At 36.3% G+C, this 51,770-nt stretch overlaps 1 protein-coding gene across 1 annotated transcript; it reads right to left on the reverse strand.

Annotated features, from left to right (window-relative positions):
- Positions 1-3,356: 3,356 nt before the first annotated feature.
- Positions 3,357-49,624, reverse strand: GMCL1 (germ cell-less 1, spermatogenesis associated). The gene is made up of 14 exons (XM_014836706.3): positions 49,067-49,624; positions 42,933-43,056; positions 39,542-39,638; positions 38,335-38,432; positions 36,008-36,120; positions 35,331-35,396; positions 32,755-32,839; positions 30,836-30,926; positions 26,883-27,020; positions 19,930-19,999; positions 17,036-17,111; positions 12,958-13,103; positions 10,996-11,083; positions 3,357-4,532 (listed from the first exon to the last, which is right to left on the reverse strand). The coding sequence occupies exons 1-14, from the start codon at positions 49,324-49,326 to the stop codon at positions 4,404-4,406; spliced, it is 1,581 nt and encodes a 526-aa protein (XP_014692192.1). The 5' UTR covers positions 49,327-49,624; the 3' UTR covers positions 3,357-4,403.
- Between the last annotated feature and the right edge of the window lie 2,146 nt (positions 49,625-51,770).

Here is a 51,770-nt window from a genome sequence, read left to right on the forward strand (position 1 = left end):
GAGTCAATACAGAGAAAAAAAAGTAAAGATACAGAAGAGAAAGGAAGACACAAAGGAGTAAGTTCCCTAAATGGACAGCCCTGAGATTAATCTTAGCTGGGAAAAAAATGATGTGTCTCCCAATGTCCCCTGTCCCTTTAAGATGTGGGATAGACATGGGATTCTGCTGGGCTTCCTTATTATACTGATCAAGTTGCTCTCTCTCAGGATGTAGATTATCCAGCACTGTGTATCTTCAGCACTGTATCTGGAAGAAAGTCTTCTATGCTTCTGATACATGGTTTGAGTTCCCTCATTCTAAACGCCATTTTAATGGGATTTGAGTGGGATACAGTGGGGTAAGGGCAACACTTGCGATCACACTTGCTTATAAGTTTCCTCCCCAACCAGGCAGTAATTTTTCAATAAAGGCAAACCATATTTAAAATATATGTACCCTATATAAGAACCAACATTAACCATCTGTGATTCTCTGCACGTCTTCTATCTCTAGCCTCGGTTAAATTTTGTTTTACCTTTGCTAGTCCTATTTCACAAAAAATCATTATCCTACTTTATCCTACTTTATCATTACATGTGGATGCATGCTGTTTCCCCCCATTAATGTAGTCTGACCACTAGTTAACAGTGATTGATGATGTTTGAGGCTTTTTGCTTTTATACCCCTGTACCTTGGACCCTGGGAAGAATTTCAAACTCTCTGGTTGGGGAGGAACTGTACTATGCCTTTTGTTTCTCGTTTGTTTGCTTTTTTAACTTTTTATTAAGATTATGATAGTTTACAACCTTGTAAAATTTCAGTTGTACATTATTGTTAGTCATGTTGTAGGTACACCACTTCACCCTTTGTGCCCTCCCACCACCCCCCTTTCCCCTGGTAATCACCAATCAATTCTCTTTGTCTCTATGTTTAACTTCCACCTATGAGTGGAGTGAGTCATACAGAGTTCGTCTTTCTCTGTCTGGCTTATTTCACTTAACATAATACCTTCAAGGTCCATCTATGTTGTTGTGAATGGGATGATTTTGTCTTTTTTTATGGCTGAGTAGTATTCCATTGTATATATATATACACCATATCTTCTTTATCCAATCATCAGTTGCTGGGCACTTAGGTTGCTTCCACGTCTTGGCTATTGTAAATAATGCTGCGATGAACATAGGGGTGCATGGGACTTTTGGAATTGCTGATTTCCAGTTCTTAGGATAGATACCCAGTGGTGGGAGGGCTGGGTCATATGGTATTTCTATTTTTAACTTTTTGAGAAATCTCCATACTGTTTTCCGTAGTGGCTGTACCAGTTTGCATTCCCACCAACAGTGTATGAGGGTTCCTTTTTCTCCACCACCTCTCCAACATTTGTCACTTTTTGTTTTGGTTATTTTTGCCATTCTAACAGGTGTAAGGTGATATCTTAGTGTAGTTTTGATTTGCATTTCCCTGATGATTAGTGATGGTGAGCATCTTTTCATGTGTCTAATGGCCATCCGTATATCTTCTTTGGAGAAATGTCTGTTCATGTCCCCTGCCCATTTTTTGATCGGGTTGTTTGATTTTTTTGTTGTTGCCTTTTGTTTTTTTAAGTCCACATTGCTTGAAATTATGACTCATCATTTCAGGTGATTGACAAGTTATCTGTTATTTGCACCCCTGGCTCTATTATCTCTTCTATTCTTTACATGGGTTCTTCTTTAAGTAAATACCACTTCTGACATAGTTTCAATGTTACAGTCCAATATTCTAGACCAACTTTGTTCAACAGAACTTTCTGCAGTGATAGAAGTATTCTATATCTGCACTGTCCAATACTGTAGCCATTAGTTACATGTGGTCACAATGTACTTATGATGTGCCTAATGTGACTGAGGAAGTAAATTTTAAATTTTAATTAATTTTAATTAACTTAAATTCAAATAACCACAATGGCTCTTGGTAACCCAGCTTTTGCATATGATGTTGGAAGTTGTTCATATTTGATGGTAATCCCATTGAAGGACTTGAGATGTGATAAAACATTAGCTACTAAACACTCGGTAAAAAAGCTAGCGACCCCCACTGTTCATTTAATTTTGCCTACCTTGCTGAGTTTCAAGCTAAATCCACTTTTTTAAAAAAAGAAAAGGTATATTCATTAAAAAAATTTTTTTAATTTAAATAATTTTTAATTTATTATATTTTTAAGAATCCTTTTTTTTAAAAAAAGGAAAGGTATATTCATATCCCTCTTTAATAACTTAACATGAGACTCTAGAACATTTTTTCTTAAGGACCTCTTCTTTACTGATAGCCAAGCAAAATAATTATTAATGGATAAATATTGTTTTCTAGCTCCAGCCACTTAAAAAAAAGACTTGGCAAAGGCTATAAGTCAAAAGCTGACAAACACAAAAGCTTTCATATGTAACAGTTTGTATGATATTTCAGCTGATACTATTAATACTTTATTGAAAATCTTCCTATTGAAAAGAATGAAAAGGACACAAACACAAAGTATTTGGTAAGAAAACAAAAGCAGATCTTTACTATCAATGTGAAGTACTGCTGATAATTACCAGTTTCTCAAATGAGAACACAACCTACTTGTGACTGAAGAAATAGTTACTCTGTTTGTGGATGACAGAAGCAATTTGGCCAGGAAAGAACCAATGGATGGGAACCACATATAATTCCAATTTGGTTAATTTATATAAGTGAAGTGAAATAGTTAATTTTGCTCACTAATATACTCAAATTTTAATTATTTTTACTCTCAAGATTTGTAAAAATTTGATTATTCACATCAATTTAAGATTATTTATATTTTAAATATATAAAGAATAAGGAATTTCTGAGGCTATAATAAGAAAACAAAAGCATCTCTTGAAAGAGATATAATTATAGGCAAATATAAAAATAAGAAACGTAGCCTACTGAAAGAGCCAAATTATTGTATTGGAAACATTTAAACTATAGTTGTGGGGACGGAGGAGGGGGGAGACATTTAAAAGGTTCCTTTAAGTTCAAAGAGGATGAATTTTGAAAGGACAAAAGCAATTTATGAACCTATGGACATATTACTGGGGAAGAAAAACTATCAATACACTCCAAAAGTTAACCTAATTGGAAGAAATCCAACTAGAAAGAAAAAAATTCTATTTTTAACGACGTTGTTTCTTTGTTCATTTTATATAAGAGCTTATTTATTCCTTTTCCAAATGGGTATTTATTATTTGTACAGATACATAAAAATGATTCCCATTTTAAAAAAATACTAAAAATATGCATTAACCACAAAAAGTACTTACTCTGACTGGAAAGATGAGCATCGCTATTTTCAAAATAGCAGTAAACACAAGAAGCCAACATATATAAATCATGACAAGTGTACATCTCATTTTTGACAAAAATAAGTTCTATTTTTACATTAATGCTTTATTATCAGCTTCTATATGAGATCCTCCAACCTTATTTACATTTACTATGAAATTTCTATTAGCATGTGTAACTCAAAGGCACTCAATTCAGAGGTTATAAAGTCCTGAGCTTAAGTAGGAAATAGGATTCCCAACTAAATTTGAACGTAAATAATTCTAAAGATCAAAGAATATGAAAATGTTTAAAGTATAATATTTGGTACAGAAATAATCCATGACCTAATAATAGAGTTGTACAGAATGTCAAAGAAAAGACCATGTAAGGCAAAGGATTATCCTCAGAATCAAACTGATTTTCTCCCCTAATAAGTTCATTTGAGAGTCTACGCTGAGTTTTTTGTTGTTAAAATCCTACAAAAGCTAAATTAAGAGCAAAATAAAATAGCCTGAAAATGCTTAAGTCAAATAAAAAGTTCCCCAGCTTAAGTCTCCAAAACCATGGAAAAAGTATTTAACAATTAAAAACAAGTATAGATTGGAAGGATATTAGAATAGGAGGAGGAATCATAAAGAGCAGTTGAAAAAATTAAAGGACGGCTTTAAATGCACCAATTGAAAGAGCATTTGTAATTGGCCATTCAGCTGATTCCTTTAGCATTCTTTTAGCCAAATAAAAGTAAATTCACAGATGGATAACTGAGGTTCACTAACATTAGGCAGGATCAGAGTTTAAGCTGAAAGCTAAATCTATATTTGGCTGCAGAGAAATGTGAAATGTACCTACAGTGATTTTCTACTGGTGCTAAATTAAAAGCATGAGTCGACATCCTTCTAACAGAAATAGTTTCACAGATATTTTCTTGGCTTTAAAATGTTTTTTCATATATGCATAGAAATGTAATGAGGGTAAGAACAGTCTTCTGTATTATCTGTACAGTTCATAAGGCCTTTGTCATTGTTAGTCACCTTGGATGTGAATATCAGTAGGGCCATTAAATTAAAGCTGGCCAAAGTTTTCAAAGTGCTACTATTTCCAACTGATGAGATCCTCAGTTTTCTGGATTTTCTGGATGACGATTATTTTCAGTTCTTTTTTCCGGTGATATATATAGGAAATTGCAGCAGATATATAAAGGGAAGATCAGAAGCCTGCTGTCCAAGTTCATCACTACTTGTTCCTATAAAACAAATTTATAGCTTTAATGACAAGACAAGTAGATAGTAATATTAAAAAAATAAAACAGAAAACCAAACTGTTGAATTGAGTGAAGTGAAGCAGATCGTATGGTGGTTAAGAGCTTGTTTCTAGAGTCTGAGAATCACAGCTCAAATCTCAAAACTCACATCCACTAGCTGTGTGACCTTGGGCAAGTCACTTACCTTGTCAACTGCAGCTTCCTCACTGTAAACTGGAGACAATAAGAGTACCCACCTCATAGGATTACACTGAGGATTAAATCAGACAATGCACATGGAAGGCTCAGCAAAGTCAGCCATATACGAAGTATTCGATAACGGTAGTTATTTTCATTACTGAAAAATTTCTATCAAGTACCTACATAGTTTGTGAGCAGATATAGTCCAGAAATATATAGACTTCTCATTTGGCTTTGTTTTCTGATGGCCCTTAGGTACAGCAAATAATTATAGGGGGGGGTCACCAACAAGCATGATTCTCATTCTTGTCTAAGATTTCCTCCCGTCTCTAATGCAAAATGTTATTTGTCTCTTGGAACATAAAATACATTATCATGTAAAATCAATTTCAGTTTCAGTTACATCAATACAAATGAGAATGCCTTGAAATCCCACAGAGACAGGAATTGATACTGCACCTGAGAGACACAAATGTAACCATCTCTCATGCTACAGATCTCCATTTGGAACCATTTACCATAGCATTTGGTGTGAACAGAATAAATCCTCAGAGTTAACAGCAGCAGCACTAAAATGAGAACTATTTTTTTAATACTTGGATACATTCTCTGCAGTAATATGTATTAATTTCACTTTATTTTATACATTTTGGAGAATATACTATTAAACACTGTTTAAATTTAGAGGTTTTAATTTTTTACTGAGGTACACATTCCTGCAATGAAGACGGACTAAAACTGGAATATTTGAGTGACTGACGCAAGCTCAACTGGGCACAGCTTCTGTGTTGGGGGAGTAGCAGATAAACTGGATAAAGAAGGTAAGGAATACAAATGTGACCCAAACACACACACACACATATACGCGTGTGCATGATATCTGTATATACCCCAAAACAGGGAAAGTGGTGTTTTTAAAAAAAAATGTTAGGGAACCAGATGGAAAAGACAATGGGGTCAGGTGCTAACTGGGTTAGAAGAGAAGAATGAGGTCAAAGCATAGCTCATCTTTAGATGCTTGAGTCACCCTGACCTAGGCAGTTGGTAGCAACAACCCAGGTGAAGGCATATTTACTGAATCTGTTGAGGACATATGCTTTGATGATATGTATATTGATGATAAAAACCAAGATTCAGCACCACGACAAAACAAAGACTCTGAGGAGGATTAGTATTCTGGTATTTGAACATAGTTAAGGTTGGGGTGGGGGGTCAAAAGGCCAACTCCAGGAAAACAAGGGAACCATGTAGACATCTCTTGGGAGCTGAAAGGATACACCAATTTCTGAATATTAAATTGTATTAATCCCCATTCCCCATCCTGAAACTAGACATATCTGACACTAGCTTCAGCAAACCTCTAACTCCATCTGAGGGCTCAGTTTACATCTACATTTGCATTGAAGCACCATAAAGTTTCCACTTTCTGCTATGGAGTGGAAGCTGAGATGCCCACACATCACAGCATCAGACAGAGTGGCAGTATCTTCCCAAGTTTCCATTTCTACTTCCAGACCATTATTTCTCCATCTTCATTTATAAATCCCTGCTTCTCTGAGGCTCATGCCACTTATTCTGTACTACACCCCTATTACTTCCCCATATTCTACTGTATAGGTCTAAATTCCAGGATCCATAAATCCAATTCCCTACTGGAAATCTTCCCTTAGATATAAAGCAACTCAAATTCAAACCATCAGCTACTGGCTACTACCTATTCTTTCCTTTCTTTCTTGGCCTTCTATACTTTCACTCTTGAAATTTGGCTTTGACTCCCCATCCCAGCTCCTGAATGTCTCACCAGGTTACTTTTTTTGCCCACTCCTTAAATACCAGTGTTCCCTAGGTTTCCATCCTGTCATACTCTCCAGGCATTTCCTGTAGGTTATCTCATCCAATCATTTTTTCTAGCCCAGGCATTGCTTATAAACTTCAGATCCTTTTACCCACTGGCCTGTCAAATTTATACTTCAATGCCCTCAAATTAAATATGCCTTAAACTGAATTCAACATCTCTTCACCCTCACTTTAAGTCATGTTCGTTTTTCTTCCTCTAATTCAAATCTGAGGAAAAATTACTACTATATATATATTTTTTCTTTTTTTGTGAGGAAGATCAGCCCTGAGCTAACATCCACTGCCAATCCTCCTCTTTTTGCTGAGGAAGACTGGCCCTGAGCTAACATCTGTGCCCATCTTCCTCTATTTTATATGTGGGATGCCTGCCACAGCATGGCTTGATGAGCAGTGTGTAGGTCTGTGCCCAGGATCTAAACTGACAAACCCTGGGCCACTGAAGCAGAGTGCACAAACTTAACAGCCACACCATGGGCCAGCCCTGAAAGATTACTACTATAAATCAAGTTGCCCAAGTCAGAAAACCAGGAACTATCTTTGACTACTTACTTTCTCACCTTCGCACACAATTAGGTGCCAAATTCTATCACTTGCACTGCTTTATTTCTAGAACCCAAAGACATTTCTTTATCTCCATTGCTACCTTCCTTAAACTGAGGTTCTCATTATTTCTTATCTTTATTATAGCAGTAGCTTCTAAATCGTCTTCCTGCCATTATGATGTCTCTAATCCTTCTTACGTATTGCTGAGAGAGCTTTCTGTAAAGCAAATTTAGTTAACATAGTCCTATAAGATGGATAGTTGTAAAATAAATATACAAAAATCAGTAGCTGGGGCCGGCCCCACGGCTGAGTGGCTAAGTTTTCGCGTTCTGCTTCGGTGGCCCAGGGTTTTGCCAGTTCGAATCCTGGGTGCAGACATGGCACCGCTCATCAGACCATGCTGAGGTGGCATTCCACATGCCACAACTGGGACCCACAACTAAAAATACACAACTATGTACCAGGGAGCTTTGGGGAGAAAAAGGGAAAATTAAAATCTTAAAAAAAAAAAATCACTAGCTTTCCTATATGTCATCAAAAACTACAGAAAAAAAGATTCAATTCATATTAGCAATTAAAATATAAAATATTTAGCATTATACTTCTAGGAAATACATAGAATTAATATGGGGGAAAACTAAACTTTAGAGAGAGACCTAAATAAATGTAGAAAATACCATATTCCAGAAGGGAAAAATGTCAATTTTCCACAAATTACTCTATATATTTAACAAATATAAATAAAAATTCTCACAGGAATTTTTGAGAGGAGGCTTGACAAAATGATTCTATACCTCATACAGAAGAATAATCATACACAAAGAACCCAGAGATTTTTGAAAAGAGAAGAATGAAGGTGGGTTTGCATTACTAGGTATTAAAAATTCATTTTAAAGTTAGTCTAGTTAAAACAATGTATTGTCTCTACAACAAAGAAATCAATAAAACATAACAAAGTTCAGAAATGAAATCAAGTATATAAGGACTTAGCATAGGATAAAAATGGCCTTTCAAATACATTAATACATCTAATACACTTCAGATGTATCATCAAAATACCCCAATGTGAAAAATTAAATGAAAAGATAGAAAAAAATATGGATATAATCCTAGTTAGAAGGCCTGATCATCACACCAAAAGAAGAAATCATTAAAGGGATAGACTGATAGAGCATTTCATGAAGGTTGAGAGACAAATGACGAAATGGTAAAACTATAGCATATCACAAATGTTATTATTCTTAACATATAAAAGTTGTTAAACATTAACAAAACATAAATACCTTAATAAAAATTTAAACAAAATAAAGTGTCAATTTACACAAGATAATATGTCCAAGAAACATACAAAAAACCAAAGAGATGAAAATTAAAACAAATACAATTTGTTTCCACTTTTTACATTGGAGGAAAGATTGGAAAGAATGATAATATAGTATGTTGGGTATACTCTCTTATACTGCTGGAGGGAATGTAAATTGGACAGTATTTTTAGAGGGCAATTTGGCCATTAGAAAATGTATACACCATTTGACAGGAATTCCATTTCTTGGAATTGATCTTTTTAAAAATCAGAAAAATGTACAGACATATGTACATTTTTTTACAATAATAAAAAAACAACAAAAAAGGGGAAGAATTATTTAAATTACAGTATATCCAAAATAACTAATATTATGCAGTAATAAAAATGATGTTGTGGATATATATTTATTGACAACAAAAGCTATGTACAAGTGGAGAAAAAGCAGATTACAGGATAGTTAACGGTAAGATCCAATTTTGGTGTCATTTCTAAGTGGGGTATGGATGATTTTTCTTTCTGCTTATTTATATTTTCTATAACAAACATCTATAACTCACGTAAACACACATATACGACTCCCCAACTAAAATCCTTCCATAGCTCTCTACAGATCTCAGGAAAAAGTCCAAACTCCATCCACAGCCCATGATGCCCTGGCTCCAGTCCTACTGAACTCTTCCCCACTTCTTTCAGTTCCCTGAATGACTCACGTGCTCCCTTGCCTCCATCTTACTCGTCATTTGAGATTTGTTTCAGATATCCGTTCACTTTTCAACTTTTCCAGGAGAGGACGTTTTCCCTGAGTTGTCTTCCCTTCTTGTCCTCTCCCAATAATGACACCTGCCCCCAACCCCGCAGTAAGGGTTACACACTACTCTGAGCTCATTTCTATCATGCTACTTATATTAAGCTATACAACATAAGCTCCTCTTTATTTCCTCCACTCCTAGCATAGAACCTAGCACGCAGCAGGGACGCAAATGTTTGCTGAACGAACAAATCAAGAAACACTTGGAATACAACTATTATCTTGGCTTGGTGCTTTTTAAGTGTCTGGCTGCTTTGAGCCATGACAATATTTGTTTTATGAAGTTCCAGGTAGACCGTAAGTATAGCCATTGTCTATGCAGCTCCGAGGGCACAGGAGGGACCAAGAGAGAATTCCAATGGAGGCAGATTTGAACTTTCTTATTATAGTGTATCTACCTCCTCAAATACTACCTGCCACGTGAGAGTCAGCTCTCTGTTGCTAGAGTCCTAACAATGGGTGAGGGATCCTTTGTAAGAACGCTGTCCGAAGAGCTCTCACACAGGGTATGTGAAGGCTGAACTATCACTTGCAAGTTTCCTTGCAAGTAAATTCTGATGTTCTATGAGATTCTTTCAGTCTGAGGGATACTTCTAATAATTTGTATGAACTCTAGGCTCCGAACCCTTTATTACAACAGTATGTCTTTGGAATGCTGGTTCGTTTTAATAGAAACAAACTTCCTCAATATTTTAACAGCTCATTTTATTATATTTTTTTGTGAGGAAGATTGGCCCTGAGCTGATATCTGTTGCCCATCTTCTTCTTTTTGCTCAAGGAAGATTGTTGCTGAGCTAACGTGTCTGCTAATCTTCCTCCATTTTGTGTGGGATGCCGCCATAGGCACAGCTTGAAGAAGGTGCTAGGTCTGCACCTGGGATCCAAACCTGCGAAGCCTGAGTCACTGAAGCGGAGCGTGTGAACTTAACCACTATGCCGCTGGGCTGGCCCTCATTTTACTTTATTTTCTTTTTAGGAAGATTAGCCCTGAGCTAACATCCACTGCCAATCCTCCTCTTTTTGCTGAAGAAGACTGGCCCTGAGCTAACACCCATGCCCATCTTCCTCTACTTTATATATGGGATGCCTGCCACAGCATGGCTTGACAAATGGTGCTTAGATCCACACCCAGGATCTGAACCAGCAAACCCCGGGCTGCCGAAGCGGAATGTGTGAACTTAACTGCTGTGCCACTGGGGTGGCGTCCCTCATTTTACTTTTTGAAAGTGGTTTACTTTCTCATCATGACATTTTGAAACTTTCACATGCACGAAATAAATAAACAAATGGCCTTAGAAAGAACTTTGGGAACAGATGTCTGTCATTTTAGAAACCTGTTGTGTTAGAGGATAATGTTCTCTTAATATTCAGGAGCTACAGAGACGTACTGGATTATCTTCCAGGTGTCTGCTATTAATATATAAATAAATGCATTCATGAACACAATGGGTAAAGCAATTAAGATTTGTAACTTTTTGAAGATGATATTCAGGATAAACAATTATTTCCCTATTATCAGCTTTTCCCTGCTCCTCAAGTTTAATTGTTTTCTTTTTTCTTTTCTTGTCTTACATTTACAGCAGAATGGGATAAATTATGCAGAAGTAAACATGGTACTTCCATCTTTACCTTCAAAAAACTTTCAAAACAATCTTTAAATCAAATGTTAATTCTACTAAGGAATTTTCAAAAGAGGATTCAAAGGACAAATACTATAATGAAACACTGAACAGAAAAGTAATCCAACATACCTGATCCTTTTCAAGTGTAAGTATTTGATAGCCAGTTGTTCGACTACATATTAGTTTTCCACTACTATCAAAAGAGGCCAAACGTAATCTAGGATTAAAAAAACCACACCAATAAAAAAATAAACATGATTTTTAAATCACAGATTAATTTAAATAAGCCCTCCCTCCCTTTAATACTTATTTATTCTTCCATATTCTTTATGTCTTTTGATAAAAGACTTTAAAAAGTCTTTTCAAACTATGATTCCATTTAGATTTACAAGCTTGTGCTATTATACATATCTGAGATATAAAAATAATTCATAAATATGCCTTTTTTATTGTGGTAAAATATACATAAAATTCACCATTTTAACTATTTTTAAGTGCACAGTTCTTGGCATTAAATACATTCATACTGTTCTGCACTCATCACCACCATCCATCTCCAGAACTTTTTCATCTTTCTCCATCTAAAACTCTGTACCCAGTAAACACGAATTCCTCATTTCCCCTTACCTTAGCCCCTGACAACCACCATCCTACTATCTGTATCTATGAATTTGTCTACTCTAGGTACCTCATAAGTGGAATCATACGATATTTGTTCTTTTGTGACTAGCTTATTTCACTAGCATAATGTCTTCAAGGTTCATGTGGCAGCATGTGTCAGAATTTCCTTCCATTTCAAGGCTGAATAATATTCCATCGTAGGTATATACTACATTTTGTTTATCTATGGACATCTACTGATGGACACTTGGGTTGTTTCCATCTTTTGGCTCTTGTGAATAATGCTGTTATGAAAATGAGTGTACAGATATCTGTTGGAGTCTCTGCTTTCAATTCTTTTGAGTAAATGCCCAGAAGAGGAATTGCTGGATCACAGGGTAATTCTATGTTTAATTTTTTGAGGAAGTGTCATACCATTTTCCACAAAGGATGCATCATTTTACATTCCCACCAGCAATACACAAGCATCCAATTTCTCTAATCCTCATCAATGCTTGTTTTATTTTGGATAAAAGCCATCTTAATGTGAGGTGGTATCTCATTGTGGTTTTGATTTGCATTTCCCTAATGATTAATGATATTGAGCATCTTTTCATGTGCTTATTGAGCATCTATATATCTTCTTTGAAGAAATGTTTAAGTCCTTTGCCCATTTTTGACTTGGGTTGTTTGTTTCTTTGTTGTGGAGTTTTAGGAGGTCTCCATATATTCTGAATATTAACTCCTTATCAGAAATGTGGTTGGCAAATATTTTCTCCCATTCCATGGGTTGCCTTTTCACTCTGTTGATAGTGTCCTTTGATGCACAAGAGTATTTAGTTTTGGTGAAGTCCAATTTATCTTTTTCTTCTGTGTCATATTGAAGAAATCATTGCCAAATCCAACATTAAAACTTTTACCTCATGTTTTCTTCCAAGAGTTATTTTATAGTTTTACCTCTTGTGTTTAGGTGTTTGATCCATTTTGAGTTATTTTTCGTGTATGATATAAGGTAAGTATTAAATATATGACTTTAAAAAAACCTGTTCATTAAGCGATTTTCTAATTTATCAGCATTCTTTCCAGAAAAATATTGCCAGTACAACTATCAGGCAAAGGTGGACATAGAAAATCCTATAGAAAGTGAAGGATAATACCAGACATGTTTTCCTGGAAAAATACCTTCTTGTATTTCCAGTTTGGACCTTTTACCTGCAAGGAGTAGCAGCAAGGCAACAGCTTCAAGCGCAGTATCCACCCCGCATCATTCATACTCCAGCCTATTCTTTCTCCCTGACATATTAGATCTGGATCTTATGATTTTGATTGTTAATATATTTCATAGGAATGGAGGCTTATCATTTTCTTGCACATTTATATATATTGTATCTTATCAAAGTTCTACTATTGTTGTGTAAATTATCAAGGTTTTACCATTTCTTATATTTCTTCTAGAGTGAGGAGGAGTGGGGTAGGAAAATTGCATCCTACCTAAACGCTATGCTTCTTCGAGGTTGTAAACTGACGGATCCGCTACATGGCTGGTTCAGTGTATTGCGTTTGAAAATGATGTATCGATTAGTGTAAGTTACAAGCAGGTCAAAGCCGAAGTTAAAACCTGTCCACCGCCAGCAGTACTAAGAATGCAAAAGAGGAAGATTTACTTCAGTTTTTCATACTAGCAAGTCACAAATAAAAAGTTCAAAATGTCTTCTCTTTCTGTGACTCATTCCAAATATTTCTCTCATGGGTCCCTACTTTTGTCAGTGCCTTTCCCTTAAGGCTTAACACCGAATATATTTATGAATAATTATAAGGGTTTGCCACATAGATACAGAATATATCAAAGTCAGAAAAGCAGCCTTTATGATTATTCCTTGAGGTACTTTCCCAATATCGCCTCTTCACGATCTGTTTCGTTCTCTCTCCACACTGTAATTCTATCATAAGTAATATGGCTTTTCACTGCAACTCTAAGTAGGTATAGTTTAGGGGACTAGGAGTCTAGATAGAGGTAATAAGAACCCATTACAACCTATCTTGCTTTAAAAATACTCTAAAATACCTTAAGTAACTGGCCAACAGATACACAATAGAGTTATTTTAAATACCATCATGAGGGTCACAAGTTTGTTTATTCTATCGCCTAATAATTAAAGAGAGACTATTAAGTAAGGTGGTGTCGTACAGTGAGGTAAAGTTAGGACTTCAAGTGTTTGGTTAACACTCTGAATTACAACATTAGTTCACTAGTTCACTGATATTTATTGAGCACATATAATGTGCTATGTACTACTCTAGGCATTGAAGAAACAGCAGTAAATAAGTTTCTGCCCTAGTAGAATGTATATTTTAATATGTGTATATGTTTGTGTGGAAGGAGATGAATAATATATATGGCACAGAATGGAAGACAACAGAACAGAACAGAATGCCAGGAGAAAGTGACAGGGTAGAGGAGGGGCTTCCAGTTGGGGAGCCGGCTGGTTCAGACTGGTGGTCAAGCAAGGTCACTTTAAGGAGATACTAGTGAGTAGAGTCCTGAGTCAACTAAGGAGTAGACCAGGTAGCTATCCGGGGAAAGAGTGACTTAGACAAAGAAAACCGCAAGTACAAAGGTCTGGAGGTAAAAACATGCCGGGCATATTTGAAGAACAGCAAGAAGGGCAATAACTGAGAGGGACAGAGGAGATGAGTTCAGAGAGTCAGTCAGGGGCCAGAACACGTAGGGCCTGTTAGTTCATAGTAAGGAAGAGTTTGGATTTCAAGTGTAGTAAGAGGCTAATGGAAACTTTTAGGGAACAAAGTAACAAGCTCTAATTTGCATTTGAAAAAGATGACTTTGGCTGTTGTGTGGAAAACAGAATGTAGAAGAGCAAGAGGCAAAATAAGGAGAGCAGTTGTGAGGCTACTACAACAGCCCAGGCAAGAGAGAACGTCGGCCTGGACTTGGGTGGTAGTGGTAGACTTGCTAAGAATAAATTTTGAAGGTAGAACCTGCAGGAATTTCTTATGGATACCAGGTGTGGTATGAAAGAAGGAAGAATCCAAAGTTTGCAGCTTATGCAATGGATGAAAAGAGGGGCCATTTATGGTTTGGAGAATCCTTGGGAAGGAGGAAGTTTGGGGATGAAAATAGAAGAGTTCACCTTGGGACTATCTGAGATGCTATTAGGATTCTAAGAAAGATTTCAAATGAGTAGCTGAATATATGACTCTCGAGTTAGGAATCATCAGTGTAAAGTCACGAGACTAGATAAGATCACTTGGGAGTGGACACAGATAAGAAAGAAGCCCAAGTACTGAGACTCGAGTCACACCAACACTAGCTGACAAAGAGCAGAAAGATTTAGCAAAGACTTAGAAGGAGCAGTCAATGAAGCAGGAGGAAAACCAGCTGAGTATGCTGTCCTGGAAGTCAAATGGAGAAAATGTGCAAGAAGGAGTGAATGAACAGACATGTCATGCTGCCAAGAGCTTTTGGAAGACTAAAAACTAACTACTTGATTTGGCAATGTGGAAATCACTGGTGAGAATGGCATGGCAGTTTCACTGGAGTTCACTGGAGTAAACGAATTGGAGTGAATTAAGAGAGCATCAGAAAACAGGAAGTATAGACAACAGATACAGACAAGTTTTTTTTTTTTTTTTGCTTAAAAAGGTGCAAGGAAATGGAGTAGTAGCTAGAGGAGAATGTCAGGGTTTGAGATGGGTGATGCTGCAGCATGTTATATGCTAAATGAGAATGATGCAGTAAAAGAGAAAAACTAATGATGCAGGAGAGGGAGGTGGTAACTGTTGGAGCAAAGCTTTTGAATAGCCGAGAAGGGTGGAGGCCATTATAAGGGGAGGGGATGGACTAGGACAGAAGCAGACGGTCATCCTCTAATAAGAGGAAAAGCACAGTGCACAGCTACAGATGCAGGTAAACTGGTAGAATTGTTGGTGGGAGGATGTACAGATTCTCTTCCCATTGCTTTTATTTTCCCAGTGAAGAAAAAAGTAAGGCCATCAGGTAAGAATGAGGGTGGCAGCATTGCCCTTTTGAGAAGGTATGAGTTACTCAAAGAGTGGGAGGATAAATTCACTAGGAAATGTAAGAGGATCACCATGGAGCAATAGAGACCTGCTTGAAGTTTACAGTTACAGACATTCAAGAGAGCTTTACTGGGGTATGGTGTTTTTCTTTAGCTACATTCATCTGTTTGGAAGCAGACATGAAGTACATGAAAAGCTGGGATTTAACAAGAATTGGGGTTTAGCCAGGTGAGCCTGAGAGAGTGAAAAGGGGAAAAAAGAAGTTAAGAGTAGAAGCCAGGGACCAATTTTAACATGAAACATAAAATATAAGTCAAGTAAAGAAAGTAGTAGGGATGTGTTGAGAGGGGTAATGGGAAAAAGGTAGTAAGAAAAATGTATTATACATTTCGGTGGGGTTAAAAAATGGTTGGAATCCAGGTATTAGAGGGAGGGTACTAGAAAGATGATGGGAAGCAGAAGCTGAACACGGTTATGCTTGAAATGAAGATTTTTGATGGGGGTGTATTAATTAGTAATGCTAAAATTGAAGATATGCTCAGAGGAAGTGGGTGTCTGGGGCAGAGTGGAACAAAAGATCACTGGTGGAAGGAAGGTCAGGGAACAGAGATACTGAAATCACCAAGACTGATATCAAGAACAGTGATGAAAAAACAGTGAGCCCAGTGAATGACGGCCACAATAAGGGTAGGGAGTGGCGTATAGAAAAGCATGCGCTTCAAAGGAGCTGTGGTTCAATTAGGGATGAGGGAGGAACAAGGTATGGAAGCAGAAACAAGGAAGACTAAGGAATAAAGAAGATACCTATTCCTCTTTCAGACTGAACATTTATCACAATTATGAATGCAAATGTAAAATAATTAACTTTTAAAAATTAAAAATAAAGTTAAAATGAGGGAAAATTTGGGAGAAAAATAACCAAATGGTTATTTAAATTAGGCTAAATTTTTTTTGAACATGAGACTTACAATTAGGGTGGAATTTTAAAAAATGTAGTTCATGTCCCATTAGTGGGTTGTACAGTCAATTTAAATGAGTCATAATCAGCTTTTTAAAAAAATTAAATAGAAAACAGGATCTTTGGAAACAGCAGAGCTAAGCATTATTTCAAAATATTTTGTTCATTTATATACATTTATATTGGATGGTAATGAAAAATGTAATTCTTAATGTGGGTAGCAATCAAAGAGTTTGAATGTCTTTGATTTAGGGTAACTGTAAAATAGAAAGGATCCCTTTTAAAACTATGCAACAGCTCCCATAAAACTTCTTATTTATCCTAATTTATGGATTACTGAGGGATCCTCTCTTCATATCTATCTGGACCCAAAAACTTCAAGTCTCAGGGAAGGCCAAATAATTAATCACCACTGAGCATGTAACTCCTTGCCCAGGAGATCATGCTACAGAAACTGTACTAAAAAAGCTCTTCTGAGGTATGACAAGTATCATGATTGTTATTGAAAGTGTATTTTGCATTAATAGTGCAACAATTTGTATCAGAATATTCAGAGTCACAACCCATACTTACTTCACCATCTTTGGCAAGCTTTCTACCACACCTCATGCTATTTCCCTCTAGTTCTTCTTTATTGATTTCTTGAGGCCTAGAAATATACATAAGACATGAAATCTCGTAGAAAATAGGCAACTAATAATTAAAAAAGAATTTTAAGTTAGAAAGACTAGAAAAACTTGCTACTAGATTTAAAAATAAATTTTGGGGGAATAGATAAAAATTAAGAATGCATTAATTAAATCTAACCCATGGCCTTTGCGAAATAAAAAAAGACTAAAAATGGCCTTTGCAAAATAAAAAAAGACTTAAAATCTTTAATGTTTCACTTATTGCCCTGATTTCTAGAATACTTTTATGAGGGCTCAGCCAAACCAGAAAAGAGGGAAAAGAAATCTATGAGAAATTCTGCTCATCAAGAAGATGAAACACTTAAAAGTCTAACTACTAAGTAAAATAAAATATATTATTTAAGATGCCACTATCACCTACCATTTGACGTTGTAAGCCATCTTTTTATGTAGTCGAACCATACAAACTAGTATTTAATAGAAATAGCTGTAGAATTTTATCAATTGATCTTTACTCAGTCCCCTACTTTAAAAACTTAATCAACTAAGAGAAACACTGTTATTTCAAGTTGTATTAATAAAATGGCATTATTATTAGCTTGGAATTCCAAAGGATAAAAATAATACAATATATTCATTCATAAACAACATTTATTAAGTACCTAGATACTGGGGATATCAACATCATAATATAAAAATACTGAAACAAATATCATAAATAAAAAGTAAATGTAAATAAAACTAATAAAACGTGTTCTTGACCTCCAAGAGCTCAGTCTAATAGGGAACTAGACATAAGTAATAATTATAATAATGTGGAGAGAATTGTGATGTTAAGAGCATGAAGAAGGCACAGATTTCTTGCCCAGAGTTAGAGCAGGGGTCATCACAGAGGAAGTATTATTTGTGCTTGAGTGGGAGTTTGTTGGGGTGGAGGTGGGGGGCGAATTCTATGCAGGGCAAGGGCATTCCAGGTAGAAGGAACAGTAGGTAAAAAAGGACTGGAGCATAAAAGAATACCAAATGTATGAAGAATTGAGTGCACCTGGAACCCAACATGAGCAAGAGAGGAGATGAAGAGAAAAGCATTTGGGACAGACTGTTGAAGGGCCTCAGGCTATGCTAATAAGCATTTCAACTTTTCCTATAGATAATAGAGTTCTCAGGTACTTGTTCTGTTACTTTCCAATTTTTTATTACGAAAAATTTCAAACACATAAAAGTAGAGAAAATAGTATAATGAGCCAAATTTTCTCACCATCTGGCTTCAATAACCTTGTTTTAGTTTTACTCCCAACCCACTTCTCCCCACATCCCTCCCGACTGATTATTTTGAGGCTAATCCTCTAGACATCATATCCTTTAATCTGTAAATACTTCAGTATGCATTTCTTAACGATAAAGACTTTTAAAAGTGTTAACAATATATATCACACATAAAGCATTAATCCCTAACTATCATCAAATGTCCCTGGACATATTTAAGCAAGGAAATGATACAATTATATTTCTCCTTTAGAAAAAGAACCCTGTTGGCAACACGAAAGAGAGTTTGGAAGAGAAGAACCTTGGAGGGAGACTTTACTAGATTATAACCTAGTATCCAGGAAATACACTGTCTTCCTCACTTTTGTAGCCTTGCAGCAGTGTGAGCGGATGCTTAGTATCTGTGGAATAGAGCACTTTACTGAGGGCACTATAATCACATACTTCGGAGGGCAAGAAAGCCACTTATTCTAGCTCAGTCTCTTAGGTCAGACTCTGTATAAACTCAGTAAGGATACAGATGACAAAAATCTTGAAAAATAAAGAATAACATTTTAAAACTGAATATATAAAAGTAGGATGATTTATAAAATATTTCATGTATTACAAAATGCTTCAAAAATCTTAATTGCATTAAATTAACTCATTTTTTTGTTTCTGATTTATTATTTCTATTTCAACAATCTTACCGCATTTGTGCAGGGTAAGTATGCTGTGCGTATATTTGGGAAAAGATGGAATATAAATTTATGTGAATAAAGTAGAAACTAAGAACTCTGGATAATAATTACCTCATAATCATTATCACAAGTTTATATAACACTTTCATACACTCACTGTTTGGATATAAACATAACTAGGCCATTATTTCAGGAAGTTCTTTGGTGTATAAAAATGGGTTAAAAGTGATCAGGCAAAAAAAAAACTCCTTAAGGCCTCTGCTATATACTCACAGTCTCTGCACACTGCCTATACCAAGGAGCTAATAGAAAGGTCAAGTAAAAAATGTGGAAGTACTTCTGTGAATTGCAAAGCACTATATATTGAAAGAATAAAAAATCTGCTTTCCCTTAAAATGAAGAAAGCAGATAAATACTTTGTAGGTGGTCATGTGCTTTTGGCGAAGGCTTCTGAACCAGATGATGTTAATTTATTTTAGACTCAAAGGTCTTTAAAAACCTATTACATTAATCATAATTTGACGATACTATCACAGATAAGAAAATTACCCTTACCTATACACAAATATGAAAATCATGTTTTATGAAAGCATTATTCCAAGTAATATTTCAGTATATTGAAAGAAAATCATAATATAATACTAGGAGAAACAAAGTATATCATTTATTCAATTTTACTAATATAGCAAATGACAATTCAAACATCCTATTATACTAATTGACCAGAAAGATAAATACTTATAAGATTGATAATATTACAGAAACGTAAGAATAAAAGTAGGTTAATGATCTTTTCTCTACTTCTAACAGCTCTTGATTTTTCAATACTGTCACTTGATTTTTCAATACAATGAATGCATTTAAAAATTCATAGCAAATGTAACATACTTACCCCACCTCACTGTCTTGTTCTGCCCGGAGCATAGCAAGCCACTGCTGTTTATAAACAGAAGATAACCATTCTAAAATGTACAAATAAATAAATATAAGAAAGAATAAGAAATATGGGAGAACATAAAGGATTTAAAAATTTTAACAAGCTGATAAAATTCTTACCATTTCTAAATTCAAGTTTAAAACAGCAATAAATAAAGTTGGTAGTTTATATTTTACAAATATGCTACAATACTTATGGCTTAATGGTTTTTAACAGAAACAAAAGTTTTAACAGAAAAGTGAATAATGGATTGTTTCTTTATTAAATTATCTAAAAATAAAAACTAATTAATGGGAAATAAATCATTCCCTAAATTATCAGATGAATCATACACACAAATAATTTTGGCATATTAGATTCAGGTAACTATTATTAAAAATAAAAGATTTTAATTTAAATTATTCAAATGAAATAGAAATTATAGATATTTTCCCTTTAATAATAAGCATACAAATTTTTCCACAAAACAAGTCTATGTAAGCTGAAATTTTAATTATTTTAGATAAAAACATAGATTTATTAAAAATAAGTAGAATTGGCTTAGAATCATATTTACTTTTCTGTGCTTTATTTATTCCCAACCAAATTAACAGTTTTTCTATTTTTAAAGTTAAATCATTTCTCAATCTCTACCTAAAGGAAGAGGGAAAACTCTGGTAGGTTAAAATCTGGATTTTCACTTCATAAGTCTCTACTTAAATAAAGGTATCCAGATGACGTGCACTGATTTATTGGTATCTTTCCTTAAAACTCTCTATAAATACACTATTGAATGTTTCTTTCCCCCAAAATAATATTCTTGCTATTATAAGGAATAATTGCTAATATCTAGGCCACAGACAGTTTGTCTTCAGCAGGTAAAGACTAGTAGCAAAGTTTATGTGACTCAGTATACATACACACATATCGTATATCTTATTTGCAATACATTCAGATTTTTAAATTCCGTTCTACTGTATTTTATTTAAAAAAAAAAAAAAAGTTGATCCCTTCCCGTTTAAAATGATTTCTCAACTCACTAATGGGTATGTCTACAGTTTGAAATTCTGATCTAGAGAGAGACTATGGCTTTTCATGATTCATTTATAAAATCGGAATGAAAGAGTTACACACATATATTCTCAAATATCTCATGAAAATGTTTTAAAATTTAAGTTCTAACAACCTTTGAATAATCTTTAAAACCAAAAGCATTTCAACAAGTTAAAAACATGGGTACGTATTTTTGTCCCAAGTCCTTTCTTGCCTTAATCTAAAAGAACAAAAGTCCAACTAGAAATCTTTCTCGTCACTGGTAGTTCATCCAATAGCAGTAACCCAAAAATAAGTCAGTAGAACACTAGTTCAAATGCAATGTTGACAGCTGATATGAAGGGGGAAAAAAAGGAATCCTGCTAAAATGAGTTTGAAAAACACAGGATGAAAATAAGTGAAATATGTTCCTTTATACCATTCAGAGTTTAATATGATTATATGCAGTCATATCTCCAAAAGGCAGATATACTGGGCAGTGTGCCAGAATCCTTTTTGGCGGAGAGTTAATGGTCAGCGAGAAGATTCTGAAAAGATGCCTTCAAGAAACTTCCAGTCAGTGAAAACAAGTTTAAGCATTTATTTTAAACTTTATCAGACCAAAGTCCAAAACAAAATTCAAAATGGGCACATCAAGGTGGTATTTGACAGTGCCACGGATCAGCAGCTGCAGATCTAGTCTTATAGCAGTTTTAACTGTAAACACAGTATTTTTCCAATAGAATAAATGAGATAAGTCAGAATGAATTTAATTAGATTATTTCTCTTGTCTCACACAAAGGATGTGGGGAAGGAGGCCTCCAAAAGCATACTATTCGAAAATCTAATGTCTTAGATTTACAAACTTTAAAAAACAAACAAAAAGAAACATTGCTAACTTGCCCAGTATTCTACTGTTTAAGTGAAAGAAAAGTGTATTTTCAGGTATATAGACACACAAAAATTTACTTACAACCAGTAAAGCTTATAGCATAAAACAGCCTACAAGTTGAACTGTTACATAAAACACGTAAGTCAGATGCAGATTATGAAGGTGAAGAATAAAAAGTTTACATAATAAAAAAATTTCTATACGGACAAATAAGAATATGTTGGACAGAGCAACTAGGTATACAGTATTAGTACAAAATTATGAAGAAGTTTTGGCTCAAAAATTCTCACGTAAATAACCTAAAAATCTAGTTCTAAAAGATGACAATTTACTGTACTGAATAATTCAAAGCTATTTTCTGAATAAAATTCATTACATGGATTTATATACCTTTTCATTTTCAGCAACTTATTTTCACAAAACTTATATTGCTTTAACATATCATCTCCCTTCCACTTACAATAATATTAAACATTAGGTTTTCCCATTATTCCCATAACAGTTATTCCTGATATAAAAAGTTACAAGAATACCTATTTTCTTGCTCACAATGCAAAATAAGGGACAATACATCTATTTTATTACTTTGTTATCAAAAGCCAACAAATTAAGCAGGCTCAAAAAAATGGTGATTCCAAGTTACTGCTCAAGTTTCTATAATTGGATATACAAAATTAAAGAGATTAAACACAGTGGAATTCTTTTAAGTAACCAGTAAAATATAGTAAAAACTATACATATGGACTTTAGAACAAGAAAGACTTGGGGTCGCATTTGAGCTCTGTGTCTCACTAGCTATATGACAGAATACTTATACTTCACTTCATCAATAAAATGGGGACAACTGTCTTGATAAATTTCAAAGATTATGTTACAAAATAGACGTTAAATGCATAATCTGGCATATTACCCGGGACACTGTGAAGGAACTACACATATTTGTTTACTTTTCCCCCTTCTCTTTAAAGATCTTAGGTCGGGAGCTAGAACTCAAACTTTTCTGAGAGAGTGAAGGCACTATTAGGCCATATGTAAGTTAACATGTTTTCGAAAACAGTTTTAGTTCATACAAACTGAGTGCCTCCTTCTTGTCCAGCACTGTGCTATGTACTGGAGGGAAAAAGATAAAAAACATATGGCCCTCACAGTCCAACAAAGACACAGATACCTTCTGTACTAAAGTAATTTAGCAAGAGATGGCAGTGTCTTAAACAAGAAAATGTCTTGGGCAAGAGAAGGAGGTGATTTTGAGAATTATCTATGAAAAAAATCTACAGGACTTGGTGAATGGATGTGGAGAAAGAGTTTAGGAGGAGTGTAGGATGACTTCCAGGATTTTGCCCTTTTTCGAGCCTGGGTTATTAATGATGTCGAAGACTTACACCAGGAACCCAGGGAAAAAAGCAAGCAGGGATTGGGGCTGGAGAGGGAAGACGAATGCTGCTTTGAACAGATGAACTGAAGCAATTTATAAAGGGCTAGCCAGCAGTTGGATGTCCAAGTATGAAACTCAGGGTGAGGTCAGAATTGGAATCTTTTAATCATATGAATGAAGGAGATTACTCAGGGACACTACACAGAATGAAAAGATCAATGGGCCAACGGGACCCTCAGGAAGTTAAGAGGTAGGTAGAATAAGAGAAGCTTACAAAAGAAAAAGAAAAGGAATGGTAGAGAGATAGGAAAAGAATCAGGAGGCTATAGCATTTCTAAACTAAAGTAGTACAGTTGAGAATTTTAAGAAAAAACTAACAAACCATGATATAAAATGCTAGAGAAGTTAAAATAAGGCTAAAATGAAGCCACTAGATTTTGCACACAGGACAATCTTAACTTTTGCTAGAAAGTTTCAGTGAAACAGTGAGGGCAAAAGACAGAGTGTAGTTGGTTGAGAAATAACTGAAAGATAAGGAGATAGAGTCCACATCTGTAGACTGCTCTGAAGACGGTGCCGTAGAAGGGAGAGAATTATTCCTATGGGGCGCTCAGGGTCAAGAGAGCGTTTTTTGCTTTGTTTTTTAATAAAAGAGATTTGACATTTTATAGACTAAGGGAGAATAGGTGAGGAAAAGATCAAAGATACAGATTAAATGATAAAATAAAATTCTAGAACAAACAGGAAGTGATAGGATTATGAACACAGTAGAAGGTTGGCCTAACAAGAGGAAGCACCTCAACCTGTGGGACAGGAGAGGAAGAACAGATAGGAGAGAAAGATGGAATTTGAAAAAAATCACCTGATTACCTCAAATTTATATAAAAAACAGAAGGAGAGTTCCCACACTGGCAATGCGGTCACTGGACAGGAAGCCTCAACAGAGTGGTAGAGGTTTGATATAAATGCTGAAGTGAATGAAAAACAGGAGTGACCAAGTAAAAATGATATAAGGAGTCCCAAGGTCCAAGCTTAGTGTTGAAATGCGAACGTGCAGTGGCACCAACTCAAAAGTTATAGAATGCTCTGCAGCAGTACTCAGCACAGAATAGAGAGTATAGGAACAAAGAAGGTTTAATTTAGTTTTAGGATTTTGCCAAATAGAAGCACAAAGAGTTGAAGGCAATTGTGAGAGAGATGGCTCAGATAATCTATCATGAAATCCTGGCCTGTAAAAGGCAGGAGAGGTCTGAAAGAAAATGGAGGGCTTAAAACGGATTGGAAGTCAAATAGTGTAAAAGGGAATGAGGCTATGAACACACTAAAAGGTTATATACAGCCTGAAAACTACTGGGTTTCTGATGCTGAGAAATTCCGTGTTACAAGAGTCATGGTGTTTCCATGGGTGGCGAGTGCCTAATGAATGTTTAGCAAATCTAAATGTTACTAGAGTTGAGGTCAAATTACTAGGAGGCTAGGGTATTAAATGGAATGATGATATGGACACATTATGTGACTGGACAGGGGTGGAGAAGCAGACAATAAACCAAGTGTCCAAGTCTTAGATGAATGTGGAGGAATGACTGGGGGTCAGAAGAGAAAGGATAGAGGGTGACTCAGATCATATGTGATAATCATTTGCAAAGGGCATTGAGGGGTTAGGACCAAGACTGTCTGGCCTCCTAGCTCTATATTGGCAGTGTCTTAATTGACAGAAAGTCATCTATGGAGGCAAAATGGCATCTGCTGGGAGTGCTAAATAAATGTGAGGGAATAGACGGAAGATGTGAGTTTGTTGACTCTGGTTCTGGAGCACATTAATAGAAAGGTTTGGGAGGAATGGTAACAAGACAGGTCAGAGGGATCAAGGGGAAGGGAATTACGACAATGAGAGTACGGAATAAAACAGACAATGATATGACTAATAAATAATAAATCTAATTCCATGAAATAATGGAGTTCAACTGTACTTGACCCAATTGAATCCTAAAATACAATGCTTCTATACAAAATCCTGATTTAACTCGGAATTAAACATATTTCTAAAACTTTTGACCTAAAAATGGTCAAAATGGATGTACTAAAACTCCCCAGAATGCATAACTTTGAAGAATGTTGACACCTCTTTGGTACCATTTCTGAAAAATGATCAATGAATTTTAGCTAAGTAATCAAAATTATTTTAATTTATTTCAAATCTAGGATACCTTGCTATTGAAAGCATATACCAATCTATCTCATAATTTGAGTTATGTGGCCACTTCTTGCCCCCTCACAAAGAGCACAGGATATAATTTTAATTTATATTCTGCTTTTGAAACTATAACTTTTATTTGGACATATACGAAAACCTATTTATCCATTTATATCTGTAAGATGGAGTATTCTAAAACGAAAAAAAAGCCCTCTACTATAATTTCAACTCAGAAAAAAATGGCTGAAATCTGGTCAGAAATATAGGATCTAAATTCTTTTCAATTTTATACTGAACAAAATATTTCAGATTAGAAATACTTGTACTCAACTTGTATTCCAAAAACATAAAGCTTATCCACTTGCATCACAGACATACCTAAATTAAACTACTTTAGAACACACTTTTTAAAAATCCCTTTCAAAATTCATTTCTAAAGAGTTTTATAAAAGAAGTACGATTAGAGAGGAATCAGCCTTGGCATCTAGTATTACACCATTGTCAGGGCCTGGTGTATAACACATACTAAAACTATCGTAGAACTTCTATACTACAGGAAATATAATCTTCGGAGAAACCACAATCACACAAATATAATACACACTCTCTCATCTTGGCTCTCTAAAATTAATACTATAAAGCTGATTTATACAAAATTAACAGAAAAACATGTCTGCTAGAGTGATTTTATAAAAATGCATTACTTTCGAATATTCCAGTAGTGTCCATTCAATACCTTTCCAAATACGTATACAGACTTCAAGAACAACTTAACTCTGTAAACACACAGCTATATTAAAAATTGAGGTGTCAAAAATAATTACAACTTTTCAGACAAATCTATGATACTATTACTAATGTTTATAAATTTACAAATAAATCTTCAAACAGAAATTCTATTTTCTATTTCTTATATGCATATATAGTACTAAAACTGAATTTTATACGAGCACTAGAGATTTAACTTAGTTAAATCAGTAATTTTTTTAAAAAATTAAAGCTATAATTAGCAAAGATATTACAATTGCTTTGACATGAAGCTTAAAACTAGAATAAAAAAAGAAAATAAGAAAATTTAAGGAGTATTAATAGAAAAAGGAGTTATCACCTTTAAGTAACACTTCAGAAGTCATTTTTAAAAGTCTGGCCCAAAACAGTGTACTAGTTAATCAAATTAAAGAACACCATATTACAGAAAACTATATAGCCATTTAAATATTCTGGAGAGCAGTTAATGATATGGGAAAATACCCATAATATATAATGCGAACACAGAAAAATACCTATATAGTGTGATTTGGTTTTGGTATAAAAATGTATACCTTCTTGGGATTAAGGATAATTTTTATTTTCTTTATTATTCTTTTCTATGATATATATTACTTTTATAATCAGAAAGATAAACTTAAAATCATAATTTCATCATGTTCTCTTACCTGAAGGTACTAGAGAATCTTGTTCAATAATTCTTGCAGAGGCCAAATCACTGATAATATACTGTAACCTTAAATGTCTGAATACTGACACAAATGGTTTTCCCTGCTCAGTTTCAAGGAAGGTCATACCTTCAAAATCTATAAAAAAAAAAGTTTAAATTAAATAGCCATTCTTTTTAAATATACTTTATTCCTAAAAGTTTTCATGGGTAGGGAGAGACAGACACACACACATAACGTCTATCAGAATACAAATAAGCTAGTTCCCAAGTTTTCAAAGATTTTATTAACCTCAGGAGTGTAGATAAAAACTTGGGGAGATTTAGGGAAAAGCCACAGGAAATTAACTTTGGTCCTAAGTAAACTCTTGGGCTAGGAATTCAGTTATATGCCTTTCTGGGGTTTTGAGCTTACAGAGCAGCAAGGAAAGGCAGGCTTGAGAATGGTAGTTAGGTTACGGTCTCTCTCGAGACTCCCCTCTCCCAGTATCTGAACACTCCAGTGGACCTCTAGAGCCCAAATGCCTCCCTCAAGGGTCTTCACAAGACATATGGGACGTGGAATGTCTCTTGTGATTCTCCTAACTTATGCTTTAGCTTCATGTCATGAACACTAGTTAATATGTTAATTCTCGATTTATACCTACAATCTATATGTATCTACAAAATAAGATACAAAGACACTGTAGCGATGGATTTGCAACACATGGGTAGTATTATTAAAACAATTCAAGTTTATGAGTATATGAATTTTTTTCTTTTAGGGAAAATTTAAAGTTAGTACATTTCAATGTGCTTTCATGAGTGGGAAGGAAAGGTCTAGAGTTACGCTATCAAACAGGGACTTGTGCATAAGCTCTAGTCTGTTTTCTGTTAAACAAGGTACACCAATGGGAACACACTCAGCCCTGCTGCTATTAAGGACAGGGAAAAAACGTTGAGAGTTGCTACTGAAGACTATTATGTCTCTAACCAAGCTTCAACCAGAAAGGTGGTGTTGCCTACTAAAATATTTTTTTCCTGAAAACTGCAAAAAGTAAAGTTAATGAAAAGAATTTTCACGATTTTCAAATTTTTATCCCATACATTTTTTGTATTCCTTTGCTGCCTGCCAAGAGTCCAAGAAAGCAGTAAATTCATTTAAAAAATTAATAGTTAACTTTGCTTATTTATATAACAGGCATTAACTGTGGATTTATGTCTTATCTTTTTTTAATGGTAACTTTAGTTCTAGTTCACATGTTGAGTTAAATGTGCCAATTTCATAAAGTGTACTGAGAATACCATTATGTTCTTACAGGTGCTCCATCACATGAACAAGTTATAAAAATCTAATTCTAGGCCCTGCCCCGTGGCCTAGTGGTTAAGTTCAGTGTGCTCTACTTTGGCAGCCTGGGTTCAGTTCCCGGGAATGGACCTATACCACCCCCTCGTGGCCATGCTGTGGTGGCAACCCACATTCAAAATGGAGGAAGACTTGCACAGCTGTTAGCTCAGGGCAAATCTTCCGCAGCAAAAAACCCCCCCCAAAACAAAAAACAAAAAAAACCCCAACAACAACAACAAAACCAATTCTAGATCATCTCATAGAAATCTGGAAATTATTCCCTTTTCTTCAAGGGCATAGAAGAGATTGGCTCACCTACTTTTGTAAGAATTCATGGAATTAAAAAAAATATGTTTTAAAGACTCTAGCTGGCCAAAATGTGGCCATATTAATTGCACTAGACAAATTCAATAGCAATCCCTACATATAACTGTGTAGCAAAATTTCTCAATTTCTACTGTTTCTTGTACTTCTGACCCATATACATATAAAAAGTCAAATAATTAAGAAAACCTAAGAGAATATATATACCAAAATATCATGGGTGAGGGGACTACAAGTGATTTTTCTGTCCTATTTCCTGAGTATTCACCACTTTAAAATTTTTAAATTGTTTGAAATTACTTCAAAAGTCCTCACTGAAAAACAAGGGCATTAGACATATATTTTGCTTTATGTAATAAATCTCTCCCTGGAAAATTATCTTAAACTGTATACTTTTACACTACTGAGGCTGAGATGGAGAGCCCAGAGAGGGAAAACCAGAATTGGACCACAGCTTCCTATTCTGGTTTCTGCCATGTAGGCCACAGAATAATTTCTCTCTTGATGGATTGCTATGGTTAATCCATCTGGAGCTCAAATGAGCATAAATTTCTATAAACATTTACCTAACATCTACTGTTTCTATTGAGTCCCATTGTCTTTTTAGCTTCTCTACCCTCCTTATCTCTTCCAGTTTTTCTCTCTCTCCGTTTTTTATTTAAATTTCCTCCTCTATAATTTCTCTAATCCTTCTTTAATTACCACAAAGTAGCACTAAAGTATAATTTAAGCTGTAAGTTTAGTATTTTGTTCTTTAAGTAAATCAAATTAGATTTTATTGGTATGGTCTTTCATACATTTTTGGTTCATGAGCTTGACAGAAAAATAATTTATCTGGCTCTGAACCAGAAAATCTCACTTCATAAAATAAGTCTACAAAATTTACTTAAACAAGATGCAAAAAGCACTAAATTTTAAAATTAACAACCTCTATTCGTCAAGTGACACCTTTAAGAAAGTAAAACCTACAAACTGGAAGATAAGTGACAAAGGATTGATTATCAAAAACATATAAAGAATGCCTATAAATCCTTAAGAAAAGACAAATACAATATTAAAAGAGGAAAAAGACCTGAACAGACATTTCACAGGAGTGGAAACATATAGCCAATAAACATATAAAGAGCTGTTTAATCTCTTTAGTTTTCAAGGAAATGAAAAGCAAGCCCACAATATGAAATAGTTCAATAGCAATTAAAACAAAATAATATATTGTCCAGTGGTGTGCTGAAGCTGGTCTGTACTGGCTCACAGGAGCTGACGATGTGCACTTCCCAACTCCACATTCAGTGATGTCACGTTGGGAGCTTAAAATCAGCCATGCTAGAAGAATTTGTATCATAGAAATTTTTAAAATGCTACAAATCAGGGATTTTTTTCAGAGAACCAGCTTACCAGCACACCACTATGTTATGTATGTTAAGATATACATGCATAATGCAATAACATTTTTTTTTAAGGCAAGGGAATAATAAACACAAAATTCAAGATAGTGGTTGGGGAAAGTCAGAGGGACACAAGAGGAGAGAAGCACATGAGTAAACTGAAGTCATTAATGTTCTAGTACTTGAAGATTAGTTCGTGGAGGTTCAATGCATTATTAAAACTAAACAAAAAAGGTGGCCAGGCATAGACCAAAAATTACAGTGAACTAAGAAAAGCATGAACTAAACCACTTGTTTGCACCAGAGGGCTACTAAAATTTTTGTTCTATATCTGTTTTAGCAAAGTAAAAAATAAATACAATGCATGCTCCACCCGTGTCCAGGTTGAGAAAGACCTTATGGCAATCTTAGCCATTTTAGATCAGTCTCCCCTGAGAATCTGATGAGAGCTACGGAAGCTCTCCCCCCACAAAATGCATGCAACACACACATATACATAAAATTCTGCATCTACTTCTGGGGGTTAGTGACACACCAAAGCCTGTCCATGGGCCCCTATGTTAAGAATTATTACCTGATAGACAGGATTTAATTGGTTAGGGAAAATTCAATGTGGTCAAACAAGAGACAATGTAATCACTGAGATCTGTTGATGATAAAATGGGAAAAATAGTAGTTTGAGGGATCAAAGTATGGTGTTATTTCAACAAATAATAATTAAGTTAATACTAGACAAGGCATTTTTCTTATCCAGCCTCAATTTTCTCAGTGTAAATGAGAGGCTGAATTAGATAATTGATAAGGTCCTCTTGAGCTCTAAAATTCCCTAGGTCTATAAATAAGGCAGGGCCTGATTTTAATAAATTTCAATGTAAAAAAACCAAAAAAACAAATTCTCAATAAAAACTTCAAGCATACCTTTTCTCCTCTTAGAAAACCAGACATCTGTTTCAGTCAAAAGCTGTTTTAAAGATCCATTCCAAGAAGGCACAAGTTGAAGGAACATCCACTAAGTTCAAAAAAAAGTAAATAAAGAAAAAATTACAAGATTTCTTCATGTTATGATTTTACATTTTCAAACTGCTTCCACCTTAAAACATAATATCTAAAAAATTTAACTTCTATTGAAAGCAATTGAAAGAAGTAGAACTACGACATGACATGCTTATAGGCCTTTAAATTCATCACAGCACTAATTGTGACAACATGGATGGACCTTGAGGGTATTATGCTAAGCAAAATACGTCAGACCAAGAAAGACAATTACTCAGAGGAGAAAGACTGTTACCGTATGGTTTCATTCAAATGTGGAAGATAAACACACACACAGATTCGGAGGACAGATTGGTGGCTACCAGAGGGGAAAGGGATGGGAGGAGGGTGGAAGGGGTAAAAGGGCACATTTACACAGTGACAGATGGCAACTACACTTTTGGCAGTGACATGATGCAGTCTATACGCAAGTCAAAATATAATGATGTACTCCTGAAATTTATGTAATATTACAAACCAATGTTACCTCAATAAAAAAAATTTAAAATATTCATCATGGCATTAATCATAGACCAATGATAAAAACTAGATGAGTATGTGATAAGAAATAAAGTAATCCCTGAAAAGTATTATGGCCTCAAACACACTGTAGTTACACTATTAAAGAGGCAAAGTTCTAATATATACATTAGATTAGTAATTTATACTAATTTATTCCACTCACCAATTAACTCACTTTCCCTACTTACTATGTGAGATCATAAAAGCAAGAAATTAAACGAGAGAAAAAGTAGTTTCTTGTTATCTTACTGCTGTGGAGACAGTATGCAGAGCAGTCAAGAACATGGACTTTTACATTCTGGCCCTGCCACTTAACAGTTGGGCAAATTAGCTAATTTCCCTGGGTCTTAATTTCTTCATTTGTAAAATAAGCATGATAATATGTCTATGTCATAGGACATTAAAGAATTAATATGTGTCATGTACTTTGAATAGTGCCTGGCACATAGTAAGCATTTATCACTAGTGCCATAAAAGCAGTTACAACAACAGGAAAGAATAGCTGCTACCAGTGGCTCAGAGATAGAAATGGGCTATCGACCACTCCTTTAACGACTAGATAACCCAGTCACTAAACTTCCTTGAAGAAAAATAGTACCAGAATCTCATCTCTACCATAAAAACAAGCAATCGCAATGACATAACCTAGAAGGTGTCTCCTTCCCTGATTTCACAACCGTGCTAAATGCAGTTGCTGGGGACAAAAGGCCAATGGCAAAATCATGCAGTGGAAGAAGCAATAGACCAGGGCTCACAAGACCTGGCTTCTGCTTCAAGTCTGCCACTTAGTAATCATAAGAATTCTAAGTCTTACCATCTACAGAACAAGTATAATAGGGAGTTGTGAAAATAAATTACATTAAAAAGGTTGAAAGAGCAAATGAGGTCTTTAAAAGAATTTCAGCATTTTCTAGAAAAACTCTGTGTGAAAATTTCATCATAAAGTCATTAATTCAACTAAAGCTCAACTTTGAAAACATTCCCGAAAATCATATAAAACATTTAACATTTCTGATTATGTAAAGAACGTAACAATAACATTGTTGTTGTTGAAAAAAATCTGGGAAAAAAACAGAAATGTATTCCTATGATAGAAAAGTATAAAGAACAAAATTAAAATCACTTGTGATACCGAATCCCTAAACATAAAGACTTTCTAACATTTTGGCATCTTTCCTTTTCTTACATTCATAACCATTCCTTTATCACTGGACACTAGCTGTGTTCACTATTATAAGCAATGCTGAGGTGATATACTTACATATATCATATTATGTCAATACCTTTTTAAGAGCTGTATATACATCCATCTCCACTTGCATCACAAATAAGTTAGATGAACCAATAAGCTGCTTCATGACATTTATACTAGAAAAGATAAAATAGAGATAGTGAGTTTAGCTTCATGTGCAGGCTAAAAGACCCTCATGGAGCTGAAAACTTTTTAGTCTTATCAAAAGAAAACGTGGAATTAAAATGTAACATAATAAAAATTAGAAAACTATCTGAACACAAGGATACTTCTAACTCAGAGTGCTATGAAAGGTCCTTTTTGCACTGACAGGAAAATGAAGAGCTTTGATCTGCTAATTAATCAAGTTAAAGCAAGGTCCCAACAACATAACTTTTTAGTATGCTCTGATAAAGTCGCAGCCTTCTTCTTTTGCCTTTCCTCCCTATGCTATGTAAAAAAAAAGACACGTCAAAATTCACCGAAACATGTGTATCTTCAAAGTAACCTTTGACTCTAGACTTGAGAGAATCACTTAGTCAAAAAACATGTTTTTATTGCTGTTAAAGAGAGTAAGATAAAGAAACATGTGTTAGTTTAAATTTAGAGTGGAAATGATATCACAAGTTATTTTTCTTATTTTTTTTTCTTTCCTTCCTTTAAGCCATAAAAAGCCAGAAGAACATCTCCATTTTTAAGATGACAAGTACGATTTATCTCCTTTTGAAAAAACTCAATGAGAAATTATAAAAGAGAAAAAAATTAAAGTGTTTCTAATGATTTTTAAACCAAACACACTGAAGAGTTTTGTTTATACCTTGACATCACTAGGTGATGATTTTTTTTGTAGAATAACGCTTCTCCAACTTTTCTACCAAAGTACCTCTTTAAGAGCAGAGGAAAGAAAGGATCCAGGAATCCAGGAGATAGTCAGCCATAAAAATAACAGTTCTATTAATTCTTGTAGTTCATCTTTAAGGTTCAAAGAAGAGTGAATTCTCTCTACTCATGTTTACCTCTCTCCCCACACCCCCCTGCCAAAAAAATCAGTAAAATTGACAACCCAGGAAACTATGCAATGTTAAGTCTTTGGTTTTGTACATTTCCATCAGAATGCCACATACTTGTAAGGACATTTGTACCCTTGTCTCAGAAGCACCATTGTCAAGAACATGCAAGGCTGAAAACGACTGTAAAGCCTAACGTCCTTTAAAAGTTCATCCCGAGGCCAGCCCTGTTGCCGAGTGGTTAAGTTCTCAAGCTCCACTTCGGCGGCCCAGGGTTTCACTATTTCCAATTCTGGGCACAGACATGGCACCACTCACTGGGCCATGCTGAGGTGGTGTCCCACGTGCCACAACTAGAAGGATCCACAACTAAAATATATGCAATTATGTACTGGGAGGATTTGGGGAGAAAAAGCAGGAAAAAAAAAAAAAAAAAGAGAAGTTTGGCAACAGCTGTTAGCTCAGGTGCCAATCCAAAAAAAAAGTTCATTCCCTCCCTGCATTTCTCGGACTCATCGCAGATATGTTAGCCCCATTACTAAAATAAGGTCCTTGAGGGTAGAGATCATGACAGAATCATCTCTCCATCCTTCACAGCCCCTAACAGAGTACCTTTATACATATTACACAGTGGACATTCAGAAAGTATTTGTTGAAGGAAGGAATGAATGAATAATAAGCAGATTTAATTCAAAAGGCCAATTTGATTGTGAATTTAATTTCATTAAATTTTCTTCAAAAAGTTTAAAACAATTTCTTCAACTTAATTTCTCAATGGTAAAGATTTTTTTTGGGTTTTTTTTGAGGAAGATTAGCCCTGAACTAACATTCATTGCCAATCCTCCTCTTTTTTGCTAAGGAAGACTGGCACTGAGCTAACATCCATGCCCATCTTCCTCTACTTCATATGTGGGACACCTGCCACAGCCTGGCTTGATAAGCAGTGCATAGGTCCACGCCTGGGATCTGAACCAGTGAACCCCAGGCCACCAAACCGGAGTGTGCAAGCTTAACCACTGTGTCACCTGGCCAGCCCTGTAAAGATGGTTTTTAAAATAAACTTTTAGGGGCTGGCCCCATGGCTGAGTGGTTAAGTTCGTGTGCTCTGCCTTGGCGGCCCAGGGTTACACTGGTTCGAATCCTGGGCGTGGACATGGCACCGCTCATCTGGCCACGCTGAGGCGGCGTCCCACATGCCACAACTAGAAGGACCCACAACTAAAAATACACAACTATGTACCGGGGGGGCTTTGGGGAGAAAAACGAAAAATAAAATCTTTAAAAAAAAAAAAATAAATAAATAAATAGACTTTCAGATTCTCTAAGAGCCCAGCAAATGTGAGGTAACATTTGAGACTTTTCTATAATTTTATAGTAGCAATGAATTTTTCTAGTAAAATTGGTTAAAACAGTAGACATAATATAACATACATTTATGACACAGAAATTTGTGAAGCATTTGTTCACTTCATGCATGTAGCCAAGAGACCTTTCATGAATTTGTTCACTTTTTCATAAGTAATACATTTTTGTTTTTATGTAAAAATATTCTCCATATTTTAACAAATGAAAAACATGATTTTAGGATGACTAATTATAAAGTTACTTAAAATTCAAATACCTGAGTTCTTTAAAAAGTTCAACATTCTGATGAGTCATCAAATTGTTTAGAAGCCATTCAAGGCACCTGAAATTAAAACATGGAATTATACATTACATATTTATAATTCACTAAGTAGGACTTACAGTTAAAATAAAAACAGATTATTAGTCTTGCTAGATCATGCTCAAATTTTTTAATTTAACAGTCAGAAATTTAGTATTGTTTTTGTCAGCAGTTGTTAAGGCAATATTCCCTTTATATTAATAAAAGCATTTCTAATTAAGAAAGCTTCATTCCAAGTTTATGTCAAATGGTTTATGAAGGAGTTTGCATACTTCTATTACCTTCTTTATAATTTGAAAGTGGGTATTGCAAATCTCAAGAATTCAAAACACTGCCAGCAGTTGCACTCTTATAATGACTATTATGCCTACTACGTAAAAAAAATTCAACAGAAAATGTACTGTAAAGAGTGACTATAGTTTTTATAAGCATGTATAACACCCAAGGTCTCTTACAAAGACAACAATTTTGAGGAATTTACTAATTAGGCCAAATGTAAAAATGGACTTTTTAATAACAAAATTCTAGTCCGCTGGTTTTTTTTCTTTCTTATAGCTATACAGTCTCTTAAGAAACCAAAGCAGCCAAATTCCCAAAAGTGGATGGAAGGAAAAACAAGAAAAGTAACTCACTTTTTCTTTACAGAATCTAATCCATAGGTCCCTGCTGATGTGTAATAGCCACACACAGTTTTCACATTAATTGTTTCCTTCATTGTCTCACCACACTGCTGTATTAAACCATCCTGTAAATATAAATAAGCACTGGAAAGGCCCATTCCACATGGGAAAAATTAGCTCTGAATATGTGCTTTTACATATTAAAAAGGAAAAAAAAAAAGGAAAAAAAAGGAAGAAAGAAGAAAGAAAACTCATTAAGTGCAGCAAGCCTAAGGTTTTTATAAGTCCAGTAAAAATACTGAAAAAAATCCAGCAAGTAGTCAACTAAATACTTGGAATTGAAAAATGGAAGGGAGGGGGTAAAAGCAGTAAGGTGGAGATGAACATTGTTGTTATTCTCTTCCTTTCCTATTCTTTCCCTCTCCGGGACCTTTGCAATTTTAAGCAGTTTGCTATCTGTTTTACCTTTTCTGTTTAAATTAGGAGCTCTTTACATAGTCAGTTGACCATATGATGGAGTAGGCAAGTAAACAATGTGGATCATCAGAAAGTGTTTATTAGATTAAAATATCTATCAATATCTAAGAAATGCATGTAAAACAAATATCTTGTTTTAAATTTACATTGAAATTTTAATCTAAATTGTTTACATAGAAGATTTCAAATGAACTAACTTTAATATATGAAAAGAATGTCACTTTTCACTCATATTTCTGAAATATAATCATCATGCAAGTATATTATACTCAAATTTCTGAAATATAATCATCATGCAAGTATATTATACTCAAATTTCTGAAATACAATCATCATGCAAGTATATTATTAAGTTAAATAGTTAAGTTATAAAAGTAATGCAGAAAATAGATTTAGAACAAACCAAAAGGACTAAAGTTAGAAAATAAAGTATACTTATTGGAAATAAGTATTGAAAGGATCAAAACATTTAAAAAATCAAATGACCTCAGCCAAGTATATTTAGCAAGATATTAACTAATACTTCAAATGAATCAGTATACAAATGCCACATAAAAGGAAACAACTTTTTCAAAAGATCAAAATAAAACACTGAATCCATTAGGATTTTAAATTTACCTGGAAGTCATTCTAGACTCCTTCCCTTTCCTCTGAACATATTGCCTCTCCCCAAGTCCAGAGGATTATCCCTGCTTAATCTCTCCAGTATCCAGTTTTGTTCCTCTCCATGCTTACTGCTACTACCCTAACTGAGACCCTCACTTGGACTACTGAAGTAGGTTTTTGTCTCTAATGTTATACTCATCTTTCCTTCAATCCATCCTTCACATTATTCCTGAAGTATTCTTTATAAAACATAACTTTGTCTTTCTCCTGATTAAAATCTTCCAAAAGTACTTATATATAAAGGTAAACTTCTTACAAGGTACAGAGGGACTTTTATGATCTGGCCTCTGCCTCCCTCTCTCCAACCCTTCTTTTTATTCTATGATACAGCCGTGTTCCACTCGGATTCTCTAATCCGCCATTGCTTCACATCTCTGGGTCTTAGTTTATTCTTATATGAAATGTTCTTCCTCCCCCTCTTCTCTCTCGAAAGACACATTTTCAGTTTCCAAGACTCAGCCTCAAACATGACTTCCTTCTTTGACACCACCAAGTTTAAGTGACCACTCCCTTCTTTGAGCATCCACCCAATCCTACAGGATGTTTACTATTGTACCTATAATATTGGACAGCTCTTACTTTACCTTTGGGTCTTCTATCAACCCTCCCTGCCCCATTCCACAGACACAGTATATTGTGAGCTCCTTGCAGGTGGGGACCTATCTTAATTTACCTTTGGATCTCTACGCCTAGTTTGATACATTGCTCAATATACTTCTGTTGAATGAACAAATCTGTCATTCTATCAATAGATTATACACATTTATGTGGTTTACACACAGTTATATTATAATTAAGAAAAAGTTTACATAGTAAGCACTCAACGTTTTTTGAATCCATGAACTAAACGAATTAGTAATCATAAGCCATCTGCTTAATAACAGTCAAGATAAGTCATTAAAGAATAAAAATCTGTAAATGGACTTAGACAAGCAAATACTCTCCACTTTAGTCATTCTAAGATATCTACACAGAAATAGCTTGCATTCATCTTACACAGATATCATGACCTCCTTAATTGTAATACATTACTTTTGGTTAAGCATTTTAAATGACTTATCACAAGTGGCATATTTATACATTTAATTTTTATTTTAAAAATTGCAAAAAGACAAGCCTTATTTTTGTTTTTGGAATAGACACTTCAAAACAAAGATACAACTGTGATCCTTTCTTTGAATAATGTGCATACTTACCAACTGCAGCATACAAGCTGCTGCCAAAATGGCAATAACTCGACTGGGCTTTATTAAGACATCATCTCGATACAGTGACCCAAATGCAACCTGCAGCGCTGAAAGCAAAAGTACACATGTAGAATGAAATAACAATTGTATCTCTAAAGAGTATTACAAAAATAATAACAATGTCTTCACACACTAAGACCTATGTCTAAATCCAGTATATATATAAAAGGATAAGAGAAGTATCACTAACTGAAATGCTAGTAATGGTCACTGATTGATGGTGCTAATTTAATAACAATGTTATAAATTTCCACTTATTCTACCAAACTGAGCTGGATTCTTCTACATCTAATCTTGACATTAGTTGGTGGTGAGAATTGACACCCTTGGAAAAAGTTTTATAAAGATACTCCCAAGCAGACCAATCATTAAGTACAAGTACACAGATCCAGCGATCCTCCTAACCCAGGGGCTTTCAGGGCTTCACCACTGGGGAGTGTGGAATAGCTCCCGGTCAGGCGCATGACACATTCTCACCCAGCCGCCACAGCTATCTAAGCCTGTCCATCCTTCTCTCCACTGCTACTCTCATGCATGTCCCACATGGTTTGCTTTATAAATAGTCTGAACTTTTCCTTTGCCTATGTGGTGAGTACTGGGTAGTTCCACTTGGGCTATCAAAGAGGGGGGCAGGAGAGTGGAATAGGAATTAAGTGAACTACAGTCTGACCTAGGCTCACTAAACTGCTCTGAGATCTAAAACAAGTCCCTTAAATCCTCTGGGCCTCAGCTTCCTCATCTAAGAACCCTTATAGCTCTAAAACAACACTGATTACATGATTCACATCATTATTGTTCCTAGAAAAGGTCTTCATATGTAGGGAATGATCAATGAATATTATTTACCAGCTTTTCTACGTAATTTTAATAAATGGTCATAGTTTTTCTTCTTCACTCTACATTCTCCATGTCCCAGGCAGATGTATTTATAAACATAAGTAAACAGACTGATAAGGCCCACATGACTAAATAGATTAGGGACAGGTAAAACAGAAATGATAAACTATGGACCAAATCAATATAACATTGTCACCTGAGAGTGTTAAATGAAGCTTTTTTCTAGCCTACAGAGTTAGAAGAAAATATTTTCTACCAAAAGAATAAAAACATTATGTTTTTACGATTTTGGCATAACAGTAATTATGATGGTGGTTACCTTCTATATCAATATTCTGATCAGGAATCTCCAGTTCAATAATATTCATGCTGGATTCTTTCCAAGAACCACTGAACATACTAGAAAAGTAGCCAGACTTAAAAAAAAAAAGACAACAATTATCCAGTGCTTTCTGTCTTGTAAATTATTTTCTCATTTCTAACTTCAAGCAACTATTCTATCAAGCCTAACCCATCGTGTTATTTCAAGAGAAAAAGAATTGCCAAATATGTCTACAAGAGAAAAGAAAGATAAGCACACTACTAGGTCTATCAAAATGCTTTCAGTTTAGGACTAATTTAATGAAAGTTAAATGAAATTCCTCTATTACTATCTGAACTGAATCCTTATATTACTATTTGAACCTCATTAGCTTTTTATTTAGTTAAAAGTTTGTGAGTATATTACATGTGTATGTTTTCCTTCTCAATGACATTCTAAATTCAAGCTTAGAAACTGTGTCAATAAATATATTTCACAAACATATGACAACACACAAGGTAGATAGATGATAACGTACTGAGGAAGACAGAAGAAAAGACTAAGCCCTCAAATGTTGAATCCTTACTGTACATCAGTGGCTATAAAGGGTCCAGACCAGTCCCAAGTCAGCACAATAGGATGATCCCCAAGAAATTAGGGAAAATCCAAAGTTTAGTTTTATCCAATCAGAAAATTCCAGAATGGACCTGAATTCTTAGAAAGGTATCAGAATGAAGTCTTTAGTTACCTCCTTGACAGCACCTCTCATAATTAGAATTACTTTGGAATGGATCAAATTTTAACTAACTTAAAAAATTTTCCCGGGGCTGGCCCAGTGGTGCAGCAGTTAAGCACACATGTTCCGCTTCGGTGGCCCGGGGTTTGCCAGCTGGGATCCCAGGTGCGGACATGGCACTGCTTGGCAAGCCATGCTGTGGTAGGCATCCCACATACAAAGTGGAGGAAGATGAGCACGGATGTTAGCTCAGGGCCAGTCTTTCTCAGCGCAAAGAGGAGGATTGGCAGCAGATGTGAGCTCAGGGCTAATATTCCAAAAAAAAAATTTTCCTGAGTACCTAGTACATATAAGGCACTGTGAATATAGCAGTAAACAAAACAGACATTGTTTCTGTCCTCAGGGGGCTTATATTTTACCATGTGGCTTGCACTATAATCAATCCAGTTTCTCTGGAGAGGGAAAGCCTTAAAAGAGGCATTCTTATCCTTAAATTCACAAAACTGCTTTCAGAGATTAAAAAGAAAGATATGGACCATATCTTCAAGTTGAGACTAATATCCTGATATATTATCTGGGCTATATACTTCAAGCCAAAGTAAACTTGTTAAAAAAGATTAAATAAAAAACATTATGATTAAAATGTTAGAGAAAAAATTCTTTTCAAATGTTTTTACTGAAAAATCTTATACCATACTGTCTTACCAGTAATTATCGTCAAACGATAAAGAAGAGAGGAAAAATATAAGCTCCACTGGATAAGAACTGAATTGTTCTATTTCCAGTGCCTAGAACAATGATTTGAAGAAAGAATAGATAGGTTTGATGAAAGAATAAATGAATAAAACATCCGAGCCATTAGAGCAACATTTTCTTTTATTTTGGAAGTTTTGAATCTTTAAAAATGAGGTGGCAAATAGCAGTATTTGCAGCATAGAAATCAAGTAGGTATATCAGCTAAATGACTTAGTCTAAAATACTTTTTTGGTCTTGTCTTTAACTGCATTTTGCAGGAAAGAAGGAAGAGTAAGTGTCAAGAACTTTCCACTCAATCTTAAAAAACAAAAACAAACCAAAAAAACCAAGCCCATAGATACAGAAAACAAATTGGTGCTTGCAAGAGGTGAGAAGTGGGGGTAGGAGAAATGGGTGAACTGTTTTTGGGAGTTTTAGTTTAAATAAATTGAATAAAACTTTTTAAGAAAAAGAAATGTCATGAATTGATGATGGCATGTCAAAGAGGAAGTTGTCAGAGTTAAAATGAATAGAGGAATATCTCCAAAAGTGCTTTCCCAGGAGAGTAAAAACTTCTTATATTGATTCTCTTCCCTTGGCTACTGGCTTGGGCAGAGGATTTAAAAGCTATGATTTCAAATTTGTTGTATTCTCTTCCATGAACAGACATTCCCCCATATGTGAATTTCTTAGATTCATTTCAATCTTTATGCTAAAGGTTCCTGGAAACTCTTTGATGATCCCATGTCAGATAACATCATATGGCCCTGTTCATATTTTCTTCTGTGATAGAAGCATCAAACTCAGGTGTCAGTATCTAATTTATTATGCAATGTGCCGTAATGCTCTCAAAAAACTGTAGATAGGACTGAGACATATATTAAAATCATAAAATTATCCCATAGGACCAGACCAGTGACGCAAACAGATCACTATTTTGTTTGAAAATGGTTTGTGGTAGTTCTTCAGAAGCTAATCATGAAAATTAGGAGATCATCGATGCATTCCCCTTTTCTCCTTATAATTGTTATGGATCCATGACTTGCCCCAAATCCTCTTAATTCTCCTTAGTTTTTCTCTCAGGGTCAAGAGAGTCTACATATTTAATATCCATGGTATAAATCAGTTCTTGGTGGGGTTCTTATCCCTGCACACTACCTGAGGCAATCATGGTTTATGAAAACTGCAGTACAATAGATGCTATCGACAAAGCACTTTCTTTCAAAAAAAAAAAAAAAACAAAAGAACTTTCCAATCACATTCAAGCTTAACTACAAAGCAACATTTCAGCTGAATTTATCCAATTAAAATAATCATATACAAAATAAATTCAGCAATCTTAACTTTAATGTTAAACATTTTTTCCCTAACATTTTCCCTTTTGACAACAGAAGACAGAAGAACAAAATAAACACCTTATTCAAGTAATGACAAAAAGGTATTGCCAGGCAGGTATGACAACAAAAATTCAAAATCTGTTTTCTAGACCAGATTATTTTCAGTAACAATGTTCGCCATATTTCCAATAAAACAAAGGCTTTTTATCAGATGATATGACTTAAACAACTACTCTCCAAACAAAAGATTACTGTGAAATGCAATGAGAAAGAACATCACTTAAAAGAGTTTAAGTTTGGTTCTTTTTTTTTTTTGAGGAAGATTAGCCTGAGCTAACACTTGCTGCCAATCCTCCTCTTTTTGCTGAGGAAGACTGGCCCTAAGCTAACATCTGTACCCATCTTCCTCTACTTTATCTGTGGGATGCCTACCACAGCATGGCTTGATAAGCAGTCCACAGGTCCATGCCTGGGATCTGACTCGGCAAACCCTGGGCTGTGGAATCGGAGTGCGCAAACCTAACCACTGTGCCACCAGGCCGGTCCCAGAGTTTTTTAAGTAACTACCTTGTTTACTCAAGAAGAAAAATAAAATACTTACTTGACATAAATATATTTTGTGTAAACTCCATTCTTCTCCTAGAGCACAAATCTTAATGTCGCTATTTTCACCATTCAAAAATAATGTTTGATAAATATATTTGGAGGTACTCTTTAATTTTTTCCTGTTAAAAGAAATGCAAATGTTACATATATGTAATGCTGTTTTATTGATTTTGCACATAACTCAAAATACTCCTTTTGTTAAATTTTTATTAAATGGAGCCAACCTGTCCATTGTGTAAAAGGATAGAGGAATATTATATGTTCAAATTTGCTCATGTATGGAATAATACATAAGAAACTAATAATACTGGTTATCTCTGAAGTACTGTATTCCCCAGAGGGGTAAAAGTGGTTAGATGGGGGCAGCATGGGCAGGAGACCTTTCACTGTATACCTTTTGGCAATTTCGATTTTTGAACTAAGTGAATTGTCTATTTAATAAATTAAGAAGATAAGTCAGCATGGTGATTTTTGCTTATTTCCTTATTTAGAAATCAACAGTATGAAGGATCTCAATACAAATGCAATAATACTGCTTTGCAACCACAAAATGGAGAACAAGAGTAAAAACTTCACCTATCTAAGTAATTTTTTAAATAATTTACATTTAATTTTATTTTGGTACCAAACTATTCTTAAACTAGTTTAAAAATTTTTTTTCCATTGGACAAATGATTTGCAGCTGTAGACCGAAAGTTTTCAAAACTATGCTCAATGGATAAGTGTCTTAGGGGCCACCAGGAAGAGCCGAGGAGTGAACTCTGGGCATCCCACCTAACTTTCAGCAGAGCAGCATCACATATTATATCTGTAAACATCTTGGATTTCTGCATAAGATTTAATTTAAAGGAAGAATTGTATTTTTTTTTAAGTTTGATAATCACTGCTCAAGATGGTCTTTACTAGAGAAGCCCTAGGCAGAGGATGATCAATATCTTTTATAATTCCTGGCCAATCCCGACAGCTTTCCTAGTACTTAAAAATTTTAAATCTTTTTAAAAATGAAGTAGTAATTGTTTCAGATGGTGTCTTGAACCAGTGTTTTTAACACCTCTTCCCAACAGACAGTAAAAATAGCACGTTTTGGTGGTAGACAGACTTGAGTTTGAGTCCCAGCTCCACCACAGCTCAGGTACCCCAGAGGTAAGGAGAATACTAATAGTAGCCACTTCATTGGGTTACTGTGAGAAACAAATGAGATAATGTAGTTTCCAGTTCCTGATAGCACTCTCCCCAAACTGCATTAATAGAGTAAAAGTATAGAAAAGAGTAAGCCCACAACAGCAAACAGGTAAGGGTGGGCTTATCACCTGATGAGAGAATTCTAAGGATCTGGAAGTTAGAAAATAAACTGGAATGGAAAAGAGCAGTGAAAGCCACAGCCCAAAATATATCATGAAAGTCTAGATGGAAGTTGAAGCCCATCTGCCTTTCAGAACCCAGGCATTGGGGGATGAGGTCTCAGGGGAAACAAAAGGCAGAAGTGAGAAGTGAGGCAGCAAACGGGGAAACTTATTCCCCTAAAGGTCGCCTCCACTTTGTATGAACACAGAGTACAGATAACCAGAGTACAGATAACTGAGGCATAAGATCCCCAGGCTCTTCAGGAAAGAAACAGAACAAATCTATCAGGAAGATCTAAGATTTTAGGTGGGTCTTGGCGCCCCAGACAAAGCAATCTTCATTCTGGCATTTGAGGAATCTGTAGCCTGTTAGCTCCTAACCCATTCACCCTGAATCATGGTTCCCAAACTGTGTAAATCATGTGCTCCCAAAGCACCTGGACCACCACAGCAAACTCAGGGAGGCATGTGGAATATTTTAAATTTGAAGGAAACACAGCAACATCTTTCAGATACCACGTAATCTACTATTAGGTTGTTTGGACCTAACTGTGAGATATTTCTTTAGGACCAGAGGTGCCATGAAAAAAATTACTGAAACAGTAAGGGTGCTGTTAACCAAGAAAGTCTGGGAATCTCTGCTCTAAAACAAAGCATGCCCCAGCCATATCCAACTTAGTACTCAGTCTTCCTACTCAAAGAGGCTTAGTAGAAATACATCTACTTACTCAATTAAAACACACACACACACACACACACCCCAGTTATTCATTCTTAAATATAAGTGGACAACCGTGGATAACCCAACATGAATAAAATTAGGAGTATTAAAGACTATTAAAGATAGAAATTGGTCCCAGAGGAAATAAATAATTCAGGGAAAAGAAAACTTAAGGAAAAAAACCCCAAAACACTCTAATTAGTACATCTAGAGAGCTGAGATTATTACATTTACAAAATAACAGGATGCTATGACAGAGGATTACTCAGAACAAGAAAAAAAAGAGCTGAGCTCTTAGAGACTAAAAACACGGTTGCTGAAATTAAAAAGCCAAAAGAGAGGCTAAATGAGAAAGTTAAGGAAATTTCCCAAAACACAAAGCAAAAAAGACTTAGAAAGAAAAAAGAGAGAAAGAGGTACAATCCAAGAAATCCAAAATCCAGTTAATAGGGGTCCAAGAAAGAGAAAACAAAGATAACAGGAGAAAGGAAATTATGGAAGAAAGTTTCCCCAAACTAAAGTAGTCTCCAGATTGTAAGGATCCAGCGAGTACCAAGGCCATTAAAAAACCTGCATTTAAGTACATTCTGGTTAAATTTCAAAATACCAAAGAAAAAATCGTAAAAGTTCCAGGGAGAAAAAAAAGATCACCTAAAGAGAATCAGACCAGCATCATATTTCTCATCAACACTATAGGCTAGAAGACAATGAAGTAATATCATCAAAGGTATGAAAAATTATTTTGCATTAGATTTCCATACCTAGTCAAAGGATGAATAAAGTGAGAGAATTTACATTTAGATAAGTACAAATTACCTCCTTTTGTACCTTTTCTTAGGAAAATATTTAAGGATGTAGTTCCCTAAAATGAGTGAGAAAGAAAAAGATATACGCTACAGAAAACAGTGGATCCAAACCTAGAGATGCGGTGAAAGGAAGTCCCAAGATAAATGCAGACCTAGAGAGCAGTGGATCCAGAATGGAACAGAAGGATGAAGGGACCCAAGAGAGTGGTCTTGGTTTTAAAGGAGAAGGACTCCATGCAAGTGTGTTTGGAAAGACAGAAAAATCTGAAGATATTAAGAAGTATCATTCTTTTGTCAACAAAGGGGGGAAAAGGTAGAAACTCTAGGAAAATAAAAAAGCAATACAATGAAAGGTATTATCTCAAGATAAAATGAAAACAGGGCCCAACTTTAAGCACTTGATGGGACACAAGAAAAAGATTTCATTTAACTACAAGGTTAGAAAATTTCTCCAAGAGAAAAAGTGGGGGCTGGCCCGGTGGCATAGTGATTAAGTTCCCATGCTTCGCCTCGACAGCCGGGGTTCACAGGTTCAGATCCCAGGCGTGGACCTGGCACCACTCGTCAAGCCACGCTATGGCAGCGTTCCTCGTAAAAATGGAGGAGGATTGGCACAGATGTTAGTTCAGAGCCAATCTTCCTCTCACACACATAAAAAAGTAAAGAAAAAAAAAAAGAAAAGCAAGGGGTTGTGACACTGGACCCAAGAAGTATGATTTATAATCCTAGCACACTACTGGACTCTGCAGTAAACAATATTTACATAATTATAACAACAAATACTGTTTACAAGATTTCGATTTTTAGAGACAATCTAGGGACATCAAACATTCAAGATCAGGTTGCAGAAGAGTTGAGTTTTAACAGTGTGTTAATGTAAAGCAGGCAGTTGACAAAAGGTATGAAGTGGAAGGTGGACCTGGAAGCCGAAGCTTTTCAAGTAGTTGGTTGAAGTGGGTGAACACACCAGATAGATAACCTCAGGAAGCATATTAGTGCCAACATACAAAATTCTAGGTCTTAATATTTTCTTACACCCTTCATTCATGCTGGGCTGAATCAGCCAGGCATCTTCCATTGATATAAAATATACTAAATTCTGAAATGCGTTTTATAATAAAAGTTTGCTCTAAAGACTTTCCACTTCAGTCTACTTATGTAGTCCTGGGGCGGGCAAACTTTTTCTGTACAGGTCTAGACAGTAAATATTTTCAGCTTTGTGGGCCAGACAGCCTCCAAGCGAGTTCTGTCATCATCCCAGTGGGCAGTTTCCTACCCGCTGGCCTCAGCCTACCACATCTCAGCAAACTTCTCCACCATCTAGTGGGCTGCAGCCACACGTCCTTCAACATCTGAATCTCAGCTTGGGACAGGTGGTCCCTCTTCCAAGTTTGTTCCTCCCTTGGATATTCTTTCTCAGCCCTAGAAGTAGTGACTGCTCCTTATATCCTCTATTCCTGTATTTTTTAGAGATCTCTTTACCTTAGTAGTTTACCTTCAGAGTTAATTCCCAGTTACTTGTTAATAATGCTTATATTATGGGGCCTGCCCTGTGGCTGAGGGGTTAAGTACACACGCTCCGCTTCGGCAGGCCAGGGTTTCACCGGTTCGAATCCTGGGCACAGACATGGCACCGCTCATCAGGTCACGCTGAGGCAGCATCCCACATGCCACAACTAGAAGGACCCACAAACTAAAAATACACAACTATGTACCAGGGGGCTTTGGGGAGAAAAAGGAAAAATAAAATCTTAAAAAAAAATAATGGTTATATTAAATTTTCCCTGTTCAAATTACTGTGTGATTTCTCTCTCTGAAATGGACTTTAACATATATATATTTTAAATGACACTACATATAAGTGGTCTAAATACTAATTAAAAAGCAAAGAATATCCTATTGGATTTTTAAAAAAGCAAGACCCAACTATATGCTGTCTACAAAATACCTACTTTAAACATAAAGACACAAACAAAAAGGAAAAGGATACACCTTTTAAACACCTATCAAAAGAAGGTGGTAGTGGCTATGTTACCAGGGATAAAGAGAGACATTTTGTAATGATAAAGGAGGTCAATTCATCAAGGAGACATAATACTTATCTCGGGCTTTCACACCAGGCACTGTGCATTCTATGTGTTCTAATATTTGTCAAACCCCGTAAGGCAAGTATTAGTTTCTCCATTTTACTCACGAAGAAATAAGGCAAGTATTAGTTTCTCCATTTTACTCACGAAGAAATAAGGCTACTACATTGCAAAATACAGACTAGAACACAGAATCTGAGCTCTTAAAACTATACTACACTAACTCTCCAAAAAGGTAACTAAACAACGACAGTGGGGGACCATTTTTGTAAATAAATACAAGCATTCATACGCAAAACTGTACGCCAGATTTTATAAACCAAACTATTAAAGAGATTATCTTTGATACTTTTATTTTACAATAAACACCTAACCCTTGTGCAGCAAAAAATTTTTGAAACTTTTTTTAAAGTTTCATTTAAAAAATTACATCTATGTGACCCCACTGATGACCTTAAAAAAACAAAACAAAACGGAGCAACCAGACTGTTTATGTGAAAATACATTCTACTTGTAAACTACATTCTAGTTCACAAGTCAATATCCTGTTTTTCAACGGTGAAAAACGGTTAAGCAAGCTGCAGCGCAGCTTCACACATACTCAGGGTCAACGTCCAAGTACCAGAGACTTAGAAAGACTTTGTTCCTGGTAAGGAACAAATGTACACTCCTGATAAACCTCACCTTTACAGTTAAGGAGAACTCCTGTGTGTAATCATCGCCCCTACACTGAGTGCACGACAACAGGGGTGCCCATTTCAGACGCTAAATTTATGTGTCTGTCCTATTTCAGGAACCGGATGCAAAACAACTTATTCTACCGCCACCTACTCAGAGACCACAAAGGTGTATTACGAAGACCGGCCAGCCAGCCCGCCGGGTGTTTAATGAGGAGCAAGCTCTGGCTTGGCGTCTCATCCTGGGGCTGTACCACCACCCTGGCAGCGTCTGTGGTCTACACTGCAGGACACCAGGCGTCTCCCAAGGTGCCCCCCGTCCGCCCTGCATCCGGCCGGCTCCCACATAACCCTATCAAGAGCACGCCGGCGCCTCGCAGGCTGCGGGGCGCCGCATCGCCCAAGGCACCGGGCGCCGGGCTAGTCCCCAGGCCCGGCCGCGGCAGCCCCCAACAGGGGCCGGCGCGGGTCAGCGTGGGCGCGGCCCCCCCGTACCTTCGAGGGGTGTTGAGGAGCCGCTGCTGCTCGTCCCCTTCCTCCTCATCCTCGTCTGTCTCGGAGTCGGGGTGACAGTAGCAGAAGGCCCCGCTGCTCCGCTTGCGCTTGCGGCTGCCCGGGCAGTAACAGAAGCTGTGGCCGGCCGCGTCGCCGCCAGTCTCCTGCCTCCGGGCCGAGCCCCCCGCCCCAGACCCCGGGTCCTGCTGAGCTCGGGCTCGCCCCGGCTGGCGCAGGACTCGGCTGCTCAGCAAGCCCATGGGCCACGGCTCCCTGGGACTTCAGGGAGCGCACCTCAGGGAGCCCAGCGGAGACCGTCTCCAGCCATGGTCCGGCCGCCGCTGGCCCCCGCCTAGCCCGGGCGCCTACACCGCCACCTTCTCGCGCGCAGCCCCAACCGTCGCAGGGCACGCTCACACCTCCATCCTCCGCCCCGCCCGCCGCGACTGGCCGCGCGGCGCGCCGGGAGCACAGGACCTCGCCCCCTCGATTTCGCAACAAAGCGCCGACCGACGGGCGCATGCGTGCGGCGAGCCTCCGGAAGGGGCGGGGAAAGGCGTGCTTGGCGGGTGGAGCCTGCGCAGAATGAGACGCAGGGGTGGCGGTGGGACCCGCGAGAGAGTTGTTGGTTTCTGGTCGGCTTGGGTCTCATACCAGCTGGAACTTTGGGGCCGACCTACCTTTAAGCGTTACTTCGTACACTCGTTTTTGTAAGCAGGGCCGCGAATTCCAGCTTATTCATTCTTTCTGCACAGGTTCCCTTGAGCTCCAGATGTCTGCTGGGCCCTGTGCTAGGCAGGGGGCAAAAAAGACAGTGCTGTTTGGACTCTTCTTTGGAGGAGCTCACAGGTGCTGGGATCACGCCCTGTCGGAGGTGGGCATGGCTTCCTGGGGGAGGAGGACCTAGAATGTGGAGTTTTGCTAGGCCTTTGGGTTTCTTAAACATCAGCCCTCCTCTGCCCTGGAGGAATTAGGACAAACGTTCCTTGCACTCCTTCCCTTGCCTCCTAGCAGCAGTGGGACATCTGAATAGGGTCTGGTACCGGAACTGTCGGGGCTTAAAGTGCCTTCTGGAGGCCCGAGCAAAATTTACATGTGTCTGAGCAAAATTGACAGCTGTCTGCCTCGAGTATGCAGCCGTTGTCAGGGACTCTGGACAGTCAGCTTTAACTCCTTGACTCCCTTCTGCTACTTTTTAAATAAAGTATTTATAATGAGATATTTTAAATGAAATATTTATAATGAATTACTCAAATAGGGTAATATGATCACATCCATGGGCCTACCACAGTAGGATAATCTAAACCTTAAATTTAAATTATACTTGCTTTGATTCATTCTTTTAAATAGAACAATAGAGGTAGGCAGAAGCTCCCTCTCCATGTCAGTCTGTCTGTCTCCACTGTGATGACCACTATGCTGAGAATGGTGTGTATCATTATTCCCATGTATGTTCTTATACAAATACCCATAAGCAATATATTTTCTTTTGCACATTTAGGTATGTAATTAAATGGAATCATACTGTACCTATCATTCTACACCTTTCTCCTCTCTCAAAATTATATTTTTGAGATTTATCTAATTGACAATCTCTAGTTAATTTTCACCGCTCTTTGGAGACTAACTCATAATTTATCTTTTCCCTTACTGAGGGAGTTAGGTTGTTTCTACTTTAATGTTCTTATAGAACAATGATGAACGCTATGTGCAAGGGATTCACTAAATAGATTCCTAGAAGTGGATTTGCTGGGAACTTTCTACCTTTAGTAGCTATTGCCAAATTGCTCTCTGAAATGACTGCACCAATTTATATTCCCCATCAGTAGTATATGTAGTTTGGGGGCGTTAGTGGACTGGTGTCTGACTCAGGCCTGAGAAATCTGTATGGAGAGAGGCTGGCTGAGGCAGCTTTTGGGGGGGTAGGGAGGGGCAGAGAATGATGGCTGCAGGGGGATCAGTGTGCACGCCCAGAATTTGTCAGCACAAAGCATGTGCAAGTGTTTCCCATGGAACAAGTGTGGGCCACCATAAGACAGCCAGCATGGGATCATCTTAGATTCTGTCCAAGAGGTGTGGGTGGAAGGACAAACAGACTTCAGAACAGAGAACCTGAAGAGTTCCTAGGGGCTGAAAAAGGAAAAATGTATTTGCCTTGCCAAAGGAATCAAAAATGAGTAGTTCGCTGGTGATGGGGGTTGATAAAGGAACACAAAAGAATGCACACAAGAATCCGCTTTAAACATCTGCCAACATAGCTGATCCTCTACCACCACAGCAGTAACAGTGGAGTAAGAACCTTTGCTGCTGTTGTTCACTCTCCTGCCTCCTCCTGCTACAACCGGGGCTAGGTTGGGGGTGGGGAAGTATTGGAAGGAAGCCATAGTGGAGAAAGAAGAGAAGCCTACATATCCCCTTCCCCAAAAGCCAGTTTCCTGCTGACGCTAGGCCAGAGCTGAACGAGGGAGGAAGTCTCAACTGTAAATCAGGTTTGGAATTTTGACATATTAATTACTGAAATGACACTGTTTCATGACCTTAAGGGATGGCACAGTAGGACTTCTTAAAACCTAAGAGTGACCAGGAAAGTCATGACTCTATCCTCTATCTGAATTTTCATCGAAAGACAGGACAACTAGGCCCGATGAAGAAAAGTACATGGACAGTGGGAGAGAAAATCAAAGTTGCTTCATAATTATATTCC

This window comes from Equus asinus, chromosome 6, assembly GCF_041296235.1.
Source record: "Equus asinus isolate D_3611 breed Donkey chromosome 6, EquAss-T2T_v2, whole genome shotgun sequence".
Lineage (NCBI taxonomy): Eukaryota > Metazoa > Chordata > Mammalia > Perissodactyla > Equidae > Equus > Equus asinus.

Excerpts from the sequence above, each read along its gene's own strand:
- GMCL1 (XM_014836706.3), bottom strand. The coding sequence starts at position 49,326 with ATGGGCTTGCTGAGCAGCCGAGTCCTGCGCCAGCCGGGGCGAGCCCGA. Across the intron at positions 39,639-42,932 it reads ACAAAATATATTTATGTCAA|TCTGGCTACTTTTCTAGTAT; the intron begins GTAAGTATTTTA and ends TTTTTTTTTAAG. Across the intron at positions 17,112-19,929 it reads GAACAAGACAGTGAGGTGGG|GCCTCAAGAAATCAATAAAG; the intron begins GTAAGTATGTTA and ends GTATATTTCTAG.